This window comes from Artibeus jamaicensis, unplaced genomic scaffold (genome assembly GCF_021234435.1).
Source record: "Artibeus jamaicensis isolate MK-2021 breed Jamaican fruit bat unplaced genomic scaffold, CSHL_Jam_final contig_415, whole genome shotgun sequence".
Taxonomy (NCBI): domain Eukaryota; kingdom Metazoa; phylum Chordata; class Mammalia; order Chiroptera; family Phyllostomidae; genus Artibeus; species Artibeus jamaicensis.
In genome coordinates, this window is record NW_026521823.1 from 17,966,018 (window position 1) to 18,038,106 (window position 72,089).

Sequence of the window (72,089 nt, forward strand, 5' to 3'; positions counted from 1 at the left end):
AGCCCAATAACTTCTATAAGGCCTCACCTCCTAAAACTATCACAGGGAAGTCAGGATTTCAACATATGAATTTGGGGCACACACAAACATTCAGACCATAGCAGTATTTCCAGTAATGAAACAAATTTGTCCTTTGTGAAATGTTTATTTGGTTATTTCCATGGGTGCAATTTGATAGCTGTGTTTAAGTTTCATCTCACCCAAAAGTAATAATGTGCACTTTTATGGAATTCTCACAATTGCCTAGAAACGCATATCTCTAGATGCATATGTTTTCTACAGAGAGAAAACAATGGGCATCAGTCCTCTTATCTTTGCAAATACCCACAGGCTGAGCCTATTCCAGCCTTTCTTGTAGTACCTGAAACGATAGGTTTCTTTTTTCTACATACACAAAAATAAAGGTCAACAGACAAATCCTATATCATTAAAATAAGAAAAAATATATAAAGTATTTCAAAATGAGGGTTTTAAAATGTATAATATAATTGAACAATAGATAGAAATGAGAGATTTAAGAATCTAATATAGTACTGTGACTTCCTAAAAGAAGTTGAATTATATATATATATATATATATATATATATATATATATATACAATACAAATTCCTGGAAGACTTTATGGAAAACATTTTTTGGCTGTTTAAGAGTTAATAGTGCGTGATATGTGAAATTCTAGGTGGCTTTCATCTTCAGAGTTTCGAAACTTCTAATACTCTTCCTTTTCGCTTTTGGGTTCAACAAATTAAAAGGTTCTTGGTCATTAAATACCTTTGAAGATCGTTATCTGCAGATTTGACTTTGGGGTACAAATATACAGGAACAGTTTGTAACCCGAGAAGGTGGTAGAATTAAAGAGTAATATTGGAACAAGAATTGCTTGAGGAGGAATTTCCTCCTTCAGACAAGCATCAATAGCAGATGGCAAGACCTACTGGGAAATAAGCGCAAGTATTGGGAAAGAGAGCACTGCATTGTTGCAGGTGGAAGATCTGATGCAGCAGAAATCTCTCTCTGGAAACTGAAGTTAAATTTCCCATTAATGTTTTATAAACACTTTTTTAAATGAAAGAGCTGAAAATTAATTTAAAAAAAGAAGAGGTATTTTGGATAGCAAGATCTGTGCAGAATTTTGTTCTGGATTTGCTGGAAGCAATAGTTTATCTTTCTAGAATTTGTACAATGTGCAAGTTTACAACAAAGCTTTTTAAGTCTATTTTTTTAGGTTTAAGTTGTTTGAATGCAACATTGAATAATATGTTCAAATATTACATTGAAAACAAGACAGCACTTTTTTGAAGAAGTATTGAAGTTTACTGTTTCTAAATTATACTGTTTAAAATGTTTACTGCTACATGTCAAAATTTCATGCTTATGTGGAAAGTACACTTATTTTAAATCAATATTTTTAGTGTACATAGAAAATTAATTTTAAAACACTGTTAAAATGTGCTACTTAGTTTCTTCAGTGAAAACCTAGAAATCCAGTCACCACTTTATAGTCACAGAAAGGCACATGCACACACACACAGGAGCAATTTAAACTAAGTTCAAAACTTACTTTTTGAACATGTTCAGGTTCTTCAAGAGCTGGAAGGGTTTTCTACAATTTTATTTTGAAAATTATCTTATTATTTATTAAGCATCTTCATTTAAGACATAAATGCTAGTTGGTACCAATATACTAAAATATATGTTATTGGCCAGCATTATATTCTTGAGGGCTTGAGTAGAACATATGATTTAAACACCTAAAAGTAAATTAAATACTTAAAACACATCTGGGAGAACATGTCAAATATCTAATAGATGACTAAAGTTATAATCTAACAAATATTTCTCCTTATGATCAAACATCTGTTATGTATAAAATGGATTTTCTATGAAACCAAGAGGAACTCCACATGTCATGTTTACTGAAATATGTAATACATCGGAAATAGAAGTAATACAGAAAGGCTTTACAACTAAAAACCCATATGCAAAATGAATAAAAAGCCATTTAAATACTGTTACAAGCTGAATTATGTCCCCTCATATTTATATGTTGAATCGTTGCCCCTACTATCTCAGAATATAAATGTATTAGGAGAGATACTATCTTTAAAGGGATAGTAATGTTTAAAGGGATGATAATTAGGGTGGTATTAATCCATTATGACTGATGTACCTATACAAAGAAGCTTGAAAGACAGAGGGAAGACTATGCAATGCACAGGGAAATGATGACCTTCTACAAGTCAAGAAGAAAGACCTCAGAATTAACCAACACTGTTAACGCCAGTGTCTCAAACTTTTAGGATTATTGGAAAATAAAATTCTGTTGTTGAAACCACAGTCCATGGTACTTTATTATGGTATTCATAGAGATCTAATGTTATACAATAAATGCTACAGAAAGAATAAAATTATTTTAATATCAGAAAGCCAGTTTTTGTTACTGTCATAATGATATTATGATGTCATAGTGACAATATGATAATATAGTATTATGTTATATTATATTGACCTGAAGTCTCAGAAAAAATCTATGCTTCCTCTTTCATGATTTTTCAATCAGTGGTATGCTTGGGACACAGCCATTTCTGTTATTAAATTTCTCTACATTTTATGCGTAAATTGTTCCTTTTGCATCCTCCTCCCCCCCATCCCGCCCCAGCCCAGCCCTACTATTTTCCCTCTGTGTAGCAGTAAGGATGTCTTATTTCCAAAAATGTATTGCTCATGAAGTCTAAACTAAGGCAAATGCATAAATTTGATAGTTTTAAAAATCTTTTCATGTTTTGTAAAACTCCTTTCAAGGGAATCTCTCTTTTCTTAATGACCCAATTGTTTTCATTAAGCGCTAATTACTTTTTCTAAGCATCAAGGTATATGTGACAAAAACAATAAAATTGCATGAGAAAATATTTTACTTATAATTGGGAAATATTATACCAACCAAAGATAGCAAGCATTCAGGAGATTATTACTTTAAATTTGTGGAAAAAATAAGGTACTCATACTGGAGTATCATTATTATACCATGAAGACTGAAGACATATTTAAATCACATTATTTTAAAAGCAAGTCACCAAATACTACAGGACAATGCCTGTACTAAAACATAATCTAGATTTTAGTGATAGTAAGGACTTAGTAAAAATATACATACCACATTGCATTTGCCAAGCATCAAGTTCTCCCAATGTTAATTTATTTAGGCAGTACATACTGGGCTGTTGACCACCATGTCCTCTGACAGGTACAAAGTCAATTTAGTACCATGAGGCTAAGCCTCCTTTGACAGTGCAAGATAAACAGCACTCAAACTATTTTCCAAAGAAGACAAGCTTTCAGTGAAAAAGGAACCTGTAAGCTACCATTTGGCTGAGTTTTTAGCCTTTCAGAAGACTTCTTTACCTAAGAGGTTATAAAAGTCATAAAATTTCCTGCAATAGGCTTGTAGGAAGTTCAGGAGACTGATGGTTGTGCCCCGGAAGCACTTACATAAACACAAAACACATGTAAATTGCAGCACCATCTTGAAGAGTCAGCACAATGTTAAAAACTTAAAATCAACCTGAGGATAGATCTACCTGCACTAAGGCAGTGTGATAGCAGTCAAAGATCTTCACTGATGATTTAAAGCTAAAAGTTTCCCTCAGATTCTGCTTTCTCAGCAACATAACGTCAAACAGGCACACTAATAAAAGTGAATGAGGAAAACCATTGTTTATTTGTAAAGCCAAGAGACTGTTAAAATGTACATCTTCAACTTCTAGCCCAAGTTAGATATTAGTTTAACTCTTACATTTTTATATTGTTTTTTAGAACTCATATTAGGTCAAGGTATTTTGAAGAGAGTTAAAAAATAAGTGTGTGAATGTCTTAAAATAGCATTTGAAAAAAGAAAAGCAGATGCGAGAGAGAGAAAGTGTTCTGTGTGTAGGATCTAGTAGGTTTGCAAGAAACAAATAGATGAAAAATGCCATCAGTTCCATTCAGGAAAAATATTAAGTACATCAGTTGCTTGGTCTCATGTAGATAAAACTTGACAGTCCCTTACTGAATCCAAACTCATTCCTTTAGCTCTCTGTCTGTAGGATAACATCATTGTTGAGTAGATGCTGTTGGTTCAGGTTCCACCACTTGTTAGCTAGCTAGCTAGCTGGGAAAATTTAGCCTAAGACTCAGTTTCCCCATCTGCTAAAGGGGGAACTATTGAGTAATACACTAGCATAGATTTGTTGGAGAATTAGATGATCAATGCACTTCACAGAGGGCCTGGTAGAACAAAATGCTTAATAAGTGAAACTATTATTTATACCCATCATAAACAATGAAGTCAACATTTAATCCATAGCCAAATATAACAAAATCCCCCCAATGTAAAAAGAAATTAAGTAAAAAATGAGGCAGACTCATAGACAGCAGACTGACAGCTTGGGTGGGGGCAAATGGTGGTAGATGGATGGAGCAAAAAGGATAGAAGAGAGAAAAAACTCACAGACGTGAACAACAGCGTGGTGACTGAAGCAGCAGATGGTGTAAGTGGAGGTGATGAAAAAATTAAATAAAATAAGTTTTAAAAATGTGTACACTTAAGATATGTATTTGACATTACCAAAGGGCTTAAACAGACTTAGCTTTTTTTTCATGTATGGCCCAATGGAATGCCTAGCCTAGGAATTCACACCAGGAAAGGCATTGGAAAGGGACAGAAGCACCTCCGATTTTTCTGCTCTTGGAGGAAATGATTTTTGACTGATTAGCTATAATTTGCAAATTTACAAATTCTCCCAGTTTACAAATTTTCCCATAATCTATAGGCTACTCAAATCCTTTGAGTTTTCAACTTCAGTGATTATCCATTTTATTCTAAAATTAGTAATTTGTTCTCTTTCCAATTTCCTGTTCTCCCTACCAGTTCTGTTCTGTTAATTTGGACATTAATGAATGGTTTTTACTGCCTTCTTCCCAAACATGTAAATACATAAGAAAGAAAAAATAAAACCAGAGCTCTTTTCTAATCAGCATACCAAGTCTCAGTTCCCCCAGCCCATCTTTTTGTGAAATGGTATTCATTGATTTTTAAAAAGCACTGGGAGAATTTAATGTTTTTCACTCGAAGAAAAATTCAGGACAGCTGTGGAGGCTGAGGGCCTGGGGAAGATGAGGTAAGATTCCAGGTGCTGTCTTTGGCTCCCGTTCTGTAAAGCAGTATTGTAGCAAAATAAATAAATAGATAGATAGATAGATAAAGCTGCTCCTTTAATTACCAAGCAGGCGGGTTCTGGTGAAAGGCACGCCAAGCCACACAGGAGCGCGGATGCAGTGCTGCCCTTCATTTCCTCACTAGCACCCAGCAGCGCAGTGGGTGCCGGCAAGATAGGTGGCCGGGTACCGGGAGTGTATAGCAGAGGGGCAATCCGAAGAACTGTAGGTGCTGTTACTTTGCCTTTTCTGTTGCTGTTATGGTCTCTTAAGACTTTCAAGAGCACTTTTTGAATAAAAAAGAGGATGTCTAAAATTTTCTTACTCACTCTAGTCACTTATATTTAGGTTTTATTACTTCCAGGTTTATAAAAACAACTCTGAATTAAAATACAGGGGCCCATGCTTTCCCATGGAGTCCATTTCACTGTGTGAGTGAATCAGCATGTGTTTATGTTACACACGCCTAATTTTTCAAAGTCTTAAACATAAAAAGTGTAGAGAAATGGAAGGTATTTAAATCAAAACTGAGGCATGCCATACCATGGATGAATGCAGGGTGCACTTGGTTTTTATGGCTTCAAGCACAATTCTAGAAATTTCTCAGGATCCTATAGGAGATGACTGGGAACTAAGTTATGATATAAGGGAACATGAAGTGTGAGGACCCAGTTTTAGCTGATTAAACATTGGTTTATACAGGACAAAATAGATGAGCTTTCTTTGGAAATGATCAGCTGCCTGAACTCATGGGCAGAAAAACAGTGTTGAAGTCAAACAGGACAGATGCCAGTACAAAGGCTAAGGGAGCGAGGGCATCTTGGATGAAAGTTAAGCTGCTTATAAAGGATGGACCATGACTCAGTACAAGGAAGGAAAACCGGAGTGTAGGAGAAGTGTGATGATCCCATATATTCTAGGAATCAGGGGTGAGGGGGGCAAGAAATCAGGATCACACACACACACATTATTTTTTAAAAGGGGATTTGGAAAACTTGAGAGAGGTGTTATTTTAAAATTTAAGATTTTGAAAAGAAAATCAGAACACTGGCCTCTGCCAGACCTGCTGTCTGGATGAAAGCTGCCCCCAACAGCTGTCGCCCTGACGCAGGCTCGACAATTCAGCTCCTCCCCGCATGTCTCTATTGCCTTTCGAGCTGCTTGCTGCCCCAGCGCCAGAGATGGTTCAGTGCAAGCGAGGCACGGGGCAAAAGCTCTGAACACCTGAAGCCTTTGGCCACTTTTGACCAAGAGAAGATCAGAGGGAACAAGTTTTAAGACGCATTTCCTGAAGCTCCTCAGTAGGTTCCACAGAATTGAGCATCAGTCACCGACACCAGTGCCACTCGCAGTGGCCACATCCATGCCGCGGCTGCTTCCTCCCCGCTCCACTTCTGCAGGGACTGCATTCACTATCGCCCTGAACTCTTTGCCCCGGGTCTGCTTTGGGAACAACCTCGCTAAAACGCTGGGCTATGTTCAGTCCAGCAATTTCCTGGAAAGTCACAGTCTGACCAAATTCAGAGGTGAGATCCAAAACCTAGGGAAAGAAGAAAGGTTATTCAATGAGGAAACAACAGCCTCATTATAATATCTAATTCTAACTCAGAACTGGCATCCCTAGAAGCTCAATCTCAGAGCAGGCTGGCACTCAAAGCCATAGTTCAGCAACCAAACTACCCAAATAAAAGCATTCCTAACATGTCTCTCAAAAAGCACCAAGTACAGGGAAATATGTACTTAATACAAAAGAAAACACTATTTTTAAAAAATCCCCTCACTCACCTCCATTCCTTTCAGTGCCCCTCCACATGGAAAAGAACTACCCTTCAAGTTCATATTCTCCCTCCCTGACCTTTTCATTATAAAGCTCCTAAGAAAAATGTAGCTCTCATGTTGTGGACTTTCCTTTCTTTTCTTCCCCTCCCTGCTTTATTTTTCCTGTTTCTGCTCTCTTTTGAGTAAATCTTGGCCTTCGTCCATAAAAATACCCCCAATCCATCTCTTCTTAATGTTCTATTTTCTACCACCATCTGAATTTGGCCTTGCAAAGCTCAGAAAACAACCTGGAAAAGATAGAGTCCTATTCGGCTATCAGAGGAAAAGGAGAAGTGGAGGTTGCTAGACTCAGAATTCTCTTCAGGAGCAAACAAGGTTTAGAACAAACTTGCATACATTGGCTCCTAGTCACACAATAGGTAAGCCACAAAGGCAAGCACACATTTGGGTTCCTCATTCTTCTACAAGGAAAAGGTGAGTGAAGTGAACAGCCTTTAAAGATTGTTGTTAATGCAGGAATTCGCACAGTCCACATGTAATGCATCTACTTACACTTGTGGAGTATGTTTTATACAGTGTATTTTTTATATTTGTTAAACCCCTTAACATACTTTTGTGACTGAGAAATTGTCTGGTAGTTCAGATATTCCCAGAATTGCTGAAAGTTGGGAAGAGTTTATGCAGCAATATTCCAATGGCACTCAGTGGGAGGTGAGGGGAATTAATGGAGGATTCCCTGGATCAGAGCGCCATGAACACACTGGAAATCAGACTATCATTGCCTGTTGTTTGGTGAGGGTACAGTTTGGAGCTGTGACCACTGGACACTTCCAAGTCATGTGTAACGCATGACCCACCAACAGGGCTGTTCCCAGGTCAGGGTGAGTGCTGTGGGGAGCGAGCTTGCCGGGGCCTTTCTTCCTGTCTCTCCCTTTTCCGAGGCTGCGAGAATCTCCTTCTACCTGGCTCTTTCGCTAGATAGGTTAACATCCTTGGTCAAGCCTGGTGCTGCCATGGGAGGGGTGGTCCAGAGGAGGCGTGTCTTGTGCATCACTTCCACAAAGGACATCCAGTGGAGGCGGCCACTCGGAGAACCAAGAGGTAGGGTAATGGGGTTGAGGAAAGATATGCAGCACCTACGACTTTATGCTTAAACTTTGTGGATCTCTGCACTGTTTAGCTATATGTTAACTAAGTAGTCTACAATGCTGAATGTGCTATGAAAGCATAATTTAATAAATCCTATAATTATCTTCTGAGTGGCACAATTAGATTGCCTTGTGTTGTGTGTGTTAAAGTGTTCATTGCTTCAATATAAAAATTTAAAATACCACAATTTTTCTTAAAAAAGAAAGAGATTTTAGAAAAACCAAAAGTGTGGCCTTGCCTAGCAACAGCTACCATAGAACAGGAGCGACAGTGGCTGAAGTTAAGTAAAGGAAGGAAGAGTGAGGCACCGCTGTCGGAAATGCTGTCCGCGTGCATCTCAGAGATGGTGCTGAGGCAAGAAGAGTAGAGAAAAACTGCAATCCAAGCCCTGCTGTGATGTGTGTGCATCTCTGCCTCTGAGTCCAAACCCCCCTCTTCTTGCAAGGTCACCAGTTACATTCCACTCTGTATGGGTGGTGACACTGTGGTGTATAATAGGAAATACATGTTTTTGGTCCTTGACTCAGTTTCTGGCACAGAACTCCTGAACCCTGGAAATTCCTGGTGACAGAGGTATAGCTCTCTTGCTATGTTCACAGGGTGACTTTTGAACTGTGCCTGAGGATGGAAGCTGGGTGTCAGGGGACATAACCTTGTGATTAGAGGGGTGAATCCTGCAGCTGATCTCCCCACCTCTCAGAGGGGGAGAACTGGAGGCTGAACCACTTGCCAATGATTTAATTAGGCACAACTACGTGAAAAAACCTCCATAGAACCCCAAAGGGACAGAGTTTGGAGAACTTCCTGTGTACACAGGAATCTTTGGGGGAGAATGGTCCGCTGAGAGAGCCGGGAATCTCCAAGACCTCTCTCCACACTTTGCCCTGTGCAGCTCTTCCATCTGGCTGGTCCTCAGTTTTATTCTTTTGTAATGAACAAAAAGTGTGGCCTTGTAAGTAAAATGTTTCCTTGAATTCTGTGACCACTCTAACAAATCACCTGAGCCCAAGGAGGAGGCTGTGGAATCGCTGATCTGTGCTGGGTCAGAGAGAAACGCAGGAGATAACCGGGGCTTGTGACTGGCGTCTGAAGTGGGAGTAAAAGGTAGTTTTGTGGGACTGTGCCCTTAACCTGTAGGGTCCGATGTTATCTCTGACTAGATAGCATCAGAATTCAGTTGAATTGTATGCCACCCAGCTGGTGTTTGGAGAGTTATTAGAGGTGTGGGAAACCTTACCCTACCTATTACAACCAGGTACAGAATTTTCGAGCTCATCTTAGTTAATGATATCTGCAAGACCCTTATTTCTATAACAGGTTTGGGGGTTGGGGATACAATTCAACTGGTAACAGCATCTCTGGACAGCAACCTCAGAGGCCAGACTGGGGAACCAGTGTAAGGTTTTGGGAGGCAAATGGGTGTCAGTCCTTGTGATAGTTCCTGGATAATGAAGCATTAACAAATTAATTCTGATGTTTGAAACCGAGAAGCACTACTAAAACCACAGGATGGGTATAGAAAGCGGGATAACGGGAGGGACTATGGGGGCCCAGGGCAGGCTGCTCCAAAATATCATCACACCATGGCATATTGATTATTTGAATTAAAGTCACTTTGACAAGCAGCTGGTGCAAGAAGGGCATGTTGACTCTCCCTTGTCTTCTTAAATACAGGAAATAAATGTTTTATAAAAGGTGCTCTTCTGGCTCTGGGGGTTGGGGGTGGGTCAAAAATAGACACCCTTATCACTAGAGTTAAGGAAACCTGTGTTAAATTGGTTTTTCTCCGGTCATCTGGTCTTGTGTCAGTTTAATTATTAGTCTAGCTATAAGAATTCATAAGAAATAAAGTGGGGAAATTCCCCCCCCAATGACAATGAAAATTATAATCAGAAACCAAAAAAAGAGGAAAAGACAAATCAAATTTAGCCTACTGTAATTAGGAATAGCTAGTTTTGTTTAACTACAATAAATATATCAACCTTAGACCATTGACTATTAGAATATATATATGTACATATATGTGTATGTGTGTATATATACATATATGTGTATATTTGGGATTTAGTCAATTGTGTTATTGACTAATTGCTCAATAAACATTTCCAACTGTGGATCTGTAGCTGTTGGCCAAGTTGCACAGCGTAAAGGCTAAGGCCAAGCTCTAGAGCTGGGCTGCTTGGTTTGAAAACTGCCTTGTCCCCTATTGGCTGTGAGACCTTCAGGAAGTTATATAACCTTCCTGCACTCGGTTTGCTTATTGGTAGTATGAGTACCTGTCTCACAAGGTGGTTGTGAAGATTAACTGAGTTTAACTGGAATGTAATCTGTATCTGGCACAGGGAGAGTATTAAAAATATATCAACTATCTATATATGTTTTTTTAATTTACCAAATACTTCATTTTAATAAATTAAATTCAAGAATTATACTAAATAAAACTGCACTGAATATAATAAATTACTGAATTTTATTTCAGCTTAAAGTCATTATTAAAATTTAAGGTAGCTTTAAAATTTTTTTTGTTTATGAAAAACTTTGGTTTTTCATAGGTCTAAAATAAATTACTTTATTACATAGCTTCTTCATCAGAAACTAAAATATAACATTTATTAAAACAAACATGTTAATTACCTTCTTTTGTGTACTTAAAAAAAGCTTTTCTGTATCTATGAAGTACTGTGATCAAAACAGTAGGAATTAGATAATACTGATCCCTTACTAAGCGCCATTCTACCAAGTACATTATATACATTTTCTCATTTAATTTGTAAAACAGTTCCATTGTCTCATGAAAGTCATAATATTATTTCTTTCTCTTGCTTTTAAACAAGGTCCATGAGGCACAGAGTGGTGTGGTCATTTTCCTGGGGCCACAGAGCTGACAAAAGGTTTAACGGGAACTCCAACAAGTTCCCTTTGATAGTCGAGTCTGGGCGCTCAGCCCCTGAGCTTTCCTGCACCGCCAGTTTCTGGGCTCTGTCTCAACTGCAGCAATTCTTTAAAAGGTGAAATGGGTGGTAATTGAAGATCATTTCAAAAATGCATTTTTCTCCTGTAATGTTTAAATCACATGATCAGAGGACTAAAGGGGGTTTTGTGAGCACAGTTTCTTTCTAGTATTTCGACAACAGCATTAAATAAAATCAGTAGCTAGTTTCTCAGTAAGGATTACTCATTTTTAAATATTTTTTCTTTCAGAAATACGTAAAGAACAATAAATGCAACAACAAACGCCATTCTTATTATTCTCTTATAAGTAAAGCCTTGGTACACAGGAAATTTTCAAAGTCAAAAAGCCCACAACGTTGGTTTCTGGTTTTCACTACTGCTCTCTTTCTCATCTTAAGCAACCGTGAAGCATCCTTGAACCCTATCTTCAAGAGACCTTTGTCACCTCTTCTCTCCTGTGGATTTGTTTAGAATTGCTTCCAGCCTCTGTCCCTAAGCACATGCTGATTAAAATGTTTTAATTAAAATTATGACTACTACAGAAAAATTATTGAGCAATTCTTCAGGATGAAAATGCTTAGTGTTGGAAGCCTAATTCCACTGTTCATGTTTATACCGAGCAATATTTTCTAAAGGGTTCACCTTCACGTTGTGTAATATTGGATTTAGTCCCAGCAGCTAGAAGGTATTGTTTTTAAAACAAGGCCAAGCAAGCAGAAAAGTTTTATACGATGATACAGATTTGATTAGCTCTCAAACAAAACAAGTTCGGCCAGGTTGCTCTGTGCAGTTACTCTAGAATAAATCCTATAACTTTCTTCCACAGCCATCATCAGAGAAAGAGGAGGCCTTTGTCCTAAAATCATTTTAAAAGGAAGAGGTGACCAAGTGGGTCAAGGTGTCTGCAGTGTACCCACAGAAACGCAGGGGAAAAAGCCCTGGGGTGGATGGCTGAGTAACTTAGAAGTGTGACTTGGCATTTGAAAGATGAAGAGGAGTTTCGCTAAAAAGCCCATGTTACCATTTCTTAATGAGAATGGGCTCCTGTTTTCTAATCGATGAAACTCTCCACAAAGGAGAAAACCTCCCGGCTCCCCCTTTCAAGGTTCTCCTCATTGCCCGGGGGAAGCATTCCTTCTAGCAGGTGGTGGCAGTGCCACGCCCAGAAGGACCATCCTGGGCCGGCCTGGGGATAAATGATTGTTGACGTTCCTAATCCAGGACCAGGCTTAAGCCCAGGCTGGCACCTAGGTGAGCCCCAAAGTGGCCCATTTGAAACCGGTTTTGTCTTTTTAATAAAAGTCATGGGGCAGAAAATTAGTTTAGTTCAGGACTTCTCTGACATTAATGGGTATAAAATCCACTGGGACCCTCATTCAAATGCAAATGCAGATTTCGATCCAGTAGGACTTCGAAAAGGCCTGAGATTCTGAATGTCTTTTAAATTTCTAGGTTGCCCTGAGGCTCTTGGTCAGCCCAACTTTAATCTTTCTCTCATATTTTTCTTAGGCAACACCAAAAACTTTGCAACACTGGTCAGATGAAAACCCACCTTGATTTAAAGGAAATTGTTTACACATTAGACAAGTTTTACTAACAGTTCAAGTCAACAAACATTTACTGAGAGCTAAATTCTTTCTTATAGTTCAACTAAATTTTCCCTAAAACAACTTACAACCATTTTCCCTTGTCTCTCCCCAAGGGCTTCCTCCTATTCTTTAGTGTGACTGCCTCCATCTCCTATGACAACCTTTGCTTTATAGTCCGTTGGAGTTTAAAGGCCACATTTTAGTGTGGCAAGGTGGAAAAGCTTCTTTAATTTTAGACATTCTCTGTCGCGTTTGAGAATTTAAAAATTGTAGAACTGTGCTCTGCTTCTGAGGAACTCCATAAGCAAGTATAATTTGTACCAAACCCAGAGGAAAATGAGGTTTGTTTGGGACCCATTCTATAAGAAAGTTTCTCAACTTGGAGGAACAGAATTACCCGAGGATGTTTATCCAACCACCACAAACACACAAACACGCATGCGCGCACACATACACCTTCTCTCTTACCATCACCTCTCATAAGATTCTAATGGACAACTGGCTTATCCCCAGGCTTCACCGCGTCTCAATGAATCCCACCATTTACTACAATTTGGAGTCTATTTAATCAGGCTACCATCCTCTTGACTGGTGGAGTAGATTGAATGATAGCCCCCAAAATGCATGTCTACCAAGAAACTGGAAATGTGACCTTATTTGGAAAATGGTCTTTTTGGATACAATGAAAGATCTTGAGATAACATCACCCTGGATTATCTGGGTAGGGCCTAAGTCCAAGGACAATTTTTCCCATGAGAGACAGAAAATGAGAAGGCACAGAAAGAGGCAAAGTTCATGAAAAGAAGGCAGCTGAGACTGGAGCGATGTAGACATGAAGAATCCCAAAGGTGAAAAAGGGAAGGAAAGATTCCCTCTCCTAGAGTTCTCAAAGAGAGGGGGAGAGTGGTGTCGCTGACACCTGAATCTCAGGGCTGTGGCCTCCAGAGCTGAGAGAGACCACATTTGCAGTTGTTAGTATCACCCAGTTTATCTTAATTTTGTGCCAGCACAAAAATAAGACTCCTAGGAAACTCATACAACCCATGAGCTTCTGCCCACTCCTGAAATACAGCTTTAATTATTACTTTCTTTTACGCAAAGGATAGTATTTCTATGATTCTAATTTAAGGAGAAAGTCACCTAGAAACATAGTTCTTTTGTCCCAGTAGGAAAGCAGAAAGATTGTTGAGCCACCCTTACTCATTGCTCTTGGGAATACCAATGACAGTGCAGCTCATCAAATTTAGATACCCTCAAATGTGGGCAGCTCATAAAGCTCCTGAACAGATGTCTCCAAAAAGATAACATTGAGAACGCCCCAGATGTATTAAAATAGATTGAGATGAAATTTAGACAACAGGTAAAGTGGAATAGAATCAGCAATAAAAAAAAACATAACAAATGAAACACAAAAAAGAGTAAGTCAATTGTTAGGTTCAAGAAAAAACAGTGCAGGAATAATGATTGAATCTAAATTATGATATGATCATATTTGAAAATGAAGGTGGGAGGGTAGAAAAGCTGCAGATATGAGGAGGGAACTGGGGAGGAGAGAAAGCCAACAAATGAAGCCTAAAAATCAACAGATGAACATACGAGAATATTACTTCATAACACTGTTGTAGCTAGAAAGCGAGCCAAGGCAGGTGAAACTGGTTGCCTTTGTTGCAAGGCAAATGGAGATGTGTGTGGAAGACTGTCTCTTTATGCTCTTTCTCTCTCTTGGTAACAAATCTTGTAGAATTCTTTGAATCTTTAAATCTCTCAATCAAAACAAAAAAAGAAAATGGAAAGGATGGAGAAAGAATGAAAAATGTCGATCGAAATTTTGACAAGCAACCCTTGAGTATCCAAAAATGAAACCTTAGATTGCAGTTGAGGCACAGAAGCCATTTAAAGATGAATTTGGTGGGTAATGTGCCCCCTTGGTGTCACTTTAAATCACTCCTCTGTGAGACACAGTCTTATTCTTCGAAGTGTAGCTTCTGAGCACTTGTTGCAGAATCGGCTGAAGTTAATATTTAGGTGGTAGGGCCCTGTCCTATTTTTATGAGTCAAAATATGCGGAGGAACCAATCTCTAAAGAAGTTCCCCAGATAATTCTCTGGCCCACTATTGTTTGGAAAGTGCAGCCCTAGAGAAACAATTACTAACCAAGTGGTCTCATCCAAGTGACAAGGAGTGTTTTTAAGACATCCATCCCTCTTCTGGTTGCACAAAGTAATTCAAGTTCAGTGGGTCAGGGTTTGTCCTCGCTGACTGTATTTCCTCACAAAAGTTCACCAGATGCTCCTAATGCTCATTCCCGGATCAGCTCTCTTGCTGAAGAATTCCAGAGCTGTCAGCTTCTGTGCTTTCCCACATTATGTTGAGGCCCAGACAGCTGTGCAAAGAACATTGGCCATGCCTTTTAGAGTCTACAGCAGACAGTACCCTGCAGTGGGAAAGACAATCAGCATCATTGTCTCGGAGCCTTTACTTTTGGAGGCAAACTCGTACCAACTACTTCTATTTATGTTACTTTATTCAGTTATGATATTATTTCATTAAGAATCCTAATGTCCACAGACAGATTTAAAGCTGTAGCTACGTACTATACTCCAGTAAGCACTGGGAATATGAAAAGGATTATTTTGTAGTTTTTACATGCTATGCTGTATCACTTACAAAGAATGAAAATGCTCTCAACCTGGAATTTAGATATCATTATTCTGTAAAAATCAACATCTTTTAGATTTGAAAAAAGTGCTAATTAAAGGAAAAAAGTATTAAGATATTCTTTCTTATCTTAAATAACATATAAATATATTTGAGCTTCTATGATGAGGTATTCAATATTGTGATAATGTTTTAGTATTGTTATAATAAAAATATTCTCTGTGGTATTCGTAGATCTCAAAGTATCTTAGCAAAAGTATAATTTGTGGTAGAAACCTTAAGTTGGTGATATTCCTAAATAATTAATTTAGTGCCATTTCTACAATCCATGCTTCTAATCTGAAGTACAATGGCTCACAAAACATGAACGTGCTCACGAGTGACGAAGAGCCCCGTGTCACACTCTCGAAGGCCTCTCAGTAGATGGGCTGTCTCCATGGAGAGGACTCACGTGCCAGCATCAAACCTCCGAAGGAAACCGGTGCTCCCCACCCCCAACAAAGCCTCTTTCGTCCACTGCGGCTCATCCTAGAGGATCACAGTGGTTCTAATATGTTGAGAGAGGGAGGCTGGAGTGAAATCCCATTTGGTAGGATCAGCTTACATTATTCAAAGCTTAATATTTATAATAAATTCATAGGGCCTTGAGATTATTGACTTTCGAGGAATAAGATTTCCATAATTTGAGGAGTCATGCAGATTTTCCTGCATGAAATGTGGCCTTACAAGTGGTTTTACACGAGAAGTTGAAAAGTACCAATTAACAGAAGTGGCCAAAGAAGACACGTCCTCAATACTCACACTATGTGCCCAGAAGGAATCATCACACATTGACATTTTAAAGTTAGAACTAGCATGTCTCATCCTAAGCCCCAAAAATGTCATATGCAGCTTAGCATGAGGAAAGTGACACGTAATTCGTATACATTATATCTTACATAAAGAATTTGAGGGAAAACTAATTTTAATCTCGTGGAACCTCTGGAGAGTAAACATGAGTAAGTTTGCACACAGAGTTTCTCTGGGCCCCTTCAGATTGGGTGTGTACAGGGTCACAAAAAGAATCCTTGCCGAAGCGGAGCTGATTCTGTCACCCCAGCGAAGCAGCTCTTTGAAGTTTCCAGGTTGCCAAGCACAGGTCTCTACCCCCAGGTCTGTTGTCTGTGTTTTTGTTCTGTCCTGTTCCATAGAGAGTGAGGGCAAGGCAGAAGAAGTGAAGACACTCTCCTCTCCCTGTCACACAAGGTCATGGGGAGGCCTCACGACATTGCCCAAACATGTTCAAATGACATAAAAATGATTCCTCAGCTTGCATCTGGTGTGCAGTTCCCAGTACTTGTGGCGACAATGTATCTTCCTCTGGCTCCGCCATCCTCACTCCCAACTCTCCCTCGAGGCCACTGGGGCTCCCACAAATACCTCTGAAGACCCCTCTCACCCTCAGTCAAGAAGAAAAAAAAGTATATTCTAACAGTTACTAAATGACCCCTTAAAGGAACTACTCACGAAATAATGTGGGGTATTGCTCAGGGTAGAAGGGGTGCTCCATTTAAGCACAGTTGCAGTCAAAGGAAATTTTACAAATAGGGTTTATTTAAAACCATATCGATTTCTGATGATTAACAGTAAAACGTTTTATTTAGCTTATTTTAAAAATACTTAGACATACACACAGTTATTAAAATATTTTATAAAGTAATCTAAATTAAATGACTGAATATATGTCACTTTTACAGTCTTATAGCTTTGTTAAGTGTGATGACTAATGTTAGATATACAAGGAATGTGTGCAACTTGCAAACCGAACTAGGAGGACAGAGTAGCTACATCTGGAAGTCAAGGAATGTGTCACCATAAAGATACCATTTGTTTGGGGGTTTGGATGATGACTAGAAATCTCAAAAGACAAAGGTCTTGGGGTAGACTGGAAGGGAAGAATCCCAGGACAAGGGAACAATAAGTGTTAAGGTACACATGGTGGCATATTAACATTTTTCATCCTGTTTTTTTGAAAACCAGGTAAAGACTTGCTTGAAACTCATTTATTTTGTAAAGCAATTACAAAGAACTGTAGTGGAAGAAAAGGAAGTGTAAAGTGGGAAGGAGAAAACTCCACTCCAAAAATGTATCCTTGAGCTGTTTACCAGTGTGAACAACTGGAGCTGGAGTCCCTTTGGGACCCTCAGGTGGTCCTATCTATCACTTGCAGTCCAGACTTGTCTTCTTGGGACAGGTAACAGGCCTTTTTACTGCCTGCTGTGGTCAATGTTAGCCCCCAGGTGCATCAACTCCCTTCCCTGAGTGGATTCCTATCAAGGTCTCAAATGCAGGTGGCGGGGTGGGGTGTGAGATAGGAGATGTGCTGTGCAGTGGAAGTGAGGGGTTAGGGAATAACTTAGCACAGAGCACAGCAGGGTGCTGCTACAGAGACTGGAGTTAAATGTCCAGTCTAAGGGATGTGAGGCTGAGTAGAGTGTGTGCCAATATATAGGGTAAGAATAAATCATGTGATATAGAGAGACGATAATTGGATATAAAATGAAATAGAGAGAAAAATCTAAAAAGTTAGGTTGTGGGTAGCCCTTGCAATAAACTGGGGTAAGCTTTAGGATGGCAAATATAGGTGCTATTTGGTGTACACACAGGAGTTGTTGGACTAGTTGAGAAAGTTCAGAAAAGGCTTTCCAACAGAGCTAACACTAACCTGATATGGAGAGGGGAGTGGAGTCAGCTGTAGAAGAACGAAAAGGAGAAACGGCCCAGGGAGATGGGCACCGCTGGGAGGAATGGAGAGAAGGGAGCGCAGTGAGTCCAAGGGACCAAAGGGAGCTCACCGCACGCAGCTGGCAGTTGTGGAGGGTGAGGGGGGTGACAGACACCCGGACAGGTGGACAGTGACTAGCTTGTGCAGCAATTCTGAAGATGAGGAAGAAAAAAATCAGGAATCACTGAATCAAATGGATACAAATGTTGTCAGTTATTCTTGTTCTTTAGCGCAAATAAGCTAACCTTCATTTAGATCCACTTACACTTCTCAAGCTGTATTTTCAACAAAGTCACTTTGGGCAGATAGAACGGCGGCAGCTCTCCCTGTAAAGACCTCAGCACGGCACTGCCTGGGGGGTTCTGATAACCACCCCGCACGGCTGGGTGGGCTCTGGGCTCCGAGGCTGGAATCGCAGGGCAAACAATCAATCACAGCATCGCATCTGACTCTTGAAAATCATGTTGACATTTTTATTATCAATAATTTTTAAATAACCACTTTAATCAGTCACTCTTTTATTCCACCCTTAAAAAAATTTCTATGTATCAAGGAGACCTTGCCTGGCTTGTTTCATATTTTCTATCTTTGCTGTTTGTCTATAAGTAGAAAATATTTTTACTTCTTTCTTGGTGGCACTGGGTGTTTGTGCTCTGCTCCCATATTTTTGGAGAGAAAAAAATATGGATCAAAACTCTGAGCTGGGAATTATCTGCTACATTTTAGAAACATTGGAGATTAACAAAGGGTCATATGGCAAAAAGATTATTTGCTTTGCATCAACTGCAGTTTACAAGAACAAACAATACTTCAGGAACGTACAAAATGCCTGTTTCATTAAATTTGAGGTCATCCACTCACTTGTCAGAACACGGCTTCTTCTACAAAGTTCCAAAACTTTCCAGGCCTATGAAATACTTGGAGGGGTTCCAAGGGAGAGCAATGAAAGTGATAAAAGATTTGAAGGCTAATACCTTTGAGAGAAGGCTAAAAGACCAAGAATTATTTCTCCTCTAAATGAGAAGTCAGAGATAATTTAACAATCTTTAAGTATAAGAAAGATTTTATATGGAGAGCAAGGGTGTCCGAATCTAGGGAAGCCTGAGCAATGAGACCTGTGCAGAGTGAAGGCAGCTGCTGTGAGCTGGCCTGGAGTATTTCATGGCGGAAACCCCTCCTCCAAGGCCCAGAAGGTTGGGTATTACCTAGCAGTGAGGTGGCATGTACTGTGTCTGTGAGCACTGAGGTAAGATAAATGACTTCTAAGAATCTCTAAATTCAGTAGTTTTGGGTTTTTAAAAGGTCTTGAATTTGAGGGGACTCTGAGGCCAAATAAATTATTGGCCAAGATGTTATTCTTATGCGTCCTGATGAGTAATGGTAATACCTACAACTAGAATTCCAGAAACTTCTATTTTATTACCAGTTTACCAGTTTTATACACAATGGTCCATGATACATATACACAACATATACAACATATATACAATACTCAATAATTATATTGTATTATATACACAATACGCTAAAATTGTTTCTATTCCTATATTCCCTAGGTTACCTCTATTCTTCTTATCCCTTCCAATCTGATAAGATACTACTGGACTGAGCCATCTCAGCCTTTCATTCTCAAAGCTGAGACTATAAATACATAGTCTAATAATTCATTTGAAACAAACATTCTTCCATTCTAGTAGCAAAAAAATCTATGCATAGAGACACCTGCATATTTTTGAAAGTATACTAAGCTATAATTTTATGACAGGCAGCGGCATAGCATTCGGTTTACAATCATTTCACAAAGGTGGATGATAACAGAAGCTAGGACAATACAATAAAATACTACGTCTGCAATAAAAAATCAGACTTCTCTCTCCTGAAATGGGCTCATGCAGATCACTATATCTCTGTTTACGGGGGATTTTAAGATAGTCACAAAACAAAACTGCCAAGCATGAAAGAATTATTCCTTTAACAGCTGTTCAGTAAGGTCAAAAACACAGAAACTCCTGAAGGTTACAAAAGTATGGCTACAGCTCTTGGGAATTCATCTCAGTGGCAGCAGAAATTTCAGAATCCTCGTCTCGCTGGACCCCACCAGGTGTGAGGATGCTAGTGGTTGGTTAGAAGATTTCAGGAGCCCAGTTCTGCCCTCTGACCTACCCACTCACACCATCAGGACTGAGGAGACAGAGTTAATGAATAAATGCATAGATGTCGCTGATGCTCAGTTCAAAAAAGAAACAAACATGGATCAATGGGAACAATCTGACCCCAATATCCCAATTTCGGCCCAGATATTAGCAATAGGGAGGCTATTCTGCACAATCCTGGAGACCTGTTCTCCAAATGCACTATTGACTGAAAAGCTGGACAAAATAAGAAATTAAATGAAGCTGAATAAAGACCTGTGCTGAGGGCTAGACATCAAAACTATATTTAGTGAAAAATAACCAAAAGAAAAAAAGGCACAGATCAAAAGGTCATCGTATGAAAGAAACATTGTTATTTCTGAGGTTCCAGTGATTCTAAAATTGACCTGAAGGCAGATTTGTTTCTTCCTTCCTATTTAATTTGAATAGATTTCTCTCTCCTTTTTTATTTCTAGAGTTTGGCTATCTTACTTTAAAAAAAATACCAATGAAACTCAGGTTTTATGAAATAGAGAGAATTAGGTAGTGTAATTTTGAAGTCATCTCTGAGAACTTCCAGTATAAACAGTTTCCACAATTCTATTAAAAGCATAGAGTGAGTCAAATAGAAAATAATACAAATTGGTGCACTATGACCGTGGCCATAACATTTATCAAGGTGACTCCTTGACTTCCTTATTTGTTAACCTCTCCTGATATTAAATTTCATAGATTCCATGTGGTTCTTTCTAACAGTCTAGCATACCTCGATATTCCAAAAGCTTCAATCCCTTAGTACTATTAGTACCTCATTCGATTACATTTGTTATTAAAAAGATTGAAGGTGTGCTCGGACCATGAAAACTGTGCTTTTCATGTATTCAAAGGCAACAGAACACAACTCAGTGCAGATCCTGCTTACACTGTGGAACTCCCCTCTGCTAAAGTGCCCCTAACGTAATGATGAAACAAAAATAAGCGCTGGTTGAACTTAGTCAGACTTTGACAGGGATGTTTGTAAATTCCTCAGATGGAGCGATCTAGAAAGCTCAGGTTATGAAATGTCCTCTCTGAAAAAGTCCGACTATCACTGGGAAAGATCTGAAACACCCCCAGCTTGTCTGGCTACTCCCAACTGTCTCCTGTCCCTCTGGTCCTCCCAATGCCACTCCCATTTCCCTTGGGAGGGATACTCGATTTCCAAATTTTGGCTCCCCGGTGTGGCAATCTATCCTCTGACTGCAGGCCTTGATGAGACCTCCTCTCCTTTCCTTTTTCATTCACAGTACACCGGTGCATGTGACCAAAACTTTACTGAGGAAAGTATGAGGATAACCAGTGATGGTGTCAGCATATTGAAAAGTTCTGTATTTAAAGCCTCCTGTTTGTTCTCTCCCAGTATTAGCTCCCAAGGGCTGCTGTAACAAAGTCCCACAAATTGGGTGGCTTGAAATAATAGAAATGTATTGCCTCGCAGTGAGGGCCATTCTCTGGAAAAAACTTTTAGGGGAGAATCCTTCCTTGCCTCTTCCTAGCCTTTGCTGGTGGCTGTTATTCCCTGGTCTTCCTTGGTTTGTGGGTGCATCACTCTGTAACCTGCCCCCATTGCCACTTGTTCTCCTTCTGTCTTTACATGGAGTTCTTGTCTTTGTGTTTAAATTTCCCTCTTCTTGTAAGAGCACCCATTGGATCAAGAGTTCAACCTGCCCCTGTATCACCTGGTTTTAACATAGCTAATTACATCTGTAGCAACACTATTTCCAAACAAGGTCACGTTCTGTGAATTAGAGGTCTGTAGGAGTCCATGTTCTGCAGAGAAAGAGAACCAATAAGAGATAGAAAGAGAAATTGGCTCATGGGATATGGAGGCTGAGAAGTTTCCGAATCTACTATTTGCAAGTTGCAGTTCTAGGAAAGCCAGTGGTGCGATTTCAGTGTGAGTCTAACGGCCTGAACTAGGGAAACCACTGATGTCAATCCCAGTTCAAGTGCAGAAAACCAACGCCCCAGCTCAGGCAGGAAGCAGGAAGGGAACACATTCTCCCTCTGCTTTTCGCTCTATTCAGGCCCTCAGTGGATTAGATGATGCTTGCCATGCTGGGGAGGGTGATTTATGTTACTTATTCCACCAATTCAAATGCTAATCTCACCTGGAAACACTCTCACAAACACGCTCAGGAGTAATATTAGTTCAATCTGCGTGCAGTCAAGTTGACATCTAAATTTAACTGTCACAGGTTCCAGTATCATTTTGGGGAGACCCAGTTCAGTTCATAACATTGTAACGGGGAATTTCCCCCGATGTTATTATTCCTTTGGTGCAGCCTCACCATTCTCGGGGCCCATTGCTAACCCTCAACATCTCCATCAACTCTCTCCCAAGGTTTCTGAGACCTGGCCCTGAATCTCTCCAACTTGATAAAGTCTTCCAGAGCAACATTCCAAATTTCTGTGATTATAATATGTGTTCTATGCTTCCCTGGGCATATTTGAGTTTCTTTTAATGAATTAAGTAATTTGTCTTTTTTCTAAGTGGTTATATTTTTAATATTATTTTACATAATGGTCATAATCCACCACTTCTTCAGGAAATATCTAATCCACTTATTTTAAGCCATAAAGATATAGTAAATTTCTACTTTCCTCTCCTCTTTTCTCTACAATTCACCCTCAGAGTATAGTTTATCGTTATATTTTTGTTGTCCTTTATACCTTTAAATACACCTGTGCCTCTATCCCTTGGTTTATCAGCATTAACGAGGCCTTTTGATCTGAGGTTGTAATGGATGAAGTTTTCAGCATACTCATACTACCGTTCCATTTTTCTCTCCCCTCTACCTTGACAGGGTGTGTAACTTTAACAATCTGCTTTGTAATTCTCTTTGTTTCAGACTCAGTTCTATGTTTAAACACATTCACAACTAACTCCCAGGCATTTTCCAGTAGTTCATTCATTCATTTTGGAGACACCTATGGGTTATCATTATTTCTAGGAAATTTTAATGAATTGTTATTATTTTCTCTACTGACTTCTTCATTTCTCCCTGAGGGACACTAATTACGCACAGGTTGTAACTCCCTGTCTGTGTTTCCTGCCTTGTTCCTCTAGTCGATTTTACCTCCTGGTTTGTGTGCATTTCTTCAGACCTTGACCATGTCCTGTGCTCTGGCCTCAGCCATCATTATTCTTTTTTGTGCTGCTTCAGATTTGGTCTTTACATGTGTGATTGTTCTGTTCTCTCTCCCACTTTTTCTCTCATTTCTGTCATCTTATGTTTTATTTGCTTCTGGTAACTTACTCTATTTTACTATCACTCTCTTCACCGAGATTCTGATTTATAGGGATGATTTCCTTCACTAGGTTTTTAAAAATTTGTATCACATAGGGTAATCGCAATTTTCATATACTCCATGGAAAATATCACTAAGGAGAGTTCTTTTTTTTTGCCCCCTTTCTCCCTGTTTATTTATATCTTGTTTTCTTTAATGCTATTACTTGTAGAGATTTTGTACTTTTATATAATGAGTTAGCTTTGAATGGCATGAATTCTTCCTGAGCCCACTATTAGAGTGACGTCTGTGCTCGAGATTGTGGGTGGTCAGGGCCATGTTCTGAGCAGTAGCAGCGCTGCCTTTGATGGCATAGGGTTGTGTATAGAAACAAACTCCTTTTGCTTTTTCTTTCCTTAATCAACCAGGATTGATAGCTGAAGTGTCGACCACAATGTCAAGGTCTCCTCTCTTCTGGCCTGCCTCACCAAAGACAGCTCACTGAGAAAAGGACTGTTCGTGGTTCCTCTATCAGATTGTCCCCTCCCCTGCTTTTTCTTTGTACCAGACTGGGTCTTGGGAAGCAAAGAGGACCAACTCAAGAGCCTGTTCCCATGTTTTCACACCATACAATGTCACACACATTTTTCCCCACAGAGTAGACTACATTCTTTCGGAAGAATTTTATCTATTGTGTTCGTCTAAGATCTGTAGCTATGAACATCATTTCTTAGCATTTTCCTGACCTCTGGTTTGACCTTCTCTCTACCAGGCAGCCATTCCACAGATATTGTGGCTACGGTCACAGAGGTCTTGCAATTGCCTTAAAGGTGGAGGTTTGTTTTTCTTTCTTTTTTTTTTCAGTTTCTCTTGCCATTATTTTTGGGTGATTACCAAAGGGCTAAGGGAACTGTACTATTTTTATGCCACTATTATTTTTGTTTTGCTTCAAACCTTATTTAACCTTTAGTTCTTCAGTGAAAACTACAAAGGTAAGAAACCAAGAAGCTACATTCAAAGAAATTACCTATGTTTATGATGTAGCACACATAAGACAAGAATTCTTTGTTTTATTTCTTAAACAAAAATAGCTTACCACTGTATCACACATTGGCATAGTTTTAACAGTGAAGTGAACACATGACCAAGAAAATAAACATAAAAATCTGGATTTTGTACTAAGAATCTAGCATTTAAGTTCATGCTTGAAAATAAAGTTTCCATGACATTTCATAAGTTTGAAATAATAAGTGTTTCTCCAGTGATCCTTTCACATCTATTCTGTTTACTCTCAGAAGTAGATTCAGATGAGGGACAATTAATATGGAATATTAAACTGTTAGTATAGTTTCCTAAATTTTTTATTGACAGAAAATTTATTTCTAGGTCATCAATACAACAGCATTTGCTGACACATAACCCCTTAAAACTATTAAACTACAATCGCAAGTCACTTTTAGAGTGAATATTGATGTTTTTCTTTTCTTTTGGTGATGTACACAAAGGTAAATAAGCAACACCCACATGTAGGTAGACTGAAATGTACAACTACATTTGACATTAATGAAAAAATCTATAATTGCATTGCCTTGAAAATAACGAAATTTAAAAATTAAATTAATGAAAACATTCATAAAAATACTTTATTCAGTATTTTGCAGTTTTGGAAAAAATTATTAAAAGGCGAACACTCCTTTATATGATTATATTCAATAAAGTCTGGGCTTTCAGGTAACAATGCCTAGGATTTACTCACATGCGTGTCACAAAAATCAGTAGAAATAAAGGCCATACAGTAGAAATTAACCTTGCTGAACCTTGCAGACACCTGAAGAATTAGGGCAAATGCATTGTAAAAAAGATTGCTTCTTTTAACATCATCTAACTTTTACCATTACCTATGTTGCCAGTGATGGGTGGGCAAATATCGTTCAGCTCCTGAAGCCCCTTTGTTTGGAAGCAGAGATGACAGTTGTCTGGACTGCCATAGTTGTTTTTGTGGGTAGGCACAGAGTTCTAATTATTCTGGGATGTACCACAAGATATAATAGACCACACAGTAATCACACTGTTCTTCACCTGGCGTCTTTTCTCCCCTCATTTCTGCTTAACGTTGAGCATCAAACTTCTCCATGGATCTTCTATCTATCCTCTCTAAGTGCTAGGATTACTGATGCTTTTCTTTATCCACTCTGTCTGTGAATACAAAGAATATAACAGTGGTAGGGCCTTTATATTTAAAAATAAAAATAAAAAATAAATTAATTTGATGCAGGCCAGTTAAGACATAAAGAACAGCCAAGTGTTACAAAGATTACATGTATTCTTTTCCAGGTTACATATATTTAAATGCCATCTACACGGAAGTGGCAGCATATAGAACATTTTTATTAAAGCTCTTCCTGACCTTCTCTTTGATGTGAGACATAACATTAGATATGACATTAGCTATGGAGATAACAATAAGAAATGAATATACCTGATTTTTAAAATGAAATGCAAATTGGATAGTTAAGGGTTAAAACCACAAGGCAGTGGCCGTCATTACATCTTGATTAAGTACTTACTATGTACAAGACACATTGCCTACTGTTATGGGGATACAAGCAATCGAAACTGTCTCCCAGGAATTTTTAACATAGTTCTAAAGATGACATGGAAATTAAAAAAATACAGAGTAAGCCAGAAAGAAATGATTTTCACAAACAATAAATGATCAAATTCTAAGGCTGGACAGGTGATAAAAATTGGATAAGTAGAGATAAAGAGGAGATATTTTGAAAGTAAAAGAAAGTATGAATAGACCTGGAGGTAGAGAAGTTCTGAATGTCTTTGGTTGCAGGAGATGGTTCATATGGCTAGTTTAAGGAAATAAACTTAGAAAGGAAGATGAGGACCAAACACTGAATCTCAGTGCAAAAAAATCTCAAAAAGAAAATTTATTCAAAACTTTTTTAATTTCAATAAGATTTTTCTTTAGTTGTAACTTTTTGTATTTTTTAGTGCCTTACACCAACCACCCTCTCCCCTGCAGCCCCCACACTGTTGTCCACGTCCATGAGTCCTTTTTCCTTTTTGCTCATTCCCTCCACTATTCCAATACTTAGCTTTTGTCCAAGACCATACTTTTAAAACCTGGATTAGATGAAGAACTTTGCCCATCCTTGAGATTTTTATGCAATTGGTGACTTTATTAACTGCCTCCTTTTAGAATTTCTCTTCCATTTAGACTTACATTTTTTTTTCTTTTTTGGTCAGTACTCAATGAAAATCTCTTCATTAAATGCTTTGCATTCATAGTCAAAATGGATTACTTAATGCTGTGGTAAAAAGACAACCTCCCAAATGTTAGAAGCTAAATAAAACAAAAGCATATTTCTTAGTCACAGCAGAATAAACGTGCCATGTGGGCTGAGTAGAGACTCGACTCTACATGATCACTCATAGATCCAAGATAACCGAGGCAAACGTAGTGGTCTGGCACGTTGTGGAGATCTTGGTTTTCTAGGCTACTTTAGCAAAGGAAGATCCCGCTGGGGTATCACGTGCTGGTACTATAGCATGTCAGTCTCCCACATTCTGTTGGCCAGGTCACATGGCCCTCCAACCCGCAAAGGGGTGGAAAATGTAGGGGAACAAATAGAGTGTTTGGTGGACTCCACTCTCTCTTCCACACCCTTCATGGGAAGGACACCAGTTGGAGACACATTATAAAATTTCCCCACCCTTTTTTCCTTCAAAGTGAAATTTTCTCAAAACTTAAATATGTAGATGTTATTTCCTAACTTTGTAATCATCATGTGGGTACCTTTTCTAAATCCTCTTTCATCAATACCTGTTCTATTCATAAATAGAAATTAAAATGTACATTGATTCTATAAGAGGTGAAAGAAAAATCTCATGGTAATTATTATTTTCTCTGATGGATTTACCCTTTCATAAATTATTTATAATCAATGGTAATTTCAGGCCAGCTCTCAGCACATCTCTGGCCACTCTGTGTACTCATGCTGTTTTACTCGGCTTCAAGATTTTGCTCCAAGTCCTTTACCCTTTTGGCTAACCCACCTCCCCCCTGGCAAAACTGTGTCAGTACTTCAAATCCTCAGTCAACTGCATCTTCTCCAAAAGGTTTGCCCAGATTCTACCCATCAAAATTCATCCCTCCTTCTCCAAACTAAGATTTTCAAAGTCAAATGATTATCCTGGTATGCTTCTTGTATTTGTACCTCTACGAAGCATGCAGTAACAACTTTGCTGTCTTCTCTAACCTCCCTACTAACATTTGGTAATGTTTGGAGATAATTTTGATTGTCAGAATCTGGGTATTTAAAGGGATTGCTACTGGCAACTAAAGGCTAGAATCAGGGATGCAGTTCAATATCCTGCAATGCACAAACAGCCACCACAACCAAAATTCAGCCGCTCAAAATGTTAATGGTGTCAAGGTTGAGTCTGAAGACCAGAGCGAGAACCAGTTTTCCTGTCTTTTCTTCCCACAGAATGCCAACCACAGTGCTCTACAGACAGTAAATACTCAAAGTCTTGTAACGATTGGGCTCCAGAAATGTCTAAAACAATCACCAGATAGTATTGTTAGAAAGGAGAAATTCATTTTTAGGAATAGTCATGGTGGTATTATCAATGTTTGCCCAGAGTTTCCTCCTTTTAAAGCCACGAGAGCATTATACTCCTCATTCCATCTGCAGTTGTGTATGACTGATACTCCTGGCCATTGTGTTGCATGTGGGAGTTACCTGAGTCATTTCTGTGCTATAGTGTTTAGTTGCCAGTTGTGAGACTCTCCAGTTCCCTATTCTTCCAGCTGCTAAAATCAGCCGACATCCACAGTAACCTACAAAATACAAATACGAAGATATGCAATGTCAGCAAGAGGTCATTGTTTAAGCAGTTCTTCCGTCCATAGGCATATACATATTTTTAAAAATCTCATGTAAAATTCTGCTCATTCCTAAAATGCCAGCTTATGTCAGTACGATTTCTCTTAAGAGTTTAATGTCATTACTGCAGCTTATATGCCTGCCCTCTCTGACATGAACCTGTTCCTTGGATTTGTCTTGCTGATAAATCAACAATTTTTGAAATCAATAATTTTTGAGATTGTCCTAAGTCAGTCTTTATTCTGCTTTTGAATTTTTGCTTTACTAACCAGGGCTATAATATTGACTTAACTTTTCTTAGCCAATCGTAGTTCATGTATGTTTTCAATTGCACTGTATGTTTTCCGAGATGGAGCATGAATCTAATTCTGTTTGTGTCTGTTAGTTTGTAAAAGGTATTCTGTTAACATGAACTACTCACTGGACACAGAACTACCGTAAAATTACAGAAAGAGCCCTGCCAGGGGATAATGAGGTAGCACAGAGAGCTTTGTACCTAATGGTACAAAACTGGGTCCAGTGCAACTCCACCAATTGACTGCTGTGAGATAGATGAGGTCGATAAGATCTACATGCACATTTTGTACATCAGTGTGCACTATGCAAAGGAAAGTCATTAACAGTGTGCTCATAGGGGTCTTGCTTTGAGTCTGTTGCCACTGAGCTGAACTCCACGACCATGTCCGTAAGTTGACTTCCTGGTTTCCAGTTTCTTTACTCACACACTAGACTACAGAGCAGTCGATTTTTCTTTCTCTTCCCAAATATTAAAATTCTAGGTTTCTCTACACAATGAGTTGTTCTTAATTTAAATGCTTTACAAAATCCTATCCTCTTAAAAAAAGAAATGTGAATTAGTTATTTCTTTAAAAAAAAGATTTTTTATTTACTTACTTTTAGAGAGGGGAAGGGAGGGAGGAAGAGAGGGAAAGAAACATCAATGTGCTGTTGCTTCTGACATGGTCCCTATTGGGGACCGGGCCTGTAACCCAGGCATATGCTCTGACTGGGAATCAAACCAGCAACCCTTTGGTTCCCAAGCTGGCACTCAATCCACTGAGCCACACCAGCCAGGGCTATTTCCTTATTTTTTAAATTATTCAGTTATCCCAGAAATAAGTAATTTCTAATTGTCACTATTTTATATAACTCGATGCATAACCCACTATTTGTTTTCAATAAATGTTGATATGAATAACTGTTTACCATAGTATCAAATCATTAATCAAAAATAACTTCTTTGTAGCATAGATTTAATAGTATTAAATGGTAATAGTAATAATAATAGTTTTTAACTAGACAGTGTTGCCAAAAACTGTCTCTATCTGACTTAATTTCACAACCATGGTAAATGATAGATAAAAAAGATAAGGTGAAAATCATGATAATATTATTTTTAGATTGGGTTATATGACCTCTTTATTCATTTTAAACTTCCCCAAACATTTGTGATCAGTCTATAGAATCCGTATACAAACTGTAATCTGAAAGAAATCGGTGGTGTTTTCACAGTACATGAACACAACCATCTGATTTATAGTTCAATCTGTTAATGCACTCTGTTATTAGGCCACCTGGCAGTTTTATGCATTGTGAATTTAAAGAGGAGCTCAATGTAACATAAGCTTTACAAGCTGGAGAAATATTATTGAAATGAAACATGAATGAGGACCATTTAAACAATAAAATAATGTGTATAGACTGTATATTTTTTAGCTTTAGTTAATACATGCCTTAGGTATAAATTCTGAAATAAGTTGAGGTTCTTATGAGACTATAAAGATGAAATTCAAAATAAACTTATTATTGTACTATTGTTAATCATGCAGTTTTCATGTGCTTATAGAGAAGCAAAACACAGCCACAAATTCCTCTGAAAAATTAAGATCACATATCAACTACATTTTCTTTTAATACTCACAGACGCGTACTTGGGGAAATGCTGTCAGAATGAAAAGCCAGAATTGGGCAGTGGAAAAACCCTGGAACTTATTGACCACCTCTTTTATGACTCTCAGTTTTATTACAATTTAAGGAATTTGATCCACCATCGTTGAAGGATAAAATAAGGTCTGTACAAAGATAATCCCAGAAAATATGTCAATAAGATTAAACAGCGGCATAACAATGAACCTGTATTAGACTTGAAAAAAAGTGTGTCTACTGTAATGCTGTGGGACTTATCCTACATGGTTTTAAATACATCAATTAGTAGCTCATGTTGTTTACAAAAAGTATTATATTGTGAAAAGTAAAATGTTTTTTAAAGTATTATGAGCAAATGACATTCTTTACTGTGATCTATGAAATTTGGGCTTGGTTTATTCAATTTTATATCACTACTATAGTCTCTTTAATTAAACTTATGAACTACAAGTTATGACAGTTATTTTATTTTAAAATTGCAATGAAATCAATCTGCATCATTCACATCAGGATTTTAAAGAGATCTACCTATATGATTCATAGGTATAATTTCAAAAATGCTTTAAAAAACATGCAAATGGCTTAAGGAAAATTATATTTTTATATAAACATAACTATTTTCTCCAGTTTTAAATTATGGAAATGTAAAATATTAATAAGATTGCAATGAGTTCTATATTTTGAAGTATAAACACTCCACAAATAATTATGAAAATTTGTAGATTTTCAAGTAATTTTTTTCTTTAAAATTTATGGGGAAGTATTGAAACTGCTTCTTATTGTCTCAGTGTTTTTCAACTATTTCAGTGTCCAATGGTGGAAAAAGTGAATACATTTTCTTATACATTGAAAGCAAAATCAAAATTTTTAATTTATTCAGTATTATACTATTATGCATTTAACCCTAACATTGACTTCATCGATAGGTATTTGGATTCCACATCTGGATTCTGCTATTTCTCTTTAAACTTCCAGTTTTCTTATTTCAGTTTAGAGATTTTGATAACATGATGCCCAAGTTTTTTTACAGAATAAAGAGAACTGAAAATAAACAATCATTTAACAAATTTGGCTTTGCCACATATCAATCATGACGTGCTACTTGGTTTAATGTTTCAAGAGTTGATATTTGTTTAGTTCTTACTGTAACATGTACTGAGATGACTGTGTATTTTTTGCCTGTCTAATGTGCCCTGAAGACTTTTGGTTCGGGAACACAGGGAGGTCACAGGATATGATAAAATTCTTTTAACTGAAGTGCACTGGTTATGAAAATTGCTTGTTCCACTGGGCGATTTCACCGCTTCATTTATAGCACAAGCGCTCACCACACTTCCACTGGCTGGGATCTGACCCCTGTATTTCTCATTTCCCTCCTGAAATTTGGGTCAGCAGTGTTGTCAGATTTTTTCTATCCTGCAGAACATTTTATTTTTAAATATGTGACACAGGAGCTTTCTAAAAGAACAGGTTAAAAAAGAAGTCCTGCTGGATGGCATTTATGACTCAGAGAAGTATCATTGCCATTGACCTCACAACTCTTCCTAAATAGTCAGAGAAGGGCAACGAAATTGACAACCAGGCTTCCAGGGAACGGGGAACAGCGTTCAGCCCAGCTCAACTTGTGCTTGGCGGCATAATCACGCAGATCTGGCTTCCAGATGAGAAGCCGGTCAAGCCTATAATAATGAGGGTTCAACAAATTTGAACTTCCTCTCTCAACAGCAGATTTAGAAGCCATTGATTTGTTATACACTTATTAAAAGGTTTTGTAGCACAGAAATGTTACTTCGAGATATTCAACCTAATTCTCTGATTAGCAAGTTAGAGGTCAGGATTCTAGAAAGCTTTAAGAAGTCTATTTCTGTTTTCACAGAGATGCTGGCTTAAAATTTTTCTTCTCTCCTTTCTTTTTTCTAATGATGTTTCAATGTTTTTCCAAGAAAATATTGAGCTAAGGGGGATCTCTCAGTAACCAGTTACTAAGAAAACTGATACTATTACCCATCAACCACTTTTTAAGATTTGGTATTCAATACAGTCACTATGATAATAAGAAAAATAAGAAATTCAGTAATAAATTATTACTTGGTCTTTATTTTACAAACCACCACATTTTTATGGTTTAAATAAACACCAATAGTTCTTAGACTACAAAGAGAGTAAGAGAAAAAGTATAATTAATGTAAGATTCAAAGGAGAAAAAATATATTCAATGCAGTGTAGTAGAAGGAAATAGTCAATCAAGTTGCTCCATTGTCTACCAGCCACCATCCTAAAACTGGGCTGCAACACTTCAACTCGTAAGGTGATATCTATTTAAAATATTTTCCTTTATGGAAACATTGTTTCTAGTCTTACCCAATAGTAACCTGAGCCATTTGTTTCATCTGTAAATGAACTTTTACCAGGCCCAGACCTGTTTCTCGAAGGGAGAGACAGAGAAAAAGAGATGGGACCAAGGCCAATGGTGCTTGCTTGGTCTATAAGAGGTTTATTTCTCCTTCATGGAAAGGAAGCCAGTTATAATAATGTTGCCTCAAGAAAAACAATAGAGGCCCACTGTCGTAACTGCCAGAAACTGAATTAGGAAATCAAAAGAAAAACAACAGCTGGGTTGGATCTCCTATTGGTCACCTACTGATCTATTCAGTCCCCAGCCACAGTGGGTCTCTGCCACCTTCCAGTGGGATAGATGTGCCCAAAAGGGGACCGGACAAACGTTTGCATCATTTGCATCAGATTCTAAATTCCTTAGCCAATGAGTGTTCTGATGTCATCACAACAGTTATTTGAAACTGAATTGCAGTGGTTATCACCTAGGATGGTCCCTGCTCCTTGGGGATAGTTTTAAGGTTGAGTAAACCAGAAAAAATAACTCCAAAAATTCATTCTGAAAAAATAACAACAATGTTGATAATTTATCAGAGTGCCAGGGCCAGATTTAGCCCCAAATGTGTCTGTTACCCAAACTAGTAATAGTTAAATAAATTCACAAGAATGCCATACATTTAAAAAAGAAGGAAGCGCTTCACTATCTGTCAAAAAGACCTTATGAAATTCTTCACGGAGATTGTGCAACAAATTTGTCATCAGGTGCAGGAACAGAGAGCACTCACTGAAAGGGAATTATAAGCCTTGGTTTCTGTACATAATAAAAATCTACAGTGGAGCCGTGTCTAATTTCTGAACATTTAAGCTTTCCTTATGAACAGGTTAAAGCTATCACATGGCTGTTATGTGACCCAGTAGGAATCGTTCCATTTTCCTATATGTGCATGCTACATTCAGATATGTATAGTCAGATCTGAATTGATGGACTTTGCCATATTTTATATTTACCATGACAATGAAAGAAGATAAGAGTACATCAAAATAGGTTTACTCTTAGCTTATTGTAAATTGTCTGCAGATATTTTAAAAAGCTAGTTTACTAATCGCACACTTGTTTTCACTTTTTTCTTCTATTCCATGGACTCTGCGATTCAAGCAATAAAACCTCTGTACCACAAAACTATTGACTCAGAATAATTGTCCACATACATCCCTCACGTTTATTCCTTTATTAAGAAGTTTCCTCGGGGTTTAGGGATTTCCTGAGAAGCATCTAGCCATAGGAGGCAGAAATGTTGTCACCGATAGTTCTGAGTCAGTGTATTTTTAACTCGCCTGTGTCTTTTAGCTGAGTCATTTGCCCTGGGGAAGAGAAAAGAAAATGAAAAGCAAAGAGCAGGATAGTAATAGCAGGAGTTCTTACGTACACTGGGAGAAACTCAGAATTTGCATTTCTAGGGAAAATGTCATAGAACCATCCCCTCATTCTTTTATCCTTTGATATTATGTGTATACAGATGTGATGCCAGTCTTTTGGGTTAGTAAACATTTAACGCATACACTTTGCATAGTATATAGCATAAAAATATGGAAACTTCTACCTTTTCAAAGCTGATAGACTAAAGTAGCAACACTCGGGGCCAGTTATAACTTTTATTTTCACTGCACACTGTTGGGTTTGGGGGTGTAGATTATTTCCTTACCCCTCACAATGACCTTCTGAGACAACGTCACAACGGCCCACTTTTCAGAAGGGAACTTGGTGCTGTTCTAATATAGATTTGTTTCTCCATCAGCAGTGCATTTCACTGGAGCTCAGAATGTGACAGTGTTGTAATTACAAAACTTTAAAATAATTACCTAAAAAGTAGGAAAATGATAAAAAGATTTTTAAAATCCCTCCTTTTGGGAAAGGCACCAAAGAGCAGACACGATTCATCTCATCATTCACAAAGCGATCTCCTCTTGGCAAATGGAGAAATTTATAAATATTACAGTACTTTTAGTTCTTGAGCTCCTCCCCACACATTTTTCTAGTACTCTTCTCTGCATGCAGTAGTCCTTCAGCAAATGATTAGTCAAAGTGCAAAAGCGGGGATCCCTAGATGTCTTTGCCTGAGCGGTGGGAAACCTGGCGGCCAGACCAAGTCTGGAAGTGGAGCCGTGGACAGTAGGGAGGGTGCCCTGCAAAGCCCTGTTCCTTCCTGCTCAAACCTGCCTGGAACTGCTTGAGCTGGGAAAGCTTGACGCAGGGCTCTAAAGCACAGGTGTTTTATCTTAAATAAAAACAGCAACCAAGAGCAATTTCATTTCTTTCAGAATCATTCTCTTACCATCACCATGTGTTTCCTGTTGCCTAGTTGAGAGAAGCCAGAGACTCTGTTAATTAGACTTAGCTTCTTGGCACATTTGCCTGAAGGGAAGCAAAATGATTTGCCTAGGTACTTCCAGATCCTGTAGAAGGACCAGAGATATCTGTAGTACTTGCCCAGGATCCTAGATCTCTGTGATTGGAGACTGCCAGACAGACCTGAGTGGTGGGAGATGGCAGCACCCCTAACCCTAACCCTAACACAGAGGGCCTACAATACCTGACTCACAATATCAGCATGGGGCACCCCTGTCCTGCCTCAGGACACCCAAAGGGGACCAGCTCGGGATGTGATGAATGCAGTTTTTCCAAGCTTGCTTCCCTAGTACACCCCTAGAGGATTTGAATAGTGCCTTGAAAGAGTTACTCCTTGAGAGAGCAGAGTGAGGTCTTGCAGCACCAACAAGAGCGTGCAGCGTACAGCTGGTTCTGAGGCCACTGGCACAGTCCTCACTGCTCGTGTCCAGCTGCTGAGGGTGTGACCAGGTATGGGACAATGGAAGGCTCCCAGAAGGAAACTGCACTCCGTGCCCTGAAATGGTTGACCAGAAAGATGCAGAAAGAAGCCAATACTGAAAGCTCTGTTGAGAGCCCTTATCACATGACTATTAGGTCACCCTGAGCAGGACACTGGACTCCATAGATGTGCCACCAATCCGGTGCCTGCCATACTGCAGGAATAAGCAATCCAGCACTGTTATCTGCTTAATAGATTTGGGAGGGTGAAGATAGCTTACTATTTGTTATGCTCCTTTCTCAGGAAAGAGAATAATAATTTTGTTCAAATTCTGGAACAGGTGTCAGCTAATTAGGGACAGTCATTGCATTCACTCCAACTTGGAGGGTTGGCCCAGGGGGAAAGTTATTACTAATCATTTCAACTGAAGATTCCTTTTACTGTAATTTTTAAATCTTTTTTCTTCACATCTTGACTCTTGTGATGATCTCTATTCATTTGTAACACCATAAAATAGAATTACTCTGTCATCGTTTCTTTGCCAAAGTCATGTTTGAATCAAAGTGTCAATGTTGTATAAGAGGTTTATTACAAAATTATCTGACTTCAAGTCTAATGAACAATTTCTTCAATTAATATGCACATTTTTTAAAAAAAGGAATACTACTGTGGAAAAAAAGGAGAAAAATCAACAGGAGAGTACATAATAATGGCATAAATATATATGCTGGTTCTCTTTCTTTCTGTTCAATGCTATGCCCTCACAGATTTCACACAAAGAAAGAAAGTGAATATTGAATCAGGGGAATTTTTAAATTATGTAAAATTTCTGCCTATAATAGTCATGTGTGGGGAAAAGTATATTGTTATAAAACTTTTTTAAGGTTATCATGATTATTAGTCTCAGAAAACCTGTTTTATAGAAAAGTTAAATTTGTCAATCTTAGAAGCCAGTTTCAGTAGTGCAGATATTTGCATTGTGATTTTTTTAAAAAAAGGATAATGTGCTAGAACTATTGCTACTCCAGACACTTCCCTAGATTTTGCTTTGAATAGGAAGAGAAGGAGGGATGAGGGGAGAGAATGGCTTACAAATAGCAACGCCACCCTGACCAACTGATGGTAAAGCAGAATCATCATAAATGAACATTGGGTGCTGGAAGGACAGTTGCTTTTTTGCCTGATATAATACTGGGGCCAATTGGAGGGACACCACAATCTAGGAAGGAGACGTCAGTGAAGTTCAAAGAAACTAGGTTTAGAGCAGCAAGAAGCTCGAGTCCAGGACAGGGAAGTAGGAAGAGTCCAGGTTACAAACCTTAAGAAGTTCAGTAGCTATAGGGACAAGTTGGGTGGACCTGAAGAAATACTCTGTGAGCCCAAGTGGCCTTGACTGGACATTTTCGTGATTCTAATGGTGAACCTACATAATGACTGACTAATCCTTACTTCTCTCTAATCAAGACTCTGTTCCTTTATTTACATTCAAAAACCCTGCTGTCTGCTTGGGTGTCAAAGCCACACTGCCCAACACCCAGGTTTGTTCCCTTAAACCCCTGGAGGAGGAGCGTTTGTGGTACAAAACACTTCTGGGATCAAAAAATGTAGCACTGTGGTTGAGAGTGACCTGTGAGAGACTTTATAAATATTTATACAAACACTGAAATGTTTATACAAATAAAGTGATAATAGAGGCTACTGTATACATCATCTCTTGCTCCTGAGTAATAGTCTAGCTTCTCTCCCTTCAGAAGTTTAAATAAAATACTCAGGAAATTACTTTGCTTTATTTCATGAAGTTGCAGTATCACAGATTTTTTCCCCTAGGCTTGTCCTCTAGCAAAATATGAGTGTCTAGAAAGGCAATTAAAAAACTAGAAAGTTTTTTTAAAGATTTTATTTATTTATCTTTAGAGGGGAAAGGAAGGAGAGAGGGAGAGAAATATCAATGTGTGGTTGCCTCTCGTGCGTCCCCTGCTGGGAACTGGCCTGCAACCCAGGCATGTGCCCTGACTGGGAATCAAACCATGATCGCTTAGTTCAAGGGCCCATGCTCAATCCACAGAGCTACACCAGCCAGGGCAAAAACTAGACAGTTTTAAGATTCAGGAGTATTAACTGCTGCCTGCCAACTCCCAGAAATGCAAAGTAACTTGGATGCTTGAGGTTGAAGGAAGCTTTGGGTAACCTCTGTATAACCTTCCTGACACGCTGAAAAATATTTCTCAGTCTCTCTCCAATTCATCAGGTGGACTCTCCCAACGACTCAAGCTCCTTCTGTAGACAACTCGGTTCCCTTTCCCCTAACAAATGGAAAATGTGTTAAAAGGTCCAGGTTAAGTTCCATTAGTTTCTTTAATCTCTCCCAAGGCAAAACCTTTGTCATGTCCTCTGACATGGGGTTTACTGTTCTTTCTTCACCCTTCCTAGTAGTCACCTCCATGTTGTTCTGTGTATCTTCCACAGAAGAAACTCACAAGCTGCCAATACTGGAAGTACAATTCTCACTGCTGAGCAAATGATTTTCTGGGTGAAATAGAATTTTCTTAGGGTGATCACAGAGCTTTGAATGGATTACTCAGTAGAGTAACATCTTATTCAGGGGTTAGGCTTACACACAATAAATATTGCCTATAGTCTACTTTATCTTTGAAATGTCTTCAACTCTCCGTAAAGTAGAATATTGTGTAATGTATGGTATGCCCAATATCTAGCCTTGGGTTCCTGCTGGACACTGAAGGAGGTGGTTGGCTTGCATACTGATGTTGCTCAAGGTCAGTGATCTTACAGGGTGGCCTCTCTGCCTTCACTAAAGAGAATAAATTAAGGCTAGTAACTCCAGCCAAAAGTTGTAGTTTCCTTTTGAGACCATTGGAAAATCCAGTGATAACTATGACAAATCCAAGAACTTTCTTTGGAAGAAATTTAGGCTCAGAAGTTATGCCAAAGCAATTTCACCCGTGTGTTCATTGACTCAACACCACTTCACGACCATTCCCACCAAATTTTTCTGTGGAGAAAAACTCAGCAGTATGCCTGTAATATTTACAAAGTTTACCTACAATCTCCATAATTCCAGTAAAAATAAGTATTTTATTAGATACACCAAGTGGTTCATTTTTAAATACAATTTTTAAACACTCACTTTCCAGTGAAGAGTAAAAGATTCCTATTGTACTTAACAAGCTATAAATATCCTGCTTTTCATTCTCTAAATTATAATTTCCATTTGTTTAACATCTAATTTAGTTCTATAAATATCCAATACCATTTTGATATTTGCTGAAATGTTCCAAGTGCTGACCTCTTTATCAAATTAGGTCCGTGATCAAATCACAGAAAAACACAATTAAAGTCTTAATATCTTTATTATTTGTCCAGCAAAACTGTGCAGTTAACCTTTAAATATTATAAACCCTTCTAGAACTCATGGTGATCAAAACTCTTCAAACTATTTACCTCAAAAATATCTTTAAAATTTTTTAAATGAAGCTGCTTATAAAATGAAATAAACCAAAAGAATGTATTTCATAATTTTAAATCCTAATTGCATTTCTTATTTACATTATTATTGATGGTAATTAAGTGTATTTGTATTAACAATTTATTTGCAGAAGGCTACTTAGTAATTTTTTCACAGAACTACTTTAAAAATACAAATAGTCTTTTAAAAATTATAAATATAAGGAAAGCTCACTATAAAACTTTTTAAATTTTCCTATATTTTATTAAATATCTACATCGAGCATATATTTTTTAATTCCTTTTATTTTTTATTTTTTATTGTTGTTCAAACATAATTGTCTCCATTTTCTCCCCACCACTCCCCCCCACCCCAGCCATCCCCACTTTGCCCCCATCTCCTTTGGTTTCGTCCATGTGTCCTTCATACACTGTGAAACTTTCAGACAATATACATAGAAAGTAAAAGTAATCCTTCAGAAATAACCACTATTAACATTCTGTGCATATTCTCTGTTTTTAAATACATAAATAAAACACACACACACTTATAATCCCCGCCTGTTGTGAAACTGAGACCGACTGATACTGTACATGCTGTGCTATAACCTGCTTTTTCTCCACTTAGATATTTATCACACATCCATTACAACTGTCAGCATTTGTTTGGAATTTTTTATATGGACCGTAAGTTGTATCCATTCTCTCTAATGGACATTAAGTTTGTTTCTCCTAAATGCTTTCTTTTTCCTTTTTAATTTTGTTAGAAAACCAAAAGATATTTAGCAATAAACAGTGACTTGAATGCCCTATGGGCAATTTGCATTTAAAAGTGAAATATATATATTATATAATATGTAAAATATATAAAATATATTCTATATATATTATATTTCTAGTAAATTTATATTCGATATAAACCAGTGGCATTGAAGAGATTCTACAAGTTCCAAGGATTTTCCTCACTGTTTATACATAAAATTTCACCTAATTTATAACTCAACTCTACTATCTCTTGTTTTATAAATAATGACTGTAACATTGAAATTTTTTCTGTAGAAGTAACGTTTAGTTAGTAGCAACTAGAAATTACAAGGCACATTTTAGCTTTAAAGGTGTTTTACCATTTATTTTATATTGTTTAACCAGTTTCCTCTAAAATGAGTATAATTAATAGCATTATTTTTACCGACTTCTGATAGCCTAGGAGGTAGGTATCAGTTGTATTTGCTTCAGTTTACAGATGATAAGCTCGAGGTTGAGAGATGTGAAGTACCTCGACCAGGATGGAGCCGCAGCGGGACAGGTAGGACACAACCTATGTTTTCGCCCTGCTTTCCTGCTTTCCTGCCTTCACGTTACTGGGAGAGCAGAAAGTCGGGCTGGGTCTAGAAGACAATCAGAATAATCGTGCAGTGTTGATGTTTACCTAATCATGGAGCTTGTGTGGGAAATTGAGTTTTTCAGAATGACTATTTATATTGATTAAGAAAATCAGATGAATGATACACATCACCTTCATTTTCTGCTGTGCATCCGAAATGTGTGGTACGGTAAGATAGAAATAAACCCTTTACAAAACCCTGTATTAGTGACCTTTTTTTTTTCCGATTTTTGTCACAACTGGCACGTGAAATCTAAACTCTCATACAAGTGGAGATCGACTCATCTTCGGATGTCTGTGCATTGATCATCTATGATCTTTGGGATTTTATAAAGATAAAAGAATGGTCGAGAATCAGGGAACCCTGATTCTGAAATTATTATGCAACTGTTCTGCATCATTATGCTCAGAAAACTGAGAAAGCTTGAGTTCCAGTGATCATCTTTCACTTCTTCTCATGAAGGGAGATGGTAACTTTTCCTGGTACGTCTGAAGTGGATGGTCCAGGCACAGACTGGACTGTGTTCTTGGGTTCCACCAAATGCTCATCCTTCTCAGGCTGAGATGTCCACTTGCTTTATGGTCCAATTTGTGTCATATACTTTTTATTTACTTTTTAACTGTGCATATGATCCTGCAAGGTGGCTACTTTCTGTACCATGCTGTGCTCGCTATTTTTATCAGTGACTGGATTCTGTCTGCCCTTGGGCCCTGGAAAAACTAGGAAGCCCACCTCCTAGTTTGAGTCCTAAGCTAAAACCTTCCCCCTGCAGGCAGCCATATGATACTTTCCAAGTAACACAATTTGACCCTCTCCAGGACGTGAGATATCAAGTATTATAATGTATTACTTCATGTTCATTATTTTGGTTTATTTTCAAAAAATGGAAATTAAATTAAAAATCTTTATCATAGTGTCTTGCCTTACTTTGTTTTGCTGTATGTTTAATGGGCATACACTACCAGCTTCCCCATTTTAGTGCCCAACAGATTATCTGTGTGTGTCTCTCCCGCAGCAGTGAGCTCCTCATGGCTCACACCGAGGGCCTCGGGAGCCAGCCCAGTGCCTGACACACAGTGGCCAAGAAATTTTTTGAACATAGGAGTGAATGAATGAATTGAGGATGTTCCTTTGTGCTACTGAATACCCCACTTCATTAAAATGGTGGCTTCCTATTGTTATTAAAGCAAATAAAATTTCACTTGCCTCAGCGATTTTTAGGACTAATTTCCCCACATATTCCAGAGAATTAGTTCTTACATTTACAATATTGTACAGTAGAGTTTAATGTAAAGCTGCAAGTATGAAGAGCCAAATCCGTAAAAGAATCCAGCAACATGTAACTAAAAACAGGCATGGCTCCCTTCAGCAAGCTTTCCTATTCAAGTCATTTCAGTAAGTATATGTTTAACGAGCACTAAAATGGATGGTTATATTTACATGGCAGTCAATTTATGTTCTACAAAAGCTAAATTCCTCATCCCCAATAATGCTTTATATTCCTTGACGTTAGTTTGCAACAAATGGCACAATTGTGTTTTTACAAAAAGAAAGAAAGAACTCGTAATAAAAACCATTCACTCTGCCAAATATGTCATTACATCTTTCCCCTGTTCAGCTGCCAGATGTATTGCATTATATTATCAAATTGATAGATCTAGTGTTATTTCTACATTTACCATTTCACAACAACAAATAGAAATATAAGGAAGCTTTGGTAACAAATCTTGCTTAATATGTATGTGAAGTAGACAGTTTGTCTGAGAGAAAAATATAACTGATGACAGATTTCATTTCAGTCTGCTAGTGCTTATTAAGATGTCTACAAACAAAAAGCTGTATCTGGGTACATCTCTCTCTGCAAACAAAGGAAAGTTTTAATTGCTTTAATCAGCATTTGCATTGTCTTTGTGGTGACATAGGAAAGCAATTCAGGTCTAATCAGGAAACGTCTTCCATGGGAGAATTCTGCAGCTTAGACTTTAAGTGAACCTAATAACATATTTTTTATAATTCTCGAATAAAGTTTAACAATGTAATACTTTGTTAACTTCTATTTAAATTATTCCTATGCCATTAATAGAAAGACTGGTGCTGTTTTTTTCTATGTCCTTATTAGGAATATCATTTTTAGATATGAAAACGGTTCCCATAAAATGAAAAAGCAGACTGATTAATCAACCCAAGTGCCAGAATTATACATTTTTTACCAACAACATGTTAAATGTAAAGAAATCTTTGCTTTCTAGGTATTCTTTTTAATTCAACTCTTCAAGTATTTAGTCAAAGGTGAAATACTCTGTTATAAACTAAAAATTTTATAAGGAATAAAAGAACTCTACAACAGTTAAATAAATCTTCAGCTTGAAGTACTTGAGTGGGAACATTTTCAAAACTCTTAGAACTTTAATGTGGGAGGTAAATAAAAAGACCATTTACTGAATGTAAATGTTACTACAACTTCAATAAGGCAAAAGTTCTTCAATTCATGCCTTAGTACCTCATATATATTGTCTGCGTTCTGCAAATACTGCAATGACACTATTCAGGAAAGAAGTATTGTACTTTGATGAATGAGTGGATAATGTAAACTGTGGTGGGGGATGGAGAGTGGGCTTCAAGGTTGGATAGCACAAGTCTGAAAGCTTTCCTTAGTCTATTGTCTTTGATTGTATAAGCTTGGGCAAGTCATTTCTCCTCTCTCTGAGTCTCAGTGTATTCATTTGTACAATGGGGATTCCTCCAATTTTGTCAACAAAAATCATCGAACTTCTCCTATGGCCCAGGAACTGTGTTGCCATTGGAGACCCCTGTCCTGTTCTCAGGAACCTTCCACCTACTGTGGGTGTGCAATTAGTCCAACAGTCATGCAGACCAACAGGGCGATTGAAGTGCATCAAGGGGCCACATGGGGGAGATTCGCGGTTTACATGGGGCCTGTGTCCTCAGAAGCTGTAGCTTATAATAAAAGTGGAATTGAGTTAGTGATTCAAAAAATTTTTCTGTAAGAAAGACAAAAATGATGATGTTTGAGAGACTTTTGCACACATTGGGATGGATTTAACTTCACATATATTTACCACTTTCTTGGTGTCGAGAAGTGTAATGCCAGAGGATGGAGTCTTAAGCCATTTTGTATGTATTCTTCTTCAGAAGATTGTGTGACTTGGGGGAAATTACTGAACACATGTAAGTGTTTTTGATGTAAAGTGGTCATGGCAGTATGTCTCCTGAGACAACATGCTGCAAAAAAAAAACAAAAAACCATTAAACATACATACCTTATATTTTAACAAAGAAAATAAAAGCTTAAATTAAAGGTACTCTTTTCTGAGGTTGGGAGAAGGTGAGTTTTTTTCTCTCAAATCTCCTCTTTCTACCCCAATACCCTGGCCTGGGGCTGCCACACTTTTTTCTGAGTAGCAAAGCCATATGGGGAGACTCAGGTTATGGTGAAAGTGGCTGGCAAAGTGGTCCTTCTCTCCTGCAGTCCCACTGCTATTGCCTACCTAGGAATTGCATAGGTAGGTATTAAGCACAGAGAGAAATAAGAAAAGACCTTTGCTTTCAAGGATCCCACACCCTAGGTGGTGAGAAAAACAAAACCACAAAAGCACACATTCCAACATAATAGCATTTATAAAATAATCTGCATGGTGATCAGCTCTGTGAATATAAAAATCAAGTTGTATTTATCTTTATGTCCCCAAGAGTCTGATAATAGTGCTCAATAAATATTGGCTGCATTGAACTGAATACTTTACAAATACAAATAAATAGAGTGTGAGGAAGAAATTGCCAAAAAAATGATACTTTCAAGGAATGATCACAGTGGAAATTTGGGGTCCCCATCATAACTCTGGTTGACATGAGGAACCCTCAGCCTTCCTCTGTGAGCTCCTGATGAGCAAATCGACCAGGAGAACAATGGAACCAGGTGTTAGCTACCAAGTACCAATCAGAAGTCTGGAGAGTCTACCTAATATTTAATACATTTCATAGTGAAATGACTCTTCCTGTTAATGGAATGTCCTAATTTGAAAGACATGTTTTCTGTGAATGACTTCATAAGTAATTTGATTCTAATTAGAGCAATGCTAACCACGCTTAATTTTATGCCTTCATTTATTCCTGCAAAGTTAAATACTTAGCTAAAAGTAAATATTAGTGTGTCAGTCTTTGTGGCATCTGGGGAGGGCATGGAATGTCACATGGAACCTATCAACCCAGAGCAGACGGTTTCCTCATCCAGCAGAGGGAAGTAACTTTGTGCTGCGCATATATTCCCTCTGGGCTTCCCTGGGGACTCTAGATGGTAGAAGAAAATTCTCTCTCTTGAGTCCTGTTGTTCCTTACTTTGCCTTTTTTCTCTAAAAGAAATAACTATTTTTCAGTTCACCTTATCTACCAAAAGCAAAAGTTGACACTCCATTTCCCTTCTCTAAGGTCAGAACCTTTTTTATATATCAAGGGTATAGAATATTATGCAAATAAATGTGTCATTGAATTCAGACAGATGCCTTATCTAGTATCTTGAGTTGTTCTGACTTTTTTAGAACCTTGTTTTTCAAATGGTGATCTTTGGACCAGATGCATCAGCATCTCACAGAAGCTTAATGGAAATGCAGAATCTGAAGCCCCACTGCAGACATAGTGAATCAGAGTCTGCATTTTAACAAAAAAACAGGTGGTGTGTGTGCACCTTATAGTTTTAGAATCCCTGTCCCAGGACACATCTTTGGAGGATCTGTTGGGTAAAATACCCCCAAGAACACAGCTAGAGTAGCAGGTACTTGAGTCACCTGTTGATCATGTGATATCAGATGGCTTCCTCTGACTGAAGAAGTTCCAAGAGGCTTAGCTGTAATAGATCATTTTACCAAGTGGATTTTTTGGTGGCACAGTACTAATGTCTCTTTTCACTGAATACAGAGAGGGGACGATGAAGTTCATTCTTGATTTGGAATTATTCCAGAACATCATGAGCAAGCAAGAGATGGCAGAGATGGCTGGTGTGCCTCTCTGTTGAGTGGACACCATCAGAGGATCCAGGAGCTTGCATTTACATAAAGAGAGAAGGGCAAGTTTTTGCCTTAATAAATGTTTGCCAACCAGTAAGTCAGAGAAACCCGGAGGAGGCATGTATTGGGAGGATAGCTTCACCCACGAGGAAAGTGTTGCTGAGCCCACTTTGTGATATTTTCAAGATAATCTGCTGTACCATGAAAATTGCAGTTCCATGGGCATTGAGCTGCTGAGAACTCCCTATAAAAATATTTATATTTTCAGCTGCTATTGAATAAAATCATATTCTTTCTTCTGATGGTATTGTCTGTTGCACACCTTTTGCCTATTATCAGTCACAATCAGTCCTAAATTATTCTGTCAAGTGAGAACCTAGGAACTTTACACCTGCCAGTTCAGGATGGTTTTCAATATTGTGTGAAAATGCCAAGGAATGACCTGTCAGTCTGTATTTGTGACAAGAGTCCTATTCATGTTGCTCAATGGTTTGTAGAGTGTATCTTTGAAGAATTATTTTTACATGGTTCAGTACATCTCAATATCCCAGACAATAATTATCTGGAATCCTGGGCACAAATAAAAGTAGAAGAATGAAATTGAAGGGGTCTCTTTAGTTAGCAATTACAGATGAAGGTGTTGGGAAATATTTTTCATCTCATATCTGTCTGAGTCTGTTCAAACCTCAATGGTAAACAAATGCGATTTTGTACCTACATACACCCAAGCCATTTGTGATCCTAAAACATAACTGTACTGTATTATTACAAGGCCTCCTCCTGCTATGATAACTGATATCAAACCATACTAAGAAGTGCATGAAGACATGTGACAGAAAAAGTCAAAATTCTTTCTCAAATTCCACGAAAGCTCTCTCTCTTATAATTAGAATGAAACTTTTGGAGATTTGTGGTAAATTGCTTGTGTTTATTTTTTGTATACATTTTTTTCTTCTTATTTGTAACAAAGATCAAAATAGCAGGGCTATGAGGTAATAACTAACGTGTTTGATTGACGACCTCTGCTGGCAGGCCTGCGCCAAAAATATACAGAAAAAAACCCCTGAAAAACAAAAAAATAAAACTGCTTTCCTGATAGTTTTGTGGTCAGCCTCAAGGTTCAGTCTTTATTCTTTGCCCCAGCCTGCTAGAAGCCTCAGGCTGCAATTACAGGCAATAATAAGCATAGCAGACACTTTGAGTACTTAGTGTGTGAATGAACTCATGTAATCTGCTGATAACAAACCTCCAAGCCCTGCACTGTTCCCCCACACTCTACAAAAATATTAGCTCATCCAACCCTTATTACAAAACAAAGCCTCTTTTACTGATGAAGAGACAAATACAAAGAGTTAAGGAACTTGCGCAGGTCACATAACCAGTAAGTGACAAAGCCAAGGTGTAACTACAGGCAGCCTTGCTGCAGAGGGTGCCCGCTGACCTGCTCAGCTATTTGATGCTCAATACAATGCTATGATAAACTTGAGTGCTGTCTCCACAGCCTACACTGGGTCTCATTTAATTGTCACAGCAACCCAGTGAAATAGATCGTACTAGAAGAACCCCCATTTTACAGATGAGCATGAGGCCCAACTGGTTGAAGGACTCAGAGCTGGTAGAGAAGAGAGTTACAAACAGGCAATATAGGACTCTAAATCCCATGCTCTTAATCAATTTGCTCTATCTAGATTTCAAAATCCAGCAGGCTACAATAAAAATGCCTTTTATTAAGACTAAACATACTGATTATGAAAACTGAAAAGAGTGGATGAGAATGCTGATTAGGTTTGAATTTAGTTATCAGAGGCGAAGCCTGCTTCTTTTCCCAGAGCGTGGAATCTAATCTCTACACCATTGCAGTTAAGCCCCTGCAGGTCTGGAGTACTGCTTACCCCAGCAGCTTTACTGCCTTTGTTTGCTGTCTCCTTCCCACTCCAATGTCAGTGTGCTCCTGAGGTTTCCCACCGGAATGCTCTGGGACGCACTGTGCACTGCACAGAGGCTTCCTTTTTCCTTCGGCCACCTCCTCAGCCACTGTCCTCCTTTCTGGGAACACTGTATTAAGACCCAGTTCGGAGGTCACTTCCATCAGGATCCCCACTTTGACCTTCTTTTTCATTTCATTCTGTATGAGGAGCCCCTTTGCTGGGGTCCCCAATATCCTTTCTTCATCTCTGTGCATTGTAATTCTCTGCTATGTATTGGCTTACCCAATGAGAGCATCTCCTTCTTAGAGGTAAGGAGTTTGTTTTGCTCCTATTTGTGTTCCCTGCACCTCCAATTGTACTGACGAGGTAGTAGGCTCTCAATAAGTGACTACTATATGAAAGTACTAGCAAAAAAATAAAAACAAAACAAAACAAAAACAATAAATGAACAAACAAAAAGCCCTTATGGGGAGGTTCAAAAAGCCTCCACTGAGAATTACAAGCATCTCTGCTTGTTTTTCTGTTTTCAGAAGGCAGCTCAAGAGGAAGTCAGAGATTTAGAACGCAAATCATGAAAATGTGGGGAGTGGGGAGACTGAGGCAAGAGTCCTTCGTGTGGCCCTGACATTAAATAGAAAGAGTGATAAAGAGGGCAGTACACAGAAGTTTTTCTATAACCATGACACTGAAGTTATGCAGAATCCATTAATCTCAGACACCATCAAAGGGATTTTTCTAGTTTAAACAGCATGTTTACTGTGGAATAATTTTGGATTTACAGAGCAGTTGCAAAGATAGTACTGAGCATTCAAATATATTCCTCACCCAGTTTCCCCTAATGCTCTCATTTGACATGACCACGGTGCCCTTGTCAAAACTAAGAAGTCAACATTCATATATTACTGTCAACACAACTCCACAGTTTGTTGGGATTTTTCTAGTTCTTCCCTAGTCTCCTCTTTTCAGTCCCAGGATTCCACCCAGAAGGCCACCTTACATTTAGCCTTCATGTCTTCTTAGCTTCCTCTTTACTGTGGCAGCATCTCAGATGTTTTATTTTTGATAACCTTGAGGCTATTTTGCAACTTCTAGTTTCATTCAAAGTTCAACCAGATTCTAGCAAAAGAGTAACGTTAAATTGTAATCTTTGTTATACTTTCTGAAATGCCACAACCCTGACAGTCAGTCCTAAGCCCATTCCTAGATTCCTGCAGCTAACCAATTCTTTGGGTCACGCAGAATGACCTTTTAATTATCAGTCCCCAAAAATCATCCTACTGACCTCTCTGTGGTCTAGGCATCGCTGACAATGTTTCAGCCACTAATACAAGAAAGGACACGAGATCCATGTAAAAGCAGATGTGTTGAAAATACAATGGATACAAAATGCATCCTCCAATGATAATTCAAACCTTAAAATGATTAGACTTTAAAGGTTCATTTAAGAGGGTACATGATAAAATAGAAAACACTGGCTTTGGAATTAGAAATTCTCCATACATTCCCTAACTCTGCCACTTAAAAACTCTATGGTATCAATTCTGGCACTTAACCTCAATAATCCTATATATCTCTATTTGTACATGTAAGTCTAAAATATGATAATAATGTGTAGAGAATTTCTATGGCTTCTGTAGCTTGATATACAAATTATTTTGATTTGTCACCATTAATCTTATCCTAGGTAAAAACACAAACTAAAAGGTCTTTTGAGTGTTATAATTTTCTATTTCAAAGTTCTTTTCCTCGGTATATGATTTTTGAATATGTATGAAAGCTATTTTATTTTCCACCACAAATATCACCACAGTCTACCAATATTAATTCTTACAGTGTGCCAAACACAGAAACTTTACTACAATGCTAGCACATAGGTAGTAGTATGATTCCAATTTTAAAGGTAGAAAAACTAAGACCTAGAGGGGTTTATAGGACTTACCCAAGATCACACAACAGGGCAGTAGAGGAACCCTGATAAAAACTCAGGAGGCCTGGTTGAAGTGCACCAGCTCCTAACCATGTATCTATAACAAGTTCTATGAAGCTTCTCTCTCCAAAGGTACAAGAAATCACAGAAAATGCTGTGAGATGATGTTCTTATAGCAACATGGGAAAGCATAACTTGGAGTTGGTATCACTTGGGCTTCACATTTTTTTAAACATTTTATATATTTATTTTTAGAGAGAAGAGAAGGGAAAGAGAGAGGGAGAGAAATATTGATGTGAGAGAGAAACATTGACTGGTTGCCTCTCGCATGCACCCCGACCAGGGATGGAACCCACAGCCTAGGCTGTGCCCTGACTGGAAATCAAACCTGTGACCCTTCGCTTTGTGGGATGATGTCCAACCAACTGAGCCACAACAGTCGGGGTGCAGGCTTCATACCTTCTGATAACAAGCTGAGGACACTGGTCTATCTTCTTGGCTTTGTCTCTCATTAAATACAAAGTACCACTTTCTAGTCTTCCAGATCCTTAACGGCCAACAATTTTCTTACATGGTCTTTCTAGTCTTGATATATTTTTAGATGTAAAGAACCTCAAAGCTGTAACAAATTGAAATAAATAAACATTTGCCAAATAAATTTATTATTTATGTGTGGGAAAGATGCAGTATTTTGACCATTTTTTCAAATATGTGAACCATGAAGCTTATGCAGCTGAAAAAATACATCTTCCCTGAGATTGTGTGTGGCTGCCCCAGATTCTTGGAATCTATTTCAGGATGGCTGAAGTCTAAAGAGTTCTGCAGCATGAAGCCAGCCCAGAGTGCAGGGTGTGGGTGGATTGATTCACAGTCCTGTTTGCAACTGTTCGACAGTCCCTAGAATGATATGATTAAATATGTCCACAAGGAACAGATGTTATCTAAGTGATGCAGTAAATTGAGAAATAAAGCTTCTTTCCAAGTTGGTTAGCAATTACAATTAATACTAGCATGCTCTTACATTTGTATTCTTTTTTCTTTCATGATGTTTTCCTAATATTGTCTGTTCAACACCAACTGAAAGTGGTGGCCCGATGAACTTTAGATAGGCTTTGACCTACATGGTATCCATTAAAGAAAGCTCACAACCAGGATTGTATTTCATAGCATGATTTACTAGCTAATTTAATGAAGAAGAAACCTGATATGTAACTTATAATACCCACTTGGAGCAAAGCTAAAGTCATTGTATTTCTTAGGAACCCCAATTTGAGGTCAAACTCTTCCCAAATATTTCTAAGAGTTCCCAGGGGATGTTTCATGTGAACTTCACTTCCTAATCTTTCTGCTTACCTGCTACCAGGCAGTGGTGGCCATTTTTCTCTTGTGTTCAGCTGATGCTTTCTTGAGGTACCTGCAGTGGTGCTCATGCTAATCAGCATCTGGCCCAAAAAGGCTTTTCCCAAGTTGGCCAGCCCTACTGCTTACAATGCTGCTGAGTCCTTTTACTATCAATTTCCCATGGAGATTTTAATGAGCTATTCTTTAAGTGTTAAAGATGTACCTTCTCAGCTCTTGCCAATGACTTGCATGGTGCTATGATCAGACTCTTTCGCCTCCCACCTGATCCTGCTTCCCCGTTCTTTCCCAGAGTCAAAGTCTTTTCCAAGTAAGCTTCTCATTTACATGGACCAGGGTAGGTCTTACTTCACAACTATCTAGATGTGTGGATTTTCTGGAATCTGAAAGTGAACACAATCATGCTTCAGTTTTCTGTATCGTTACCTAAAGAGGCCAAGTTTCCATAACACTGGTAATGCAACAGTCGTAATGAAAATGTATTTCCTTATTAAGTAAGGGCTGCTTATGAAATCCCAGTACATTTCTCACAGCCAGATTAAACATTTTATTGCCTTTATTTTTCATCAAGTATGCAAATTTCTTTTAGCAGGTTTCATTTTTTATTTAAAACCATTTTTCATGAAAAACTAAATCATTTACAGCCATATGGCCTCATGACAATGCATAGTTAAGAAAAACTCAGGGAATTTTATACAGGGATGCTCTTTGATTTCCTTTCAACTGAAAGAAACACACTTTCTAGCCATAGAGTGAGATACTCTAAGAAAGAACTCTAACTGGTGATAAGCATTAGTGTGGGTACTTGCCAAAGAGAAAAGATCTAGGTCAATACCATCCCCTTCCGTTTATAGAAAAAGAAGTCATAGTTTGGTCCTCAGTAGAAGGAGTCAAAGTGATGTACTCCCATATGTTGTTTGAAGCTAAGGAAGAGGCAAGATAAAGCAAGAACTGAGAACACTGACATGCGATCTGCGGCATTCTGCCCTGACTTATCCCACATGGTTTCTCTCCCAGATGCAAGGAGTTCAGGCAAAGCTACAGGAACTGCCAATAATAAAAATAGCTATCATCAAGTGAGAACCTACTATGTCCTAGGCATATGATTTATTAACTCATTTATACTTCACGACTGTATTCAAAAAACATATTAATATTCCCACTTACAAACAAGGAAACCAAGGCTCACAGAGAAATAGTTGACTTTTCTTTTTTTAAGATTTTATTTAGTTATTTTTAGAGAGAAGGGGGAGGGAAAAAGAGAGAGACGGAGAGAAACATCAATGTGATCAATCCATTGCTAGGGCCCATGACCCAGGCATGTGCCCGGACTGAGAATGGAACCAGCCACCCTTCGGTTTGTGGGACAATATTCAACCCACAGAGACACACCATTAGGGTAGAAAAAGTGACTTTCAGGGACCTGAAGTCACTAAATGACAGTGCTGGGATCTGAGCTCAGGTGTGCCGGAATTCACAGCCCACACTCTTCCCACAATTCTATGATGCCTTATAATAAATACACAAATGAATAAATAAAAAATGGAGCCATTGAGTACCCTTTATTCTAATATGTTTGAATATCCTAATCCTCCTTTAATCCTAATATGTTTGGGCCTTTAGAAATGTAAGACGAGGCAATCAGATATTTCTAGGACATGACTGTCAAAGCCAGTATTATGAACCTAGTTCAAAGAAAGAAAACTATTACTACAAAGGTTTCATTGTTAAATATATAAACATCAAGAACTAGCAATTAAATAAATGCCTACCAAAAACTCTCTGTGCAGAAGTTGGATATGAAAAGTCTATGTTGATAAATAGAAGAGGTTTTCCCCATCTTTTTAGTCGGGGAAGATATTCATGGGAAAGTTTGGACTTCAGGGGCTGATCAATGAAAGTCTTTATCCATTCCTGGGAAATGGTCCAAGGACTTGGTGAAACCTAATAAAATTCTGAAAGTGAAGTGAAGTATGATCATCCGAGAAATGGGAATAGATAGAAAAGCTTAGGGAGGTGGAACAAAAATGGAAGGTTTCCTCTCTTTTAAACCAATGGTGGAGATGACCTCGAAGCATAGTGTCTGGTCTGGAACAGATGTAGGAGAGAGAGCAGACATATGAAAAGAACAAAAGGAACACGTGTCATATGGACGAGGCAGAAAGCAAAGGACTCCAGAGAGCAGCACTGCCTCCTGAGCTGAAAATAAGGGTATTTGAGAAGAAGAGGACCTTATTACTCAATTGAAAAACATAGAAAAATAGTGCATCTTTCTCAAAATGCCAATGAAATGTCACCATCCTTTTATAAACACCTAATAAGTCTCATTACTGCCCAAATCCTCATTATAACCTTGAAGATCCTATGTACTCTGCCACCTCCCTAATTCTCCAGGCTGGGAGTAGTTCCTTCAGGTCCCTGGAATGAGTTGTCTTTCTCAATGAGGGCCTTTCTTCATACTGCTTCCTCCCACTGACACTTGGCTTCCGCTCTTGGCTATAGTATTAACTTGCTGGGCAACCTCATACAAGTCACTTCAAGTCTCTGAGCCACAATATCTTTATATTTTTTTAAAGAAAATTGGGTGAGAAAAATCTCTAAATTTATTTCCAGATTAAATATTCTATGAGTCTATGAATATTCAGGAGAATGTGATTAGCATAATTCCAGGCTCAGAGAAAAGAGAAGGTAATTGACATTTATTAAGAGGCCACTACCATATAATGCTGTATTTTAACCTAGCAAGGAAAAAAAAACTTGCTTCACTTATAGAATTTTCTTAATTGCAGGTATGGTAGGGAAGGAAAATGTAATCATTGCAGGAAGTGAAAGTAGATGATAAAAACATTGACTCTAAAATATTGTTTAATAAATACACCATAAGTCAGTAAAAAACCCATTTCTATATAACTGTCAACAGTCATCATTCTTGACTCTAGTTGTGACAAATTGACCATCTTTCTTTAAATATTTGTAAATCCATATGTATTTCCTCCACGTGCCTTCTGAAGATCATTCTAAACTTTTCAAAAATTTTAGTCTTCCTTTTCTACTGAGATTAATTACTAATTATGTTCAACTAATGTTTACATATCTTTCTTAAGTATATTCTTTTTCCCCATAGATTTCCTTCACTTCCTTAATAATGTCAGTTCTCAGGAAGGAGTTAGCCAATGTGGTTTGTGACTTGCAGAGTGTGGTCAAGAAGGAAGGGGTGAGAGTAAGGAGTCAGCCTCAGGGAAGCCATCCCCTGAAGGGCCCCAGTTATCACAGCCTTAGTCTATAGAGATCCTGGAAACACGGAGAAATGACCCACTAATCTGGAACCATTAGATCAGGGTCCAAATTCAGAAGTGTAGACAGAGGCTAGATTGAAGGTCAGGAGTAAAATGAATGGTGCAAAACCTCAAGTTTCCACTCAAATCTAGCAAAGAGAAGCCAGAAACTTACTGGATGGAGAAGATAAGGAACATGAGAAAATGGGGCAAAAATAGGGAACTGCGACTGGCATGGAAGATATGGATCCTTTTTTTAAAACAAACTGAAATCACAAGGTCTTCTTCAATACTTCACATTCTCATAGAGATTTTGTCACAGTCTTTTTGTTCCAACTCTGATACATTTGAGAAAATATATATTGTGTTCCTTATCAACTAAAGATGTACCTGTGAACAGAAAATGCAGTAATTATTTAATTTCCTTATTTTTGCCAGACAACTATTTCCTTTAAGAAATTGAGTAGCAGACATTGATACAAATGAGATTATTTAATTCATTCATAGTATGAAAATAATAATAGTTCTGTTAATAACATTCATTTTAAATTCAGCATGAATTCTGGCTTTTGAAAACTAAGAGCAAACATAGGTCCCTGACAACAATATGAGGTTCTTCAATTACATTTGCAAACATGAAATCAGCCTTTCAGTCTGGTGACAGACTCATAAAACCTATCCACCTTCTTACAGGATTTACTGAAGGGCAGCTTTTTTCTGACTTGATAACCCTGCTTCACTCAGTGTAGAGAAGATGGAATAGCTATAAATAGGAACATAGTGTGTTCCCATCTAAAAAAAAATTCTGGCTATGTTCATGAGTTCTTATTCCAGGTTCCTGATACCCGCCATAGGGTGCCAGTTGGTACAAAAGGTGGATTTGACCACTGACTTGCGCTGACAAATCAACTAGAATGAAGTCTTAATCAAAATCAAGACTACCTGGTTTTCTACCTGGTTTTGCTTGTTTGTTTCTTTGTGATTGAGATGTTCAAAACTCTTCAATGCGTTGGAGCACAGAAATTTGAGGGTATTTGTCCTTTGAAGTATCAATTTCAGAAGAGTTAAAGCTGCTCTTTCAGAAGAATTGTGGCCCTTTTCATACATACACCTTTATACTACATACAATTTCCATTACCTGAGCAAGGCTACTTGTGAAAATCCTTAACTTTCAAGGCTTTATCTAGTCTGCTGCTTGAATGGTTGGTAAGAGATGTGTACCTTTATTATTTATTTACTTACTTATTGAATTTAGTGGGGTGACATCAGTTAATAAAATTAAATAGTTTTCAGATAACACATCATCTGTGCACTGTATTGTGTGCTCACTTTCCCAAGTCAGGTCTCCTTCTATCACCATTTATTCTCCCCTTTTTCCTCTCCTCCCTTCCCCATAATGCTTTTCCTTCAGCCCATCACCTACTGTCGTCTGCATGTATGATGGGTTTTTTTTTTTGCTTAATCCTTTCACCTTTTTAACCCAGTCTGCCTACTCCCTCCCCTCTGACAGCTGTCAGCAGGTTTTCTGTATCTATGAATCTGTTTCTATTTTGTTAGTTTATTTTGTTCCTTGGATTCCACATATAATTGAAATTATGTGGTACTTGTCTTTCTCATACTGGCTTATTCCACTTAGTACCTTTATTTCATTCATAGCTCAGAAGATAGGCACTTGAGACCCTCCTGAGTAAATTCGTCTTTAATTTGACTGTGGTGAACTCTTTGTTGAAAGCTCAGTGGAGATGCTGGATTGTGACAGGCAATCAGTGTTCATGAAGTGGATGGGAAGGGTGGCAACAGAGCAAAGCATCTGAGAATCACCTTGGGTGCTTTTGCAGATTCTACCCTGACTGCTAAAAATCAAATACTCGGGTCATTCCATTCCTGGCAACCTTGCTGGTTCCTATTCTCTCGCCCCTCCCACACCACGCCCTCCTTGACTCCCTGAGTTAAGAATCACATATTCAGCAACAGGGGAGTGGGAGAAGGAGAAGAGGAGAGAAGGTACAGAAAATAAGTAGCATAGACAGTAGGTAGAAAATAGTTAGGGGGGAGGGCAAGAATAGTATGGGAAATATAGAATCTAAAGAACTTGAGACACTTGGTCATAAACTAAAGGGGGAATGGTGGGGGAGGGGTATGCAGGGTGGAGGGGAATGAAGGGGCGGAATAGAACAACTGTAATGGCATAATCAATAAAATATATTAAAAAAAAAGAATCACATATTCAGAACTACTGTTACTATTAGGATACAGTCCTCCTTCTCAGGTTTGTGGAAGCTATTAGAGGCCTGGATGTTGAAAGTCCCCACTGACATTAGTTCAAAATTAAAATAATTTGACTAGTCTAAATAAAAATGAATCTGCTAAGGATGACAGAATTACAAGCATGCAAAAATTAAAAGAGCATTTTTCTAGATTTTTCTTCTATATTTGTCCTATGCTTTGCCTTTTGGGTTTTCCAGCACTGATTGGGGAAGAAATATTGGAGGAACATTGATCTAAGGGATGTTAACTTTCTCTGCCTTCAAAAATTCTCTAAATGCTATTACTGACCTAGGTGAGGGCATCTGAAAGTAATATACTTGGACCATATTACCTTATTTTCTGGAAAAATGCCTTCACTGAATTATGATTTAATTTTATGCCCTCAGCTTTTATAAAAGGTCATTTCTGAAGAATAGTCATTCATCCATTTGGAGAGCCATTCTGTATCTTTTGCAAAAGCTAGTGAAAGACTTTGAACATCATGTAACCTAAAGTCACTTACATGAGCATTCATGTGACACATTTTTTTCTCATAATTTAGTGACAGGGAAACAGTTTTTTTTTTCTTCCTAGTTTCTAGTCTGATTTTAGGGAACCATTTAAAACTATTTAGTTTGAAGTGTTTTTTATTTTCTTCACAAAAAATTAATTGTATTTTCTTATTATGCCTATTTCACCCTCCCAAAAGAAAAGGTTTCCCTGAGCTCAGGAGGAAATATCATTCTGCCTCTTATACATGAAAGTTTGGTTTTCATTTAATGGGCACTGACTGTTACGGACATCATCCATTCCTCTTCACATTACCTGCAAAAAAAATGAAGCCCATCTTGTGCCCCCATCTTAAGCAAGTGTGGAAGGCTTAAAGGGGTGCACTTTGTTAATAGCCTCTGTTAGATTCGTCACATCTCTCCACCCTTCCTTTGTTATTGCCGCATCTCCCCTCCTTAGGTCTGTTTTAGTATATCAAACTACATTGTTAATATCTTCATGAGACACTTTTATACCTCTCCTTTATTGCTTACAGAGAAATGAATGATGAATGAATGAATAGATAACTTTGAACACTTACCTCAGATTTTTTGTACATTTATTCTCGTATAGTTGTTTCTAAAATTTCCATTCTCATTTCCCCATTTTAAAATCATGATTCCTTTTGGGATGCAGGCATGGTAACATGATATTTAAAAATATTGTGTTAAAGTAAGAATAGCACTAATAGTGCTGTTAAATATTATAAAGGAGGAAAAGAGGCAAAGAGTTTGATTTGGAAAGGAAGCCAAGAGAATGATAAAGCACGTGGCTCAACCTGGAGAGAAATTATGGAAAAATATGGAGGACACACACAACATGACTAATTTTTATTGACGAGCCCTTCTCTGGGTTTTCCTTCATCCTGATTTCCTCTTTGCCTTCTTTTTTTCTTCCAGATACAATTTCTTTGCTGAAATCTCTACATTTACTATGATTTTTCTTCTTTCTTTAATATCAAGAAAAACACTCTCAACTATGGACGTACTCAGGTTTAAATTGAGAAAATGTAGATAATACAATAAAACTCCTTGGTAGTTCCACAGCTAAACTTCAATTCCCCTCGGAAATACATATCTGGTACAACGCTGACTATGAAATACCTAGCCACGCCAAACTTATTTTACTATTAAGAAATTGTTCTCCTAACCACATGTGGAGAAGTGAATGTGGGTATAAAATTCACAGCACCTAAACTGAAGCATGAACCTATGCAAATTAATAAGATCAATAGTAGTAATAATTAATGGAAACTTATGAACATGCTGTGTGTGGGAGAAGGAAAGTTACAACTCTGAGAATCTATGAAGATAATCAATGACATAATTTGGCAGGGCTCAATATTTTGTAGAGTGTTTGTGTTGTTATTTGTGGCTTCCTTCAGAAATACAGTAGTAGCTTTTCCTTCAGCTTTTTTAAACACTGTTATATATATATCGGTGGTTCTCAACATGGAGTAAGGTTGGGGAGAGGGGGCAGTGATTTTTCCTGCCTGGGGACATTTAACAAATTCTGGAGACTTTCTTGGTTGTCACACCTGGGGGGAGGGATCCTACCAGTATCTAGTGGGTGGAGGCCAAGGATGTTACTAAACATCCTATAATGCACAGAGCAGCCCCACAGCAAAGAATTATCAGGCCCCAAATGTCGGTAGTGCCGAGGTTGAGAAAGTCTGCTCTACACGAGCCCTGTGTTACCGTCTGCTTCTGTGCTCAGTCGTTTCACACTCACTGCGCCACAGACCCTGTGCACGGTACCGGCTGCCCTGGAGGGCACATTGTGGTGTGTACCTCACAGCCTGCCTCCTTACGGGGCCTCGCCGCGTCATCCGGCACTGAATTCACCAACAGGAATAATTTAAAGTCGAAGTGATAGATACATTTAGGGTAATGTGTAAAGCAGTACATGAATACAGAAAGAACTTTTTTATTCCTCATTTGGCAGAAAATAAGGGAGATCTTCAAGCAGAAGGTGGCATTTAAGTAAGATTTTTAAGGTTGGGGAACTGTGACCATACAATGTAAGTATGTGACCGCTCAAAAAGTGTTTTTTTAAAAACATAAACATGCTTAACATACCAAGTTTCTGTCACTTACATTATAATGATAAAATAATACATATATATGAATATTTCCCTATTATTTATTTTTGTTGTTTAAGGAAAACATTGGGTGGAGATGCCCTCTATTAGCCCTTATGCTGCCCTGAAATTCTCTACTATGCATTGGCCCAAGGGACACTGACTGATGATCTTGAACTACATTCAGGCATTTGCAATCCACCGGACCAAAATGTGATTTTGCTCTTCTGTGTTAAAGCAGATCAGCCAGGGACTGCATCCCTGCTTTCAATCAGCTGAAGCAGTTCCATTGAGAGAACAAAGTCTACACACAGGTGGCCTGATTAACGCACAATTTTCCTGTAAATTTGATCTGTATGAGACTATCAAGAGTATATTTTTATTTTTATCAGAAGGAACTGAATAACCTACATGTTCATTTGCAATAGCATTATGTTTAAGGAAACATGATAAAATGCACAGCTCCTCACTAGGTAAAAATAGCATGAGTGTACTCTGAAAACAGTAAGATTAAAGTGGAAAAAAGAACCCTAGGTCACTCACACTGACACTCGTCCGAGAGAGTACACTAAGTCAAGGAGCCATGGGAAAAGTGAATCAAAAAATCCTTCTTTTGTTGGATATCTTTCAACCATTGTAGAACACAAGCTGTCTTTCTGAAAGTATATTTTTGAATAATCCCAGAAGCTATTGAAACACAGTAAAGCACATTTCTCCACTGATGCTGAGGTACCGAAGATGTCCTTTAATTGTAGCATTTATGTGTTTCATAAATACGGACAGTCATTATGAGCTGTGACTCAAATATACATTTGTAAAAAAGAAAAAGGTTAAACTGTACATATTTAATAACATCTATAGGAGTGCATACATTCCTCGTTCTATGAACCACACTGTTCAATATCTTACAAGTTGCGCTTTAATCCCAATAAAATGCTGTTTTTGAGTGGAAATGACATTAGGACTTGACGGGGCCCCTCCTTGTGCAGCGTCAGCCGTTTCTAACCTGCCGATAACAGATCTGCATTCGAGTGTCGCGACTGGGGTCATGACCAATGTTTGGTTTCTACCTCAGAAAAGTAATAACTCTTACCACTGCCCGGCTAGATAAAAATCTGATTAAAGAAAAGTCTAAATGAATCTGAGGATGGTGTGTCCACACAGAGATGTAAAACCGTTATTACTCCTGCCTCCCCGCCAGGCTGGAGGCTGGGAAATGAATGCAGGCCACGCGGAAAGAAAGCCAGCACCAGCAAACCGATCGCGTTTCAAACTAACTTTTCAGTTGTGTGTTTTTTATATGTTAAATATGGTTCAGGAGACTAAAGTCTTCATTTTAGGCGAAGAAAGGAAATAATGTTTCCTGTCCCATTTGCCAAGCTAAGTGAACAACTGTTCCTGCACAATTAGAATTGTTAATTGATTTGAAAACACAGGGCTTTGAAGGTGGAAAACTGCTGACATTATTTCAGTGGGGAAATGCACTCCTGAGAGAGCACTGCGGTACAATTTCTCTCCTTGTTTTGTTGAATATACATCTATAAAAACACTGTGAATCATGCAGTAAAAACTGCCGTGCTGATATCATAAATCTCTGATAATAAAAATTTCATTGTTGAAACAATAAAATAGACTTTTATTATAACACAGAGTATCCACCTAAACATTGTCCTTTTAGCTTCTTCGAGTTAAATATATGCACAGTTTTACAGTCTATAAACAGATCTGGAATAAAAGTTAATAAATGTCAAAATTTGCATTTCAAAAAATTCTTGCTGCATTTTAGGGAAGATCAATCTATGAACCTTTCAACATTATGTCAAATGAAATGCTAATTGTACCTTTAGGAATTTCAGAGACAGTGACAAGAAACTAAATGCTCTGTTCCTTTGCATCAGCAAGTCGAAGATAATTGTATATCTACTCTTGTGAACTTCTAAGAAAAAAAAAAGAAAGAAACTAAGAAAAAAGGGTTTTCTATTCTTTAACTCAGGAGGGTAAACTCTTTCAGCCATCCTCCATCAATCTACCTTCAAATAAAGTGTGTTAACATGTTGACAGTGGACAAATCACACAGTGCTGCATTTATTCATTTTATAATAGGTTTGTCAAATGAGCTTCAGTTAAAGAGATTTAGGAGTAAGAAAAATTCTCAGCCAGAAATAACCGACTTATTCCATTCAAAGTGATGTAAGGTTTAAAGGTGTACTTCTTAAAAGCCTAATCTTTATTAAAACGCACAATTTTTTGAAGGCTAAGTCACAAAAATAAATACCAGGAGCCCAAAAAGTGCTTTTATTTTTCCCTACCCTTAAGATAAAGCACTAATACATCCCTTCCCTATTCTGTAATAAATCTTAGCCCTGTATCTCTAAGAGATACAAATTATCCTCTATACTGTCTTACAAGTGTGAGTATAGATTGAACCAATGAGCAATGTTATCTAGGAAATAGCACTTAGTGTAAGGTTTGTACCATTTTTTTGAACATTATCCTATTTGTGGCACTGTCTTCATTTCAGAGGCAGGCTGCTGAAATATCTGGTGGAATACAGAGCAGTGAAAAACGAAGGTCCGTGCAAGAGAAAGCAGCTCATGTTGTTAACCTGTGACATTTGGTCACCTCTCACCGCTTTCAAGGGAAAAATAGGCATTTTCACCTTCTTCAAATACCATTATAGATACTCCTGAGTCAAAAGCAAAGACTGTACTCGTCCACATTTCTGGATCCCCACACTGTCGGTTGATAGGCGTTAGGAACACGAGGCAAAACCACTTCTAATGTTTAAAAGATCACTTACAGAGTATACTGCAAGGGGTCATTTTCAGGCTTATACTGGACAGCTCATTTTTGATTTTTCTGCTCATGGAAAAAAAAACAGAACGCCTAAGCATTCTTACACAACAGTCATAATGTGATTTAATAAATTATTTGTTTTAAAACATTCAGATGAGAATAGTACATATTTCTTACTTTACTGTATGAAGCTACTTTATTTTATATAAACTGGAAGTTGTCTAAAAATTACATTTTGTGTCTTAATTTTACTCCACAGATTTTTTACTTTAATTTATGGGTGTTTTATTTCTAATCCTGTTAATCCTTCATAAAACTTGGAACTGTTTGCAAGTCAACAAAAATAAAAATATATTTAATACAAGTATGTATGTAAAGTAGCAGAGACAGTAATAAACATTATCACAAAACAGTATCAGCTTAGTTCAGATGTCAAAAATCTCATTGTAGTGAGGAACTCTCTGTGATGGCTTATTATGAGCATCCTTTTGTGCACGTGACCTGTGTGACTGGAAATGAATTCTATTTAATTCCTGGGTATGAAACAGTACACCTTTCGTGGCAACGAAACAATAGGGGATAAAATGGCCCATGTCTGTTTTTTAACAAAGTTAAATATACAGGAGTGGTTTTCAGGCATATGTATATATATTATGAACAATTGGTCCAGTAATAAGAAAACATAATATTTTATAGGTCACAATGTTTTGCAGAAATTTTCCAACTCTCTCTAATGTGTGCAATTCCCTCTGAGCAAGTTTCTTGGGCTTTGTTATTAATCATCCTAATTCTGTTCATGTTTTGATACATTGGGGAAAATAGATGTACAGTGGACAAGTATCCTACTAAACAAAGGTTCATCTTTTTCTTAAGAGTCAAAACAGAAGGCTAATAAAGACCATTTAAAATAAAAGGGCCCATTACTCCTCAGTTTTATATGAGCTTACATGCTTTCATTGTGCAGAGTGTGTTATTAATTTCACATGCCAGATTCATAGGTTTCTGCAATATCAGGTTTGATGTATTCATTATCGGCACTCAGTACATTAATTCACGCTGAAGTCCGGTAAATCAAAATTATACCATCTGGCTTCCTGTTCTTAATGATGAATTTGATGTAGGGGTGATTAAGATTGTTAGGCTTTTGAATTTTAATGTAAAAATTAGGGGATTAAAAAGGCATTTAGAAATGACCAATAGTTAGAATAAACTTACTGACAGGATCTAATTTGTGTACTTGCTAGTAAAGCTCCATTTTAATTAGCAGCCACACTCTTTCAGCACAAGCTCAAAGAGACAGAAGTTTAGTGATTAAGAAGATGAAGCTGTTAAATTGATAAATTGACCTTGAAATACTTGTAACTGTGGGGGACGGCCCAGTAACTCAAATTGTTAGTTTGTTGTATCGCTATATGGGATACTGAGTCTGAGAGTGACCCCGGAAACAAAACTTGGCTCTTCCTTTCCTTCCTCTTTTTTTTTGGGGGGGGGGTGGTGGATGGTTAGATGGCCAATTCTTTTTGGGGTCAGCTGTGGAGAACTGAAGAACAGAGAGATAAACAAATGCAAAACCTGCAAACCTGCGGGCTGGCACTATAATAGTAGGAAGGTAAAGATTTCGACACTGTTTCAAAACTCCTTGGCAGATGACATTTGAACACTGTGTCTAAACTTGAAAGCGTTGTGTTGGTCTTCTTGGTCCCCCGCTGGAAGGATGCTAGACACAGGCCTGAGGTCTGGGAGGAAGACACCCAAGCAGTGAGTTAACTCAGGAAATCTAAGGCACAGCCACCAGTACTTTCCCTTTTGCACCGTATTTCATTATGCCAGCAAACCCCATATCCTTCTGTACTATGTTTCAGAAGAAATATGGAAATGGAAACATTCTAAATATCTGCAACACTGAGCATGTATATAACATACAGCCACGGCACCACTCAAACTTGACATGATATTTCTTTTAATTGAAAGACCAATCTGACATGGATGTTCCTTTGACAGTTAAAATTACCTCTGATTTTAACAAAAGCATTTGAAATGTTACACTGAACTCATTACACATTTTCTGCATAAAGAAGTTTAATACTTAAAACAAGTTAAGAAAGAATAGACTCTTAATGTAAAATGTTATTAGAATAATATAAAGAAACATCCTCATTTTTTTCAAAGACACAAAGCTAAAAGTGCAAGAAGCCATGCAATAGAAAAGTAAGATTGAAAATAAAATCATTTCCTGAGAAGAGAAAAAAATGTACTACCTTGTGCAGTCTCATAAAATGCAGTGCTTTAGTTCCTGTGAAATTAATAAAGGTAGTCAGTAATGCACTAAAATAAAACACAGTCAGAATGACTTACATCAGAAAACAAGTACATCTGTACATATCAACAATTTGAAGGATTCTGATTCCTGGCAAGTCAAGGAATATTTTAAATCTTATATTTTAGAGGAAATCGAATCTTGACTAACCGCTGCAATTTATGTCATTTTAAATAAGATATATTTGAATAAGTATATTTTTCATGCCCTAAAAAGACTGATGTCTTCTTTTATAAGCTCATCCTGTGACACACTTGAGTAGGTAGGTATATTGATTTTTTTTTCTTTTTCTGATGGCAATGAAGTGTAAATGGAAAATATCAGACTTGGCAATCACTTAAACCATGTGAAAATTTCAGAGTGAAGGCTATTAGAGTCACTTTGTGATCTCCCCAGATGACCAGAGCGGGGGAGGAAAAAAAAAACATTTCTACATTTCTTCAGATCCTTTGTGTGACAGCTAAGGAGAATAACATTCTTTCTAATACGCCAGTTTTCGTCTCTAGTTGGGAATAACCTCAGTGCTTTCTTATGTCACTGGCTGAGAGAAGATGAAAGACCCAGCCTTGTGTAAATGGCTTTGTCTAACCATCAGTCTTTAGCTCTGCATGGCAGCTGTACTATTGACATTAGCTTGTGCACTGGGTGAAATTGAAGTGAGTTAAATGTGACCTTGGCTTAGTTGTTGAAGTAGAAATGAACTCTACTGGGAGTGAAAAAAAATAAGACCAGTTTCTCTAACTTCATTTTTTCTTTAATGAGTTTAACAGCACTCTTAGGATTTGATACATTTTATAAAAACGCCTTTATTTCCTTTTCTATTATATACTAAGTAATCAGCATTTAGTAAGGTTAGCATGCCCTTTTGTCATGAAATCCTTGTTGCAGGCATTTATATGCCATATTCTAAAAAATGGCACATTTATCCCCCCTTATTGATTAGAACCCTTAAATATGGATGAAAGACTTTCGTGCATACATGTTCATTGACTTGAATAACAAACACTGGGTCACCGAAACAGTTTTAAATGCCCAGTGCTTCTGATAACACTGCACTATCCATTGGGTTGCATGTGCCTCAACAGAGCAACCTGCTGGTGAGTGGTGTGCAGGAGACACATGAGTCCCACAGGTAGAGGCGCTATGCTGAAATGCTTCAAGACTGTACCTCCTTTGTTTTCAGGTAAATAGATGAGTGTTTGCATCAAAAAATAAGACATTATATTTTTCAGGGGGAGACAATAAGGAAGTCTTTGACATTTCATTTCTGTTTTGAACATTCCTCACTCATATATTCATATATGTGTTAATTATGTATTTGGGGGTGCACATATATGTGTGTGTTGATATGTGTGTATATATGTGTATAGGTGAGTGTAATGTTTGTCTATATATGTATTATTTTAGCTTATAATAATACATGAGCAATTAATCAGACACTCCAAGTTCAGTTGCTATCATCAAATTTATCGAAGAAGCTTATGATGGGAATATTTTAATTAGTCTATTTAATGCAATTTCAGCAAGCACAGTCTAAACGTACACGGTACAGTTCATAGTTCACCTGTCATGCATTTCTACTACTGCCCTGGAGTGGTAGCAGGATTGGGAGTCCACGAGGCCTGCACTTTTGGCCTCTTTCTTGCAACATCTTTGCACTAGTTTAGGGCTCCAAAATTTTCATTCACCATGATTGTTTTGGGGGGGAATAGTGGCTCCCCCAAAACACCCACATAGATACCCAGAACAGATACCCAAAGTGACAAAAGGAATTTGTCACCGTGATCAAGATAAGGATCTTGAGATAAGAAAATCGTCCTGATTATCTGGGTAGATCCTGTGTATCCACAAAGGTCCTTTTTGCATCATAGGGAATAAGAGAGGCAGAGGGTCAGAGTCAGAGACTGGGATGTGATGAGAGAAGCAGAGGCCAGTGAGGCACTGGGATGAGCTAAGGAATGCCTGCAGCTTCTAGAAGCTGGGAAAGACTGGGAGGGAAAAAAAGATTCTTACCTTGAGTCTCCAGGAGGAACACAGCCCCTGCCAAAAGAAAATGTGGCCACAGGTAGGTCAACATGGTGGAAACAGAGAGGTGGGTGAGGTCTGCACGTGGGTAAGGTGCTGTGGGAAGATGGCCAGGTAGACAGCTGGCCAGATGCCATTATGATCAGAGCAGAGTTTGGGTTAGAGTGAGGCCTACAAGGTGAAAGAACAATGGACCAAGAGCTCTGTGACTGACCCCAGCCTGATGGCTGCTGACTCACTCCAGGACCACCAGGGAGAATAAGCACGAATTTTTTAAAAGGCTAAAACTACAAAGAGTTGCAGTGCTTATGCAGGTATTTGCTTACAGGGAATATTATGAACTTGGAGATAGAATCCAATTAGGTCTGGAGTGAAGCACTTCCTCATAGGGCCGTGCTACATCTTCAAAGCATCTATAGTCAAAGCGCTTCCCCGGGCTCACCTTGCCATGCTCTTGGCTGAGGAGTGCAGGCTCAGTGAAGTGCTTTGGCAACAAGGATTGAGCAAGGACTTTGGCCTTTTAGAGCAGATGCACCAAACTGGAACTCTAACACCACCTGTTTGTGGGCAGATGCATGCTTGAAAAAGTAAGTTGTCTAACTTCCAAGACTCACTTTTCTATTCTACCAAATGGGGCCAATGATGCCTACATCATAGGATAGTTTATTGGGTTAAAAGACACAAGGTTGCAAGAGCGTGTAATAACACTTGGCATGGAGAAGGTGACCAGTTGCAGGAGAAGGGCTACAAGCATTTTGAATTATCAGTGTGGCCTGAGGCTGGCCTTTCTCTGTATGTGCCCTGAGTTTCTCCTCAGCTTTCCAGTCTTTATTCATCTTGCTTTCTCCCTCATCATCTCCCTGTATCTAGCACCCTGAAGACAAACTATCCATATTCCCTGATTCGTTCCTTGAATTTCTTAGAACAGAAAAATATTTACAGCATTTTCCTGAATCTTATTGACAGTCTGCAATCTCTTCCCCTTCAAAGGTGATTTTAGTTTTGGGAAAAGCTGAAAGTTGCAAGGCACCAAATCTGGGCTATAGCAGGACTGAGTCACCTGCATGATTCAATGTTTCACCAAAAAAAAGCTGCATGAGACAAGATATATGAGCGGGCACGTTGTCATGATGAAGCTGACAATCAACAGTTACCCATGGCTGTGGCCTTCTGAGTTATCTGGATAGTTTCCATGGAGAAATATTCTAACTTAAAGCAAAACACCAAATTTGATGGAGAAGCATGGCTCTACTCACTCAGTCATTTTAAATGCAATAGCCACACAGCACACAAGCTCACTCAGTGACGTCTACCACCCCCATTGACTAATACAGTGAAGTCATCCTTGTTCACACATGCACATTCCAGTCCACTCTCCTTGGCTGCCAGGTTACATTGATGTTGTGCAAACGGTTCTTATTATATTAACAATGGCTGGACTTTTTTTGGACAGACCATATCTATATCCATACATATGTATATTTCTAGATATCCATATATATATATATATGTACATATATATATCTTTTCTGCAAATTCACTAAAATAAGTCGTAGGATTGTTTTTAAAAAGGGAATATATTACTGGGGTGCCAAATTTCAAAGACTTGAATTTAAAATGGAACTACATATGGCTCATGTAATTGTTTCAACATTAGGCTGACATTAATTTGGATGCACATTTATCATGTGAATGGAAGAAATGAAATTTGTTTCAACCACTGTGCCAGATTTGCATTGTGCGAGGGGTCACTATAATCATCTTTCGACTGGCCTTGGTGAGCCCCATCCTGGAGACTCTGTAGGAGAGCTTAGAGAGGCTATCAGAACAACTGTGGGGCTTTTTGAATCGCAGCCCTTCCCATCCAGACTCTGATAAACTCCCTCAAGAGGAGAAACATCTGCTCTCTCCCAGTTGAGGAAAATAGGAACGTTCAGAGGCATGTTCCAAATTGCTCCGTGTCCCAGTAGAAATGATTAAATGCCTTCCTGGAACAGTGTCTGTCCTTCTGGTGTGGACAATAATCCCCCTGGTGACTCACTTGTGGGCACCTTGCTCGTGTGCTGGTGGGGGAAGTGAGCTGGGAACCACGCTGGTAGCCAAGCATTCTGAAGTCATAAACATTGCCCATGAAATCACTATAAGAGTTGGGGGAAAATGTGTTCTTTTAACATACGTACAGTAATATGCAACACGACAATACCCATTATGGGCACATCTATTCCAAATACAGAAAGCAGTTTTTAAGCATGCAGTGTAGTTAACATCCACATACACTCACATAAACACACAATGGAATATAAACAGACATTAAAATTTAATGACATCAAGAAACCACAGTGGGCACTTCCATGTGTACCATCTTAACATGAGTTTTATTCTGCCTTGGTGAGCTGGTATCACGCCCATTTATTAGACAAAAACAATGTCTGGCTGCTGTATTTCTGCAGCTATACGGTGGCAAAGAGAAGATCCTGATGCGAGGATTTTGCTTCAGGTTGTTGTCTTTTAGATGTTAGAGGAAGGCCTCAAAGAGAGAAAGCATAGGGACGTTTGAAGTGCTGTGGATAAGACCCCGATAGAAAGTCCAGCCACCAGACAGAGCAAGATTTCCCAGGAGAATGAAGAGCAACCCTGCGCGGACATTTGTATAAATCTAGCAAGAGGGGCATGAAGCAGGATATGGACATAGCGAGAAAAAAAGACAAACTGGAAAGAACATAACAGGGAATGCAGGAATGCTCAAGTCATCATTATGGAAGTTCTCTAGTTCTGAAGTGGACTGTTAGGTCTAAACCCACCTCTCTGGCCACCTTGGTCACTCACACTCTCCAGGACCTGCCACATGTGAACAGAACAAAGATAATAAGCACCCACATCAGAGGAAAAAAACACTTAACACAGTGTCTGGTATCTACTACACAATAAATAGTACTCCTTGTGGGCAGGTGAGCAGGGAGCAGACCAATCTGCCTCTCCTACACAGACAGGCTTGTTGCAGTCACTTATGTAAGGCAGGGTGGGAAGAATTTTGATAGAGGTCTAAGAGAAAGGCAAGCACTCAGTTACTAAAACCAGGGTGCTATGTGTTTGTTTGACTTGATGCTGAGTCACCTGAACGGCTAAATTGTACTTTCCATCCTGTGGAAGTAAATGGCCCCATCGCCTGGGGGTGAAACTGACCTGTTTAGAGTGTCAAGTGGTCCCAAACAGGGCAGAGAGTGCAGACGTGCAGGGTTTTTGAAAGGGACAGTTAGGTCATTGAAAGTATGACACTCTGGGACATTTCTCTCAAAAGATTTTGGAAAATAACCAAACTTATTTTCATATCAAGCCACATAGTTGTAAGCAAATTTTAGTACCTGTTAGTGGCAGAGGAATAGTACTGTGTTTCTTAGTGATGGGTCCTAGTTTCCAAGTGAATAAAAATCGTTACCTGTGTAAAGCAAACAACACTCTGCCAGGCCTAGCTGAGTCATCCTGCTGTCCCGAAGACTGTGGGCACAGCGCGGCAAAGGTACGGTCCCCCTGCGGGTCTGAACTGAGTCGAGGCTGTCCCTGGACTATGCGGGGTTTCCCTGACCAGTAGGTCAAAGGGCTCTCCCGACACGCAGCAGCCACTGTGCCAACAGCCAATCTCCTCCCTGCACGCCTGTCTCACTTAACCCTAATCTGCTTTTTGTTTTCCCTTATGTTTTGTCAGGTTCTGATGTACTATGTAATTTTGTTTCCATTTCTGTCTATCCTCTCCCCATGGAGTGTTCGCATCCCAGGGGCAGGGGTAGTAGTCATTCTGTTTGCTCGCGTATGTCTCTAGCTCACAGGCAATGCCTGCGGTGGGGGCAGCTCAGTGAATACGAGTGGTCTGGCTGCCTGACCAACTGGTCAGGTGACACCGTCTTGGTGTGAACATCTGCCCAGGGTTTGCTCTAACTCTAGAGCCCCTCTGACCTGGGCCTTGTTTTTGAATTAGTCTCTGACTTACAGAAAAGTAGCAAAAGTAGTACAAAGAATGACTGCGTATTCTTTACCCATATTTCCCAAATAATTTATCATGTTCATCCTATCATCCCCCCCTCCATCTCTCTCTCTCCCTCCCCAGCCTGTAAACACACAAGAATTAGTTTTAGTGGTAGGGGGGCTGGGTAAAAAGCGTGAAGGAATTAAGAAAAAACAACCATCACAGACAGACAACAGCACAGTCATTACCAAAGGGAAGGCGGGGAGGGGAGGCCGGGGAAGGTACAGAGGGGATAAATGGTGATGGAAAGTGATGTGACTTGTGGTGGTGAACACACAATACATTATACAGATGCTGTATATAGTATTGCACACCTTAACCTTACATAATTTTTTAACCAATGAAATCCCAGTAAATTCAATTTAAAAAGAATTAGTTTTTAGCAACACTTTAGAGTAAGTGGTAGACACGATGCCTCTTCACTCCTAAATGTTTTACTGTGTATTTCCTAAAATCAAGTCTACAGCCTCAGTACAATTCTCAAAATCAAGAAATTAATATTGATACACTATGATTTTTAATGAACTAAACTTAGTCAAACTTTTCCAATTGTCTCACTAATAGACTATATGTAGCCTTTACTTTTTTTATCTCTCAGACCCAGGACTTATCCAAGGTTGTACATTAGATGTAATGGCCCTGTCCCTTTAGTGTCTCTTGATTTGAGGCAGTCTGTAAGAAATTCTTTATTGTTCTTGAAGCATGCAGCTATTTTCCAGTGCTCCTCATTTGGGGCTGATCTGATGCATACTCCTGATGGAGTTCATGTTATGCCTGTTTGGCAAAAATATCTTAAAAGCAAAATTGTGTCCTGCTCATTGGATTCTATCAGAAGGTACATGATGTCTTTTTGTCCCCTTAATGCTAAAAACTTGGTAAAGGTGGTATCGACCAGGTTTCACAACTAAAATGTTTTTATTTGTCCCTTCAGGGGAGATCCTGTGAGCCTTTCTAAACTTTTGGTTTCCTGTATTGCTCTCACTCTTCGTTTTTGGAAGTTCCTATGTATGTGTCTTTTCTGTGAAAGTTTTAACCAGGAGCTGGTTTCTTGCTACCTGAGCTTAGTGATCTAAGAATAAATTGCCCCCGAAGTCATCATGAACTTATTTTATGAACTTATTTTTATATGAACTTATTTTAACTCACCTTTCCACCTCCTACAGCCTCTTAGTGTTACCAGTGAAACTCTGGGATACCCCTTGACATAAAGGAATTTGTGCAAGAGTGGAACATTCCAAGAATATTATTCACGATACCAGATAACTGGGCCTCACATATACACATATTTTTATTTGGACAAAGCCACTGTTCTTATTCTTGGTAATGATTAAATAAAATTCTAAGTTAGGACAATAGTTTTGGAAACAAAGGTGTACAACAGAGAGGACTCGATCAGAAAGGTTTTGGGCTGCACTTCGGAATATTCCTTTTTCTCACTGTTCTCTTGTAAGGAAACCGTCGTGATTGTAACAGCTTTGGCACAAGAGGGAACACAGGTGCATGAGCTGTTTGATGGAAATATATTCCAGTCAAGTGCTGAAAGATGTGAAGAAATCACTCTTAAAAGTAAAAACTTAAGAGTTTTCATAGCATTTATTGCATAGGAACAATCTAATCACATTAGTTATTTGTTTGTTTTTAATTTAAAAAATATTGATATCCAAGTTGATCGACATTAGCCACTGCACTAATTAGGCAAAAAAAATAGTTGGTGGCTCACCAGTTGAAATTCTCTCCCTGCAGTTCTCTGCAAAGTTCCTTCTCCCTATCATCTTGGCTCCATGACTTAACACAGGTGCCAGGATATTTCTCTGTGTCTTGGTTTCCTCATAATTAAAATGGAGGTGTTGCTAGTAGTGTCAACATTGTGAGACTGGAGTGAGAAATAAATGAGTTCATTTATATAACGTTCTTAGAATAGTGCCTAGACCAGAGTAAATGCCAGGTATAGGTTTATGTGAATGTGTCAGGGGGTTCTAAGACCACCCCCAGATTTTATTTCACTGGGAGCACTCCTAGGACTCAGCATATAGTCAGAGCCATGACCTTGAGTTACTACAGTGGAAGGATACAAAGAAAAAATATCAAAGGGAAAGGCACTTTGGGTAAAGTCCAGAGGAAACCAGACAGACATTAGGCTCCCAAGAGTTCTCTTAGAACAGAGTGACAGGACACACTTAACTTCCCCAGTGATGAGTTGTGACAACATGTGGGAAG